Here is a 72,089-nt window from a genome sequence, read left to right as displayed (position 1 = left end):
TCAATTAAGCATTCAGACTTAGAAATTGATCTAAAATTAAAGAGCTAGACTGGCATCTAATTGTTCCTCAATCGAAATTGTTTTACCCTTGTCCATCTTTGCTAACTCCTTCTTGTTGTGATTCTCATTAGTCTACTACTTTTGAGTTTGATCTTGTTTTTCAAATCTAGTTTGATCTTGTCCTCTTGCAATGAACAGTCCAACCTTTCATGGACAAATTAAGGACCCCTCTTCTTAAGCAAGAAAAGAGAAACCAATAGCTCTGATATCAATGTAACAGAAATGGACTACGAACATTGAGAATAGCGAAATTTAGAGAACTGTAGTGAGCATTTTTATGAGAATACTTTGAGAAAATAGAGGGAGAACTTGGCTAGAGGTAGCAATGTAACCATTATACTTAATTAACTTGGCATGAACAATACTTTGCAAGAGAGAGAATTAGAGAACTTGACAACAGTTGACGACCGGATTTATGTGGAGCCGGTCCCCCCTCCAAAAGGCTTTTGTATTATAAATTCTCCCAGAAAGAGAGACTTGGTACAATACAAGCTTTGTGTTCCTTGAGACCATGATGGTGCAATGAAGATAGAGAGCTTCATGCACCACAATTATGCATGTAACTTAATCTAATGAAAGAATTAACTTGTCTCCGGCCTCAGACCCAAGACCTCAAACACCTTTGAAGGTGGAGAGAGCTAGCGCAAGGAATGAGGGTAGGGAAGAGGAAGAAGAAGTGACTCATGAGAAAAAATTAGTGTCCTCTCATACCATTACTCATAGAACTTAGGATAGCATAGTAATGGAGATGAAGAAGATGGCATGGATATCATTGAAGCATGGCTCTTGGTTGGATTTGCATTCCATAGCCAAGAGTGTTGGTGTAGGCTCTCAACTTCTCAAGCTTGGAGAACGAGAATAAGTTCTTGCACTTTCACCAAGTGAGAATGAGGGTGTGTGTGTAAGCACCTCAAGCTCATCCGTAGCTTGCCTAAGGTCCTAGGTCTAAGGACTAAGGACTTTTAACACTAACCTTTGGAGGTCATTAATGAAGCTAACCCTAAGGTATTTCAAGCTCCATTAGCTAGCATTTCTCTTTGACAGACCATCTCCCATTTGGACCCATTGACTTTGGTCCCATGTTGAGATACATCCATAAGCACATGTCTATATTCTAACTCTTGTTCCCGTTCATTCTCCCACATAAAATGATCAATTTAATATCAGAAAATAATTTGGGTTAGTTAGATATTAGATTTTATGACATTTATCAATGATGCCCTAATTGAGTACATTGTTGGTAGCCATTAGGCTATCTATATCGACTTGTTTCACGCTCAAAAACAATGCAGATATAGATGTTTTCTACTAAAGTTCTTTTGTCAAAGTTTTATTCTACACTACCAATTTGATGTTCTCATTCTCTAGTTGTTAAAATTTTTGTTGCAACTCTTCAATTCTCTTCATGTATTGATCTCCTGCTTCATGTTCTTCCTTAAGCAGACCTTTTGGTTGCTGAGCTTTCTGTTTCCATTGTGCTTTAGTATCGATCTCTTGTGCCTATTGTTTCTTTACTTGGGTAGTGTTAACCCTCGTGGCTCACGGACACCCTATCACCTACGACAGACACTGTAACCGTATTATTTATTTAAGTAGAGTCAGGCACCGGGCTTGTCGGTCCAATAGGGAAAGGTAGAGTGATCGCCGATGAGAGGCGCACTCTAACACGAACATGCTAGGGTTAGTTGGCTAAGCATGGGCGCCCAAGTGTGAATGGGGTGAGCTCACATAAAAGCCAATTAAACCTAAAATTGAGTCATTCTCTCATTGTGCAATAGAAGCAGCTCTTGCTCCATCTCCACCTTCTCCTTCACCATCTCCTTGTATGTGTGCGTGTGTGTGTGTGTGAGAGAGAGAGAGAGAGAGAGAGAGAGAGTGAGAGTGTGAGAGTGTGTGTGCGATCGAGCGTTGCGGCGGCACGACGGCGGCGAGGCGGTTGAGCGTGGCGTAGCGGCGTCTCCCTCTTCTTCGCGGCGAGGAATCCTCTACGACAGGAGCATAAGGCGGTGAGTGACACACCATTGCCCTCTTTGAGCTTACTAGTTAAACTAGTTGTGTGCTTGGAGCCGTCTGCGGCTCGTACACGGTGTATCAGCAAGTCCCTTGCTTCGACAGTGCGGTAAGGAGCGCACATTTTTGGCGCCGCTGCCGGGGAATAGCCCTGCACTAAGCCCAAGAGGCACTTTGTGCTTCTTGTATGAGTGGTTTGCAGTAGGAAAGAAGAGGGAGAGGAAGACGTATTTTTTCTACGAGTTGTTAATTCTGTTTTTCTGTTGCGCACAGTTTGCATTTTCTGTTTTTCTGCTGCGTACATTTAGTATTAGTTAAACAGATAGCAAAATTCTGTTTTTCTGTTTGCACACAGTTAGCATTTCTTGCGTTTTTTGCATTTTCTGTGTTTTCACTGCACAGTTTTGTCAAGTTTCAATTTCTGCATTTTCTGTGTTTTCTGTGTTTTCTGGTTTGTGCACAGTTAGGCGCACAGTTAGTTAATTAAGTAGGTTAGTAATTAGGTGAACCATTGATTAGCAGGTCAGTAGGTAGGTGGGACAGTAAATAGTTAGGTGAGGTCAACGCGCACCAAAACGCGTACCAAATAATATCTCACAAAAAAAGTAAAAAATAAAAAATAAAAATTTTCGAAAAAAAAAATTTCAAAAAACAATTGGAAAAAAAAATATCCGAAAAAAAAAACGTGAGCGAGGGGGAGGTTAGATTTTCGAAAATAAAAAACGTGAGTTATAAAAACGGACGGGTTGGTTTGTATAAAAGTTAGATCGGGATCAGGATCATTTCCCCAATCCCAAGCCCAGGTCTCAGTCCTATGATAGATACTAGACTCACTCTTATATATATACCCTACTTCCTCAAGAGGGAATGAGAGCATGTGGGACAAGTCCTCCACTCTCCTCCCTTCTCTTCCCACTTGCAACTTTAGACTTGCTATTTGGAGCCTAGTTCCCCAGCTAGGAAAAGACTGTTTCGGGCTTTTTTGGAGCAAAATAGAACCAAACGGTGGGTTGTAAAGCACAGCGCGTCCCTCCTAGCGATACGCTCGTTTCGAGCTATCACACGGCCCATTCCACGACACGCTCTAAAAAATCTAGCAAAAAAAACAAACAAAAAACACGCTAAAAACTAGTCACAAGGCCTCCTAGAGCAGCTTTTTGACACCTTAGGGTATCAAAAGCACATGCACTTACGCTCTGGGCGGGTGCTAGAACACGAGCATATTGAGGGTGCCTCTGTTCATACGGACACCCATTACCCATCCACGATAGGCTCTAGACCCTCAGCGGGGACACAAGGTAGCACCACCCAAGACCCTAAAATAGCCGCTAGTGATTCCTCCTCCGACTCAGAAATCATGGAAGCATACCCTACCCAAAACACTGAGAGAGAAGGCCATGCACCTCCTGAAGCTCCACAGCCTAGTACTAGTATGTTTAGCCATTTCATGGAAACATTAGGTAGAGCTACTCGCTCGGAACCTGATGCAAATGAAGCACACGAAGGGGGTGGGGAAGTGGACTCTCCTTTCACATCGCACGTGGACCCCACACCCCCAAAGAGTGTCCATGTGGATATCCTGCCAACTTCTTACCAAGAAGGCCCTGTTGAGCTGCCTCCTTCAGAGTTCCCTCTAGAGTACCGTTGGTGACAAGTAAAACCACGGGGAGCAACATTGCTTCTACCTCACAAGAAACCGTTAACACGTCGACTCTAGAAGGATTGTTCATTAATGATCATTGGGCATACGACCTCCACACTGAGGTGTTGACGGATCTACACTCTGGCCACGCCTACCATGTAGGATGGATAGAGATTGTACAATCCACCTCTAGTGCCACGAGCATCAAAGATCAACAGAAAATGATCTGTAATGTTATCCATGGCATTATTCAATCAGAAAGGCAAAACCGAGGGGTAAATATACTCTCAACCGGCCCCATGAGATTTCTGGATACGAGCAAGGCTCAACAGCCTACTCTATCACAAATGGAGACTCCTCTAATGAGCCCCATGGACCCATCTTACGTCATTTCACCTGGGGTCTCTATGCAATCTGAGCCTCCGAGCGACAACTTTAGCTTCCCTAACTTGGCTCAACCCTCTATTAAGGAAAACACAGTGCTCACTCCAGGGATAAGCATGACAGAGAATGTACCGATGACATCTACGGTTAGCGCAGTGCCACTACCTAGTGTCGTAATACCTAATATGGAGCCTCGACCGTATGTACCTCTAGCCCCTTATGCACACATGGCCCCCACACCTCCAATTGTACCACTTGTTTATGCTCCTCGAGTGCCGCTCCCTAGCCCTTATCCGAGTGGACCTATGCCCGGTTATGTTCCATATCCTGCATCATCCACACATATGCCAAGACCGGTACCCGTCCCTCTCCCACATATGATTCCAAGAGTACCTCCACCGGCCCTGCCTCCTCACATAGGTGACTTGGCAACGTTTGCTCAAACCATAGGTCGATCTATCGCGGAAAATATGCGTCACGCATCTGATAGAGAGCCTAGAAGTAAGGCAGTACAAATTGCCAAACTCACGCAAAAATTCAATGGGGACGAAGATGCTAGAAAACACATTGAAGTGTTTGAACAAGTATGTGATTCCTTAGGGGAACGCAACGAACTACATAAGTGCAATGCCTTAAGCTTGACATTAAGTGAGAAGGCTGGAGATTGGTATAGAACCCTAAGGGTGGACGAGAAAACAATCTACCCTACCCTTCGAAGGTTGTTTCTAAAGGAGTACATACGAGAAGGTGTGCTTTGGGGTGTAGCATCTCAGCTACAGAAGTCCGAACGTAAGGAAGGAGAGTCAGTAAGGGACTTCATTAGTCGTCTAAAGCACTTAAACTCTCGCTGCCCTGTAAATGAGCGCTTCAACAATAACCAACTGCTTGATCGATTCATTCGAGGGTTGAGGAATGAAGGAATCTATAATGGACTAGTGATTAGAGGTATCACAACCTGGGCCGATGTCACTGCCAATGCAATCCAATTAGAGGACAACTTGATGATAGCAGGCATGAGGGTGTCTACCGACACGAGATCCACTAGCTCACAAGCCATTGAGTATGAACCCATGACTGCAAAGCCCATTGCCAATGAGCCAAAGGTATTTGAGACATTCTTGACAGACCTCACCAAGGCAATCCAAGAGTCTCTTAAGGATAATCGACCCCCTCAAAATAGTCACATGTATCCAAGAAGGGAGCAACAATGGTGTTCCATTTGCTTAGGTCCACATAGCACTAGTGAGTGCCCTACGTTTAGAGTAAAATTTAATGGAACTTGCAACGCATGTGGTAGGTATGGTCACCAAGCTAAGGATTGTTTAATGATCAAACGTATGATGGCAAATAGACCACCTGTAGCCTAGACGGATGCACCTCGAGCTCCTGTATTGATGCCTGCTCCACCTGTTGAGCAACTACCGCAACACATGGTCCCTAGATCTCAAAATGTTGTACAAGCTACACCGCTACCACCTCCTGTGCTAGGACCGCAGCCCCCGCATCCAAGAGTCGCCCCTATGAACCAAGTGGGTTGCGAGCCATCAAATGCTTATGCAGATGGCTGTGAGGAGGAAATAGACAATAGTATTGCCTACGGACTTGATACATTGGAAGAGTGTCCTATATACTACATGGAAGATTGTTGGGGGCAAGTCAAGCCGGTTTATCAAGCTGCTGCTCTCGCATCCAGACGTCAAAATATCAACACCCAGGCTAGGAGGCCACCTCTTCAATGCTATGAGTGTGGTGGACCACATCGGGCAGCGAAGTGCCCTATTAGGCTGCAAAAGAATGTTGCACAGATGCAAATGAATCAAGGGAGCACATCTGCAATGCCAATACTCACATGTAATCGTTGTGCCATAGATCACTTGATTGCCCAATGCCCCTATAACCCAAATGCGCCTAAAATCACACCCCTAAATTTGGTCGAAATTGCTAGTGTGACATCGCCAATACCACCCGTCGCACCCGCTTATGCGATTACACGGTCCATGCTTCAAGGGCCAGGCCATATCCTCGAAGAGAGAGATACCGCGTCAGTTATCCAAGCAAAGAAAAAGAAGACGCGAAGGAAGAGGTCGCAGAATACGGGAAATTCAAAGCCAAGTTCCAAAACAAACATAGGAACAGGAGATGACCCCGTGTATATGAATGACCTCGAGGATGATTCAGATTCAATCGAGACAATGGAGACTAGAACCAATACCACAAAGGGAAAGACCGACAAAGAAAACCGTAACATGGAACCAAATGAAAACCGAATAAGAGAAAACCATAAAGAGCCTCTAAAACACCACAAGTGTTTCCAAATCCAATCCAAGACCCCCAAGATAAACCGCAGGGGCAAAAAGGGAAGAATCGTAAAAAGAAGATTGGGACGTATCCAAACCCAGTAGACGAGATTGAGCAGGTGAAACATCTAAGAGGTTTAGTGGAGGAGACTCAAAGGAAACTAGAACCAGAACCCATGCATGTCAAAATTCATGACACAGTGTTTCCCACGCAAGTTCATCCACCCCACATGAACCATAGACCGTTAGCCATATCTAGTATCATCCAAGAAGGGAGTGAGGACGGGACATCAGAAAGTGAGCATACACCTTTCTTGTTGGAAAGGATGTTTAACGAAGGAATACCTGATCCCATTGAGGAATATGAGATTCCATCCTCACCAGTTCCTAGTCAAGGACCTACACCCTGCAAAATGCCAATGAATGTTGCCAAACTAGTGGACTTCATGTCTTCTGAGGTCCGAACCACGATCATAGCAAAGCTGTATGGAGATCCTGAGTTATTCCTTGCACTTCGAGCATTCCTTAACGGAGAGCTACGAACGGGATTACCGCAGTTTGCGCAACCAAATAGGCCTGACTCGATTATGATTGATGAGGAAAATCATGTGCAATCACTTGACTTAGATGGACACGAGTCTGTGATCGAGGTACCCATTAACGAATTAGGGCAGTATTTTGAAGGCGACGAGTCTAATGCGACCCTACCCATCACTACCAAGGGATTAACTATAAAGGGAATTCTTGATGGTGGTGCGGGAGTTAGCATCGTTACAAAAGATTGTTGGGAATCCATGGGAAAACCCCGCCTCAGTGTTACTAACATTGTGGTAAAGATGGCAAATGGTACCATAGCCAAACCTATGGGGATGCTCAAGGATCTTAAGATCAAAGTTCTAGGACACAAGGTACGACATACGTTCATTGTTATGGATTTCTCTAAACACCTTATGTCATATGAAATGATTTTAGGACGACCATTCATGAGGGAAGCACAAATGGTTCATGATTGGTCTAAAAATCATGTCTATTTGCAATTCCAAGACTCTGTCCTTAGAGTGGATTTGGTGACTAGTAAGGTACACCCCTTAGGGAGTAAAACCATTATTGATCATCGCTCTGACACCACAGTTCACTCGGCCCCACTACAATATTGTTACACTTGTAAGAAGGATACAGGCATTGGCCAAGATTCTCCTTACATGGATGTGTTACCGGGTATGACGGAATCAGACAACGTAGACTGGGTACACCTAGCTGCAACCATAGATACCTGGGGAAATAGAGGAACCACTTGGGTCACACCAGAGGGGGAAGAGGTAGCACAAATTGCACCTCTGAACATGATAAGTGCCATACATGAATCTTCTAAGGGCAAGGCAATTGATGACCAATCTGACAGTGACACCGATAGCTCAATAGAAGACTTTGACCAACACGACTTGGACACTGACTCCCAGAGTGAAACGGATTCTGAATCTCATGAATTAGAGAGTGGAGCAAGTTTAGAGTCAAAACATTCGGAAGGACCGAGCACATCAACCGATGATAGCTCCCCCGAGAGTGAAGAGGACACCAACGAGGACTCCTTTAGTGAGCCAGATCTAAATGCAAATCAAAAGCAGGTCTCAAATAAGAAAAAGAAAAACCTTAAGAGGCGTCGATATCGATCCAATGTACGTGCTAGGATAAAAAAGAAGAGATCCTCAACAGAATGGCTCAGTTATATAGGGGCATGTGATGCTCATCGAAAATTGGTAGACAATTGGGGTGAATATCTCCAAAATGTTATGTGGTGTAGACCACGACCCCATGACATAGCCCAATTAGAGATCATAGACAAGCCAAAGTTGAGCCGCACTGCCAGGAGGCGTCAAAACCAAGATTTAGCTCGACAACACAAGAAAGCAGAAATGGAAGCACAAACCAAAGCACAACCAGAATCCACAGACTTGCATCCTGCACCAGAACATTTCAAATGTTACACCACAGGGGAAGCAAAGGTTGTGTACACAAAAGCCCAAAGAATACCTATCGATGGGAATAATGGAATCTATGATGGTCCGGCAATAGTTAAAGAAATAGAATTAGCTGACCCCGGTGAAGAATCAAAACCTGTTTTTATTGCCCAAGACCTCACAGAAGTTGAAGAGGCGGTCCTCAAAGAGCTTCTCAAGGAATTCAAGGACGTATTCGCTTGGACATACCATGATATGAAAGGTGTTCCACCTTCTGTGGTCCAACATACAATCCCTATGATTAGCACTGCGAAGCCCGTACAACAAAGACCCTACCCGATGAATCCTAAGTACGCAAAGATCATTCAAGAAGAACTAGAAAAGCTTATCAAATGTGGGTTCATATATCCTATTGAACACTCTGAATGGGTGTCTCCAATAGTTATCGTGCCAAAAAAGAATGGGAAACTCAGGGTGTGCGTGGACCTCAAAAAATTAATGCAGCTACTAGAAGAGACCATTACCCCCTACCATATTCCGAACATGTACTCGAAAGAGTTGCAGGCAAGGAAGCTTATAGCTTTCTAGATGGGTACTCAGGCTACAACCAAATCACGATAGCGCTAGAGGACCAAGCTAAAACTGCCTTCATCACAGAATTTGGCGTGTTTGCGTTTCGTGTGATGGCTTTTGGCTTAACAAATGCCCCTGCTACATTCCAACGATTAATAAACACTGCTTTTAAAGAATATTTGAGAGAGTTTTGTGAAGCTTTCTTAGACGACCTTTGTGTTTACTCTTCTTGGAAAGAACATCTATCATGTTTGCGGAAGGTGTTTGAAAAGTGTAGGTTATATCGTATCTCATTGAACCCGTTCAAATGCCAATTTTGGGTCAAGCATGGAGTTATTTTAGGGCATATAGTATCCAAGAATGGTATCTCAACCGATGAGAGCAAAATTAAAGTGATTCTAGAGTTACCACCACCAACCAATTACAAGGGAGTTCAAAGGTTCATGGGACACGTGGGTTATTATCGACGGTTTATTTTATTTTTCGCTGAGATAGCACGTCCTTTGTACAAGCTTCTCATTGAATTTAAATGGACTGAAGAGTGTGACCAGGCCTATGAACAATTGAAGAAAACACTAGCAAGTGCTCCGATTTTAAGGACACCTAACTGGGATGTCATTTTCCATGTGCATATTGATGCATCAAACTTTGCTATTGGGTGTGTTCTCACTCAACCAGGAGAACATAAATTGGACTATCCCATTAGCTTTGCAAGCCGTCAATTGAACGATGCTGAAAGGAACTACACCACTACAGAGCGAGAAGGTTTGGCAATGGTTTATGCAGTAAAGAAATTTCGCTACTACCTTCTGGCAAACAAGTTTGTATTTTATGTGGACCATCAAGCGTTGCTGTATCTGGTAAACAAGCCATGCTCCACAGGAAGAATCACACGATGGTTGTTAATTCTTCTGGAGTTTGATTTCACGATTGTAGTGAGACCCGGTAAAAGGCACGTCATGGCTGATCATTTGTCTCGCATACCCAATGGTGAAGCCCCTACAGGAGTTGATGATGAATTACCCGATACTTCCCTATTCATAGTTGAGACTATGCCTGAATGGAGTGAGAACATTGTTAACTTTTTAGTTAATGGTTTTCCACCCAAGGAACTTCGTAAGGATATCGCTCGAAGGCTAGTAAAAGAATGTGAACCCTATTGTTTGATTGCCGGAACTCTGTATAGATTAGGCAAGGATGATATTCTTAGGCGTTGTGCCCGCGAGGATGAATATTTGTATATCTTGCAAGAAGCACATATGGGCATAGCAGGAGGACATTTTTCAGGAGACCTGATGCTAGAAAGGTGCTGCAATCAGGCTATTGGTGGCCAACTTTATTTAAGGATGCATCACTTTTTACAAAAGGGTGTGATGAGTGCCAACGTTACAAGACCACACAGCGCAAAGACAGAATGCCCTTACATCCTATTAAAGTAACCCAACCATTTGAAAAATGGGGCTTAGACTTTGTAGGTCCAATTAGTCCCGCAGCTCGCAACACTCAATCTCGATATATTCTAGTTGCTACGGACTATGTAACAAAGTGGGCTGAAGCTAAGGCTTCACAAAAAGCTGACGCGAGGACAACAGCTAAGTTTCTTTTTGAGAACATTATCACAAGATTTGGTTGCCCTTTTGAAATTGTTAGTGATAATGGTACCCATTTTATAAATGAGGTAATAAGAGAGCTTACCACGACCTTTATGATATCCCACCATAAGTCTACACCTTATTACCCGCAAGCTAATGGACAAGCCGAGAGCACCAACAAGACTCTAATCTCTATTTTAACCAAGACGGTAGAAGCTCATCGCACTGATTGGGATTTGAAGTTGACATCTGCTCTATGGGCTTATCGTACTGCTTATAAAGTGGCTATTAATTGTACGCCATTCAAAATGGTATACGGCCAAGAAGCGGTTATGCCTTGGGAGTTTGTCATTCCTAGTCTTAGGGTAGCTTCGCAAGAAGGATGGAATGGTAACCCCTTAACCGAGCGTTTGTATATCTTAGAAAAACTAGACGAAGAGAGACAGTTGGTTGTGCAAAATGCTCTTGTGGAAAAGGATAGGAGAAAGAAGTGGTTTGATCGCCATGTGAAGGACAAGGACATCAAAGTTGGTGATAAAGTCCTTATGTATGGAGTACGTAAAGAGAAGAAAAAGTTGAAATATGTTGGTAAAGGACCATATAGAGTATGTGAAATTACCCCACAAGGTACCCTTCGTGTGGAAACTCTTGATGGAGTTGAAACCATTGGATTCCTCAATGGGAGTAAATTCAAAAGATATTATGATCCTTTAAGCCAAGAAGAACTACGGGCCATTCATCAAAAGAAGGCCGCCAAAGCACAAACCGAGTTAAACAAGATACAAGCTCAAGCTGAGGCTAAGGAGCGACAACAACGTATAAGACAAAAACGAGAGGCTAACCTTAGAGTCACAAATGCATTCCACGTGGAAATCGAAGAGTATGGGTTGGACTCTGACACACCTCTACGATGCCCCATTGAGTTAAATAGTGCCTATGAAAAAGTGCTATATAACGCCTTATTGGACACGGGTGCTAAATATAATCTGCTATCCTATGGGGTGTGGTGTCAGTTAGGGAAGCCACCTCTATCTGAGAGTATTATCCAAGTCAAGGGTGTCAACAAGAAAAAAACTACGGTTTTTGGAATCTGGCACACTTCTGTCAGTTATGACAATGGGATTGTAGCTCAAGACTTTTTGGTCATGCCTACTGGAACTATGGAGGGTAATATAAACCTAGGCAGCACGTGGATAATAGCCACCAAATGCACTATTGATTGGGAGACTGGGGGTGTTACAACGCAAAAACCAACTCTTAGCCCTACCACTCAAGCCATAGTCTCTGAGATATTGCCTAAGGAAATAAAACCCAAGACATTGCATGTCCAGGAGGTTGAACCATACGTCCCCATAGCCCAACTCTCTAGAGCTTCAACTGATGTAGTTGAAAGAAAGCTTGAGACACACAAGAACCATCCTAATATAACACAGAAAACATACAAGTGGGTCCCTAAAGCCTCTGTAGTGAGCATGGTTGATGCAAAAAAACGGAAACCTAGTAAGAACCATCCCACTCACTCCAAGAAATGTAAAGAAACGCTGCGTTGGATTCCTAAACGACTATTGGAAGCCCAAGGATACTATGAAGGAAATGATCAAATCTGGGTGCCCAAACGTAAAGTGTACTCTTACCTGTCACCTGGCCCATGTAAACCCAATCCTGTGGCTCCAAAACAAATTGAAAATCACGGAAAGAAAAAAATCATGGAATGTTACACACCCGATCTAGAGCTAGTTTGGGTACCAAAGAAAGAACGATTTGTTCCACCTAGCTCAGGAACAGGGAAATCAAATGAAGCTTCTTGCTCTTCATGTAGTTCCTATACGCAAATAGAAGCTTCGACACAACCTCCACCTACCACTGTACATATCCATACAAGCACGAAAGTGTTTGCACCTCCCGGGGTAAGTTCACCACCTATAACAACGTTGCAAATAAAATCATGGGAGAGTACCTTACCACCCTTGCAACTAGATGAAACGCATAGGGCGGTCGAAAACTATTGGTTAAAACCTCCACCCATAACAACTTGGAACAATTGGTTTCAAAAGGTGACGACCTCATTCCAAAAGGTATGATCTACCCAAGGAAGGGGGGAGTGTTTGCTAACATCAATCATTCACTCGCTCCCCTCTCAACCTTCCTCCCTGACCTCTCAATTCCAATCTTAGGGAATGTATATATATAGCCTTATACTCACAAAAAACAAAAATAGTAAAGAGCAAGAGCGACTAGCAACGAGAGAGCACCCTATAAGATCTTACATATAAGTCCAAATTCACCATGTCAATTCAAGCAACACACAAAAACAACTCTTATGTTTTAAAGGCCTAACCAAATCTATCTGTCTTGTCAGAAATGGCTACTTCACCAGAGGCATGCACTTCTATTTTTGATGAAAGGTACCCTTTGTCTTTTCCTCAAGTGTTCTGCGTATGCTACCCTATACTTTCTTGCGAATGGGATTTGATAGAGAGCCTTGCATGTGAGAGAAATTTTGAGGAGTTAGAATGGCTGATACGTCTATGGCTAACTAGTGATCCCTACCCAGTAGCGAATGTGTCTCCAATGGCACATGCTTATTCTTTTGCACAAGATGAGTATCCACGCATCGCGAGGTTCTTGATTAGCATGCTTGCACAAGAGGATGATGAAGAGGAACTAATAGAGACCGAGGAAGACTATGGCCTCACGGACAACGATTTTATTTATCTAGATGATGAGGATAGAGGCCTAGCCTTAGGGTGGCCACCCGGTTTATATAATATCCTCTTTCCTTGATTCTAAAAGGGGTGACAGATAGGTAGGTTAGGGGTCTAGATTGTGTTTTGAGTTTGTTTTTTAGGAGTTTTAATTTTTCACATTGACATGCCTCCTAGAGGTATAGTGCCTGTTTTTGGATGTGTTAGGTAGGACTTATATGGATCTCCATCCACATGGCTGAGGACATCTGCTTCAACGAAATGAGCCACTCCATACCTCCAGGTGTACTACTTTCCATGATTCATGTTGGTGGATATGTGTAATTGCTAATAATGATTTTTCATTCTTTGTTTGAGTGCAATAGTTATGATTGTTATCTGCCATTATAGATGTATAAATTTGTCTTTGCTTAAGTTGATTGAACTCCAGTTTAATCTTATGGATGAGCCTGGAGATTAGGAGACCGTGACTTTAGGTTAACTCATTTACTTGACCACTAGGCCTAGCTAATAAAATTATCCGAGTATTTGAGACCTTAGGAATGTTTTAGGCAGAGAAAGGCTTGCTCACTCAAACAACAAAAAACACTAGTGCGAATACCAAGGAAATGGAAGCAAAAAAAAAAAAAAAAACATAAGTGCCAAAAATAAAAAATCTTACGCTGGAAGAGAAATCCTGGCTTGAATTGGTACTTCACTCACATGTATTGTCTATGGTACTAGAGCCCTAGAGGTTCCCAGTGTGGGCGCTTTTCCTTGAGAAGCAAAAAACCCCGGACATACAAAATAAGCACACACGTCACATGATTGTGACCCAAAGTAAAAAAGTATTAAAATAAAAAAAATAAAAAAATTAAAAGACTTCCATTGAGCTTACAATTAACATTTCAAGCTTTTGTTTGCAGTTGTGAGAGCGAGTTGGCTAATCAAAGCTGAAAAGCATAATTAGGGAATCTTGCATTTAGATAATCTTCTTAGCTTAGCTAGTACTAGAGTAGTTGTTTTAACCTTAGTCATAGCTAACTAATTGATAGACTCACCCATAAGCTCAAAACGCTTGATTAATTAATTTACTCAAAGTGCAATTTATTTGTCCTTAATGGCAGTCTAACATTTCATAAATCTTGCATTTACTCATTTCCACATGTACTTTACATTCCCCTCATGATTTATGGCAATATAATTGCGCTTGCTAAAACAGCGACTTTGCCTTGCAGATTCAAATCTAGATGCTCTACAACATGGACATACCAAGCTTCAACTCAATAGCTTCCGAGGACGGAATCTACATCAGGAAGGGGGGCAATGTTAACCCTCGTGGCTCACGGACACCCTATCGCCTACAACAGACACTGTAATTGTATTATTTATTTAAGTAGAGTCAGGCACCGGGCTTGTCGGTCCAATAGGGAAAGGTAGAGTGATCGTCGATGAGAGGCGCACTCTAACACGAACATGCTAGGGTTAGTTGGCTAAGCATGGGCGCCCAAGTGTGAATGGGGTGAGCTCACATAAAAGCCAATTAAACCTAAAATTGAGTCATTCTCTCATTGTGCAATAGAAGCTGCTCTTGCTCCATCTCCACCTTCTCCTTCACCATCTCCTTGTGTGTGTGAGTGTGTGTGAGAGAGAGAGAGAGTGTGTGAGAGTGTGTGTGCGATCGAGCGTTGCGGCGGCACGACGGCGGCGAGGCGGTTGAGCGTGGCGTAGCGGCGTCTCCCTCTTCTTCGCAGCGAGGAATCCTCTACGGCAGGAGCATAAGGCGGTGAGTGACACACCATTGCCCTCTTTGAGCTTACTAGTTAAACTAGTTGTGTGCTTGGAGCCGTCTGCGGCTCGTACACGGTGTATCGGCAAGTCCCTTGCTTCGACAGTGCGGCAAGGAGCGCACAGGTAGTTTCACCCAATTCCCGATGGGCTTGAGCCTTAGTTAATTGGGCTACAACATTGACTACTATGTTCCACCATGTCTAGATGGTGGCAATGTAGCCAATTGTCATTGAATCAACATCATGGGTGTCACTATTAAACTGCATTACAAGGGCATCATAAGGTAAATGGTGAAAATCAACCAGAGTGTCAATGTGAAATTTTTCTTGAGGTTGCTTTTTCTGTAAAGCTTGTAGTTTATGAGGAAGTCTTCTAAAAGAAAAGTGGAAGTATTGTTGTGTCTTTTGTTGTTTCTGTTGTATCTTTAGTTTGAGGTTTCTTGCTAGGGTCCTTATACATTTCAATTGTTATTTCAATAGTCTGACTAACTAAGGAATCAATTGCAATCCTTTCTAATATATTTTCCTCCGACTCTACTAACCCTCAAGTCTGTAGGCATTCAAGATTTTCTGATGTTCCCTTCCCTTTACTTTGATGAATTTCTAAATATGTTTTTGTGGGCATTCGGGCTTCTTTAATATGCCCTTCCCTTTACCTTTGATTAGCTTCATGTATGCAGTCTCTTGCAGGAAAGTGATGGCTTCTTCAAGGGTTAAAACCTTAGGTGTTTTTTAATTATGGGTTAACTTAACCACCATATCAATTAGTTCAGGGGTGAATTGTAATTGTGCTTCTTGATGGTGAAAATGCTATTTTTACATCAAATATGTCTGCCCCACACCTGTTGGATGATAGACATCTGTATGGGTACTTTAGAAACGTCCATTAGCTGTCATTTCCCATATGGTCGGTAAATCCTTTTCCTCATCTTTAAATACACATTTGTCAATGGGATGATAAGATATGGTAGACCCTTCTTGCCCTATGACAATCTTCACAACCTTGGAAGCTTTTCCCTTAGCTATAGAGGGAGTTTGGTGTGTACCTTGATTAGAGGATGATGATTGGCTTGAATTGCTTGTGGTTGAGAGTAGGGTGCGATGATAGAGGCGAGCAACTATGTGGTTGCTGAAGAAGCTAATAGCTCTTGAGTGGATGATGCAATGTGAAAAGACTCCGTTTATTGAAAAGGTGTTTGTGTTAGGGTTATAAATGTGTGGCATAATGGTTCTTATTCTAGCCATTAAAACACCACATTGTCCTTGCCTCAAGGAAAGAGTATCAAGTATTGATGTGGTAGGCATGCATTGGTTATTCACATTAATGATTAAAATTTAAACAAGCCTCCCCCCCCCCCCCCCCCCCCCCCCCCCCCCCCCCGCGCCCCCCCCACCCACCCATTTTAAAAAAAAATTCATTCCACTGCTATTTATATCTAGAAGTATTGCTTTGTCTAATTACTTTAAATACTTTTTGAATGCATGACTGAGTTTTAGATTGTTTAGGTGTTGGAATTTGTGTCTAATATTTTCTAGATAATATAAAGTATAAGAACATTGATTGCCCTTGTCCATATCAGTCTCTACTAGGAATAAGTCAAGTGGTTGAATCTTAGAATCAGGCTGATCATTTTATCGTGTTATGAAAGTTTGTTTGGAGTTGACCAATATAATATGATTTTTGAGCCATTATATGCTCTAGGAAATATTAGTGTAGAGAAATCCTTTAACCTTAATTTACCATTAGAAAATATCCAATCAACCTCATACGATCGATACCAAGCAATTTTCAGATTTGGCTTCTTAAGAGTTGGATTGGTAAAGTAAGATCAAATATCAAACCTTCAGCTTACTATCTTGCCAATGCTTCCTTCTTTGTTGCACCACCTCTTATTCCAACATTTCTCTTTGTATGATTTTGTCTAGCTTGAGTATATTCTCTGGTCATTTCTTTAGATTTGTGTTATAACACAGACCATGCTCAGTAGCTACCTTTAAATTGAGAACTTTGGATTTCAATAGAGCTACTACTTTTGCTCCATAAACCATTCTGAATGGCGTCATTCCAGTAGTAATTTTATAAGTTGTTTTGTATGCCCACATAGCTATCTGAAGCTTGAGATCCCATTTATGAGGTTCCTTATGGACAATTTTGGTTAGAATTATCTTGATGATCTTGTTATTGCTTTCAGCGTGACCATTATATCAAGGATATTAAGTTGTTGACTTGCAATATATTATGGAATATATTTCAATTAGAATATGAATAGTTTCATTAATGAAATGACTTCCCTAATCTAAAACTATTTTCAAAGGACAACCATCTTGACAGATGATGTGTTCCCCTAAATGAACCAAGCTGTGGATTATTTTGTGTTATTTGGAATTTCTTTGGCTTTGAACTTCCTCACATAGCATGTTTACATGACTATGTTCTTGTTCTTTCTTCTTTGAAGGTCCCATGAAGTTTAATCCCCACTTCATGAATACTTCTAAGGGTTAAATGGTAATTAAAAGGTGTCATATCTGTTGCAATTGGTTTGTCCATTTTGCAGTAAATATCATATGTTTTGCACAAAGTTTGAACATCTATCATCATGCTTTGCCACCATATCCAGCTTGTAAGATTTTCTTGCTAATGATTATAGTGGAAAAAGTCCTCCAGTATTCCTAGTATGAGCTTCACTGATGATATGCATCTTGGCGAGATCTTGGCTTGAATTGGTACACATCTTCTTACACCCTATTGATTCCCAATCTGTAGTGAGATCCTCCAATAATTGTGAATTTCAGACTTTTGAGTATGCATGTCTTTTTTCTAGCTTGAGACTAGTCTTCTGGTAGGCTTCCTTGTTACATGAAATCGTAAATCTCTTCCCATCATTCAGGATCTAGTTGTTCTGGTGGTGTTGTCTCAAATAATTCAACGTCCACTAAATTCATCCATTAGTGATGTTGATGAGATTCCGTTAGTGCTTCTAAAAAGAAAATCAGCCCCACATTGTGTTGTTCCAAGCTTTCCTTAACAGATGGTGGGTTGGTTAGTGCAATTAATGATTCACCTTTGCCTTGTTTAAAATTATGCATTCTGATTTTGCAATCATTCAAGATGTGACCATTGACTGCAAAATAGGTACATTGAGCACGGTGCAAATTAGTGACACACCAGGTCGTCACTTTCCTTAATGACGGTCTCGTCCTCAAAATTCCAGAGATCTGATTGGACAATCTTTCAATCTTCTTGGTTCAATCCCCTTTCTTTTTTGTTTTGAATTCTAAGCTCTTAGTTTCTAATGAGCTAGAGGCTGCTAGAGGCGATATTTCTTCTAAAGAAATTTCACTAGAACTAGAATTGCATTTGGCTCTTTGGCTCTTAGCTCCAACAAAGAAGTTCAATGATTTGGTCCAAAGAGATTAAAAAATGGAGCGGCTCCTTCTCCATTAGCTTCTTACTTCTAAAGCCATCTAGAAATCATGGTCGCATTCTCTTCTTTGAAGGTGGTTCATGTAGATATGATAAGCTCCTTGATTTTCTCCACATAGCTCCTTTTCCTTGTTGTATTTTGTTTGCAATTCACATAGGATGCTCTCATATTCTTTGTTCTCATTGTATTTGAGTATGAAGTCTTTCTTCAATTTTGAGTAAGTTTTCAGTTTAATTGGTGGATAGTGGCAGTACCATTTTTTGGTTGCATCCTTTAGAGTTTGGAGAAATATTTTTCCACATCTTCTTCTTCTATATTCTTGAGTTTAATGTACTGCTCAAAGGCCTGGATGTGTGCATCAAGATGAACCTCTTGCTTCTTTCAAAAGTTGGAAAAGAAATTGTAAGATTAATGGTTCAAGACAAAATAGTCAGTGTCTGTCTGTGAGGATTAGTGGTGCTAATCCTAGAATTAAGTCTAAAACTTTATACTTAAGATTAAGCTGAGACTCAAGAGACCAGAACACTAATGTTTGATTGATTGAATGCTTGAAAATTGAGTACAATAGGCTCCTTATATAGGAGACAAAGAGTCAAAAATGAAAAGACACATCTCATGGTGAAGAGACATGACTTTAGACGTAAAGACACATCCTTTCAACGAAGAGCTTCAACCATTGTGTGAAGGGGTGTGACCAATTATCAAAGGAGTGTGGCTTTTGGCAAAGAGGCATGTCTCTAGAGCAAAGAGTCGTGATCATACACGCATAGGGGTCCTCCTTGGCATGTCACTTCTTGTATCTGCAACTAGGATAAGATGTACTATTGTAACATGGTCACAATTGTGACATTCCCTCTCGTTTAAAATAAGAGCATTGATTAAAGAAATGACTTCTGATGCTGATAGAACTCTAGAACTCTGGAAATGCATTGAATCTCCGAAATGAAGTAGTCTTTGAACTCTGGAATGCATTGAATCTCCAAAATAATGTAGTCTTTGAATTATTCTAGAATCTTTGTCTTGAACTGTTGCTTATTGCAAAACCTTTTTGCTTTGACTGCTAAATCCCATATCATTGCATCATTCAAAGACTTTTTAAAGGAATCTGGCTTAATCATGTTGACTGCAACAAGAGATTGATTTTCAAAATCCTTAATGTGATGTAAGACTCCTAGTTCAAACGCTCTAATAAGTGTGAAATATTTGATGAAGAGGAGATCTTCTTAAGGCATTCTTCAAATGGGGTGGGTAACTTCAACTTTACTAATCATTCGAGAGGATTTTTTACTGAGACTGCAATCATCTTCCAATAGTGAATCCTAAAATTCTTTAGAATCATCTTGAGAAACTGACACTTCATGACTTGCAATTGGCATATAGTCATCCAGCAAAGATCAAAGAAAGCATAATTGTGTTTGGACTCAAAATATTCAACCATTACTTTATCTTTGTCTAGTAACGAAGTATCAGTTGGAAAAACTTCTTGCTTGAAATCATCTTTTTCTTCATCAATTGATTCATGAGAAGTTAATGAATTCAAAAATTCAAATTATAATTTTTGCATCCACATCGGAACTCATATTAGTTTCATAATCCATTGTATCATGTTGTTTGACTTGTACATGTGAGGCTTGAATCACTCATTCCACATGATAAAGCCCGTGTAAAACCTGTTCACGCCCATCTTTGAACAAATTGATAGTATTTCCTCGAAAGCTAATAGCTCGATCATATTGGAATAACCAATCTTGACCAAGAATTATGTCGTAGTAAGATAAATGCATGACTTCGAAATCCAATGTATCTGTATGATTTTGAATGTCGAGCTGCAATTGTCAAACTATCTCATCACAAGTTAAAATTGATCTATCTGCTAACTCCACTTTATATAAGTGAGATGTCTTCTGAGTTGGTAAACCAAGCTGTTGAACTATCTAAGTGTTGACAAAATTATTTGGCCGCTATCCACCAAAACATTGATGGATTGACCATTGAGAGTTCCAAGAAGGCTCAAAACTTGCTTTGAGAGAGGCTCCAAAACTAACGAACCACACTGAGCATGCTTCATAAGAATAGTCGTATCTGTCGAGACACGAATTGCACTCACCAGTTTTCCTTTATCTTTAGCAGAAGCTGGTTGTTCCGAATTCGATGATGTTTTTGCGCTGGAAATTGTTTTCAAAGTAGACGGATTTGGTTTCTTTGGACATTCATACCATCTATGGTCACCACCACAAATCGTACATAATCCATCCTTCTTTGAAATCGAAGAAGTATTTGATGAAGAGCCTTGTTGAGTATTGGAACGTCGAGCCCGTCTATGAAACTGTGTAGTTTATCAGAGGAGTTGAGATTCTCTATCTCTAGAGTTAGTCTCTAAAACTCTGCGATGTACGCGATCGACGAACCACTCTGGTTCAAGTAGCGAAGAGAGGACCGAGCATGAAAATCCGCATTGGCAGGTTCAAACACCTTGAGAATAGCGGGTCGAAAGTTATCCCAAGAAGGTGTGTGTTTGCCATTAGTAACCCGTCGTTGCCACCAAATGTATCCTTGAGCAGAGAACTAGCAAGTGCACCTTTTTTGCTCTCTACTAAGTCTGTCTTAGACAAATAAGCCTCCATTTTGAATAGCCATTGGTCCAGCACACGCTTGTCGCGGCGTCCAATATAGGGCTCGAGCAGTTTAACATCTAGATTTTTCTTTTGAGCACCATTAAAAATTTTATAAAGTAATTGAAGTTCGCGATTGTCTACCTCATCAGTTGGATCGGGCTCTTCCTGTTCATCTATTGAAGCTTTGGAAGAATGTGTTGAAGCAGGATGTGTAGTCCGAGAAGCAGGAGGATGGCTTTGGGAATTTTTTTGCGTCTACATCTTATCCAATCGAGTGTTGATTGAGGCGAGGCTTGTGGAAAGGGCGGTCATCTGCTCCTTGGTAAGAGCAATTGGGTCCTTGAGTGGAATAGAGTTGTTGCCATCTTGTGATTCGGCCATGCTCATTGTTCAGAGAAAGTAACTACAACTTTGTGGTGTCTCCTATTGGATGGGGTCTACCTGGTAATGGCTCATGAGGATTCGGTTGTGGAAGAGGTTCTAGAGGAGGTTCTTCAAGAGGCTCTACTTCGTCTGAAAGGTCTTCGAGAGCCTTCTCTGAGGAGGATACAAGTACAAGTGGATCCTCGGGAATTGTAGGCACGGGAGGCTACTCGGAGAAGAATTCGTTTGGAGTGTCATCTATATGCGAGATATACGGGAGAGGCACATGCACATCGTGACCATCATCATCCATGGCAGAGAAAGGGGTGACAGGCAAAGGGTGCCAGCACAGTGCAGAAGGACCCTCAAATTTGTTAGCGTTGTGTGGCAATTCTTACGCAAGAGAACCATTTTTTATGCTGGTTTTCTTTTATTTTATTGATTAATTAGATTTGAAGTGTCCACTCGGGCCGGTCACTGTATTAAAATAAGGCCCTTTTATTATTACCAGCGCTGAAGGCTTTCAGCCAACGTAAAAACATGAGCGTAGCATAATAATAGCCAGCGATACCAAGAGTGCTTGGGTTGATGATTCTTGGAGCAAGGGATGCGCCACTTGGGAGGAGATATGCCAGCACTTATCATACATGAGCATTAGCTTTGCAAGGGTTGCCCCATTTACAGATTCACCCTTGACATATGCGTTACAAACACATCAAGTGCCTTGCTTTAAAGGTTCACCAAGGGACTTGAGAAGCCAACGCTAGGGGAGAGATCTGATCACTGGGGAAAGTTGGGCCACCTGTCGGTTCAATGTCCTTTTGCGTAAAGGGGGTGCGAGCATACGGGTGAGAAGGGGCACAACCCAATGAAAGGGTACACAAAGTGCACCGGGTACGTCACACACACATCTGTGTTTTGTTCTTTATTTATAGAATTGGAATAGAAAAAAATTCAAGTTACCTCATACTCGTGTGTGTGTGTGTGTGTGTGCGCGCGTGTGCACGCGCATCTATGCGTGCGTGTGTGTGTGTGTGTGTGTATGTACCACCATTCTTCTGCTTCCATACAACTCCGGGACAGGGGAGAGAGGATAGTGGTGAGGTTTTGAGACTCTGGGTTCCGAAAATAATTTGCTCTAATACCACTGTGAGGATTAGTAGTGCTAATCCTAGAATTAAGACTAAAACTTCATGCTTAAGATTAAACTGAGACTCGAGAGACAAAAGGCATGTCTCTAGAGCGAAGAGTCGTGACCATCCAAAAGTAGGGATCCTCCTTAGCATGTCACTTCTTGTATCTACAACTAGGACAAGATGTAATATTGTAACTTAGTCACAATCATGACATTGTCTCTGAAACTATCTCAGGTTCCTTTTCTCTTCGAGGCTTCTTCATTGATTCCGAATGTTTGGATTTATGCCTAACTTATTTAGTGGTATCAATTGCTTTCTTTGACTTGCCTTTTTTTTTTGGTAGTATGGTGTTATGTGAATGGTGGTTTCGTTCAGATCTTATTGAATGTGCTCTTTTGGAATGCTTAGAATATTGGAAGCTGTTTGTTTTTCAACTTCCTTGTTGTTTGGGTCGACTTTCATCAAATTCCTATTCTGACTCTTCAACAATAGTACTTATTTGATTTCCTTCTTCGCAAATGCCTTGGCCCCCCACATGACGCTTATAGAACATGCTTCTCTCTTTTTTTTGAAACGCACGAGGGTTGACGTGCGTATTCCTTCTAAATATTAGCCATGAAACACGGTCGACGAGTAAGGGTTGTGTACCATCAGGCAAGAAGCATCAATTTGTGTAAGTGCTTCTTGCGCTAGCTCTTGGTTGTGAGTGCCAGTTTAAACTTGACCTGTCATTGCTCAAATTAACTATTTCTTAAGAACTTGAAAAACCTACTCTCCAAAATTTGCAAAGGTAAATTCTCTAAATGTAGGTATTATCTCTCTCTCTCTCTCTCTCTCTCTCTCTCTCTCACATGAAGAAATAAAAGCCTCTCGTGACTTGATTGTGCTTAATAGAAAGTTGTCGACCAGGCCTTGACTGAACCCGGGTAGCCACACTTTCGACATCATTTTTAACAGCATTCTTGTGATGTGGATAGAGTTGGAGAGACAACGAGACTCACCCACTAACAAGGAGGGCGCATCTTTTCATGATCATGTCAGAATATGTGAGAGAGAGAGAGAGAGAGAGAGAGAGAGAGAGATGAAATGAAATGTTATATTAAACGTCTTCAAATGGCCAAAATGTCCTATGAGACCAAAACGATACAATCCTTGTGGATCTAGTCCAATGTCTGGGAACAAACACAAAATGAAGTAAAGTGAAAGAATAAAAAAGACTAAAATTATCGGACTAAAATCATCATCATCATCAATGCCAAAAAATGCCCGGCCTAGGCGTTGTCCGAGAAAGTATTGCATCTCGTCGATGTCGTGGCCGCCCTCGTAGACGTGAGCGTCTAGCTCTCCCGAGCTCAATGGCCCTGTCCACTAATATACCTATCAGTGGGCTTTCAAGTCTGCTGTGAAGCATGCTCATCTGGCTAATGTCCCTGCTCTAAAAAAGTCAGTGATCTCCCTTTGTGAATGTCTCCCAGTGCCTGCTCTCCTCAAGAGACTCTCCCTGTGTCTGCGCAGCTTCAGCAAAAACAACCCAAGGCATCTATGATCCTGATATCCCATGACTCTAGCCAACAGTCCAAAGCCCTCTCTGAATAGACAATGAAAGCAGCCTTGTACCTCATAGTATACCAGACAATGACAAATGTGATGTACCTGTCTTTGGCTCCATATGACAACTGGCATATCCTGGCTTTTGATGGTGTTCTCCTAAATCTGCCAATCTCAATCTCTAGCTAATGCGATGATGTGTGCATCTAACCAATAGCACATCGTATCCCATAAGATAAATGAGTGTCAATATAGGTGGGTCTGATCCCATATCCATCCTCTGTTAGTCGGACAAGATGCTCTTTATAGAAAGCCATCTTCGTGCCCAACGATCCATGTGCTTCTGGTATCTAGTTGAATCAAAGGCTGACGTATAGGTCTAGTGATCTTTGTCTATGTGAGAGAAAGGGAGGGTGCATCCAAGGAGTACTGGAATCGGGGCAATCTATCCATGCTGAAGCCATCTGACTGAAACCATGATGTCATCTGCCCATTCCAAAATGGTGTGTCACCCTGTAGCGCAAGCTGTCGGGATGACTCAAGGGCTAGCTGAGCATATCTGTCTCTGGGGAGGTCCCATAAATCATGCATGAAGGAAACTAATCTAGTAAGGGCCTCAACTACGAGAGGGGGGGGGGCAGCTAGCTCAGCTCAAAAATCTCATGTGGCATTGAGGCCTTAGCTCGAATCAACCGAGAGATCATAGAGACTAGAGGCCTCTCCATACATCTCCATTTATCAGTGCTACCAGATCTTCCATGGTGGTCCAATGAGGGTCCCCAAATCTAAACCCCATAAAGCATAGCTGAAGCCACTAGAGTGTCAAAAAGGCACAGCTTTGTTCGAGGTTCCTGAAATTGAACCTGCGGACACATCTTTTCAGATCCTCCCAAGGCTGCATAAGCTCTCGTCAATCTAGTCTCTGCTGCTCTCCTCAATGAAAACACCGGTCCACTGAAGACTACCCCAAGATAGGTGTATGCATATGCATATGTATACTCCATCTCCTGGCCATATGTAAAAGTGGGTGCTAACCTCCTGACCCATTGTGGTGTGGTGTTAAACATCATAACCTTGGTTTTCCCTAGGTTAACAGACAATCCACTATCGTGGGCAAATGTGAACAAAGCATCTAAATGACATTGCATCGCCTCACAATATCATCAGCATATAACAATAATGGGATCCATGTCCCTGCCAACTGTGCTCCTCCATCACCATCCCTCTCAATGTAGTCAGCAACCTCATCCACAAACATGCCAAATAGTGTAGGAGATAGTGGGCAGCCCTGTTTCACCCCAACAGTGGAGTGAACCAAATCAGAAATCCCCTATGGAGTGCGTACATGCCCCACTACCGACTTGTATAGAGCCATGATCCCCCAAACCAACTCTTTGGGTACCCCCATCTCTTGCAGTCTGCGCATCAATCTAGCTATGGGCACTCTATCAGAAATCCACAAAGCAACAATAGAGCCGTCTCCCGCGTCTCCCCTCCTCAGCAATGGCTCTGAGTGTCAGAATATGATCAAGAGTAGAGAGAGAGGGCAATTTTAATGCAAGAGGCCAAATCCGCTACGAGACAAACCATGCACGAAGACATTCACGTCCGTGCATTATATAGATAACTAATGATCATGTGTAATGTCCATGTCCCATGCACCATACCTGCACAGTAGATCTCATGCATTACATGCCATAACAATTACTATGAAGATATCTTTCTATCCCCATTGTGGGAATTGTGTGCTCCAGGTTCTTCTATCTTTTCCCTCTTCTCCTACTTGCTCCTCATATATTGATTCTCTCTCGCATCCATCATCCATCAGTTCTATAACCTCCAGACAAAACTCAAAGACAAAGCATGGCAGCTTTTCAAAAACTGAATCATGATCTGTTTCGGCACAATTTTCCCCTTTCTTCTCTCAAAAACACATGTTTTCCCCCAGATTCGATTTCTCATGTAGTAATAGAAGCACAGCATCATCTTTTAAGACTGGGACTCCTATGCTCATCTCTCGATGTCTCAAATCCATTTTAAAAGGTTCTCAAACAAAAATAACGTCAGGAGCAAGGCTTGCCTTGATAGTTCCCCTAGCCAAAGAAATCATACAATGCTGGTAGGAAGGCCAAAACATGCAATTTAATGAGCTGCTTCATGAGATTTCACATTGGACCAGCACGCTCCAGCATCAAAATTATAGCTCACTTTCTGAGACTGTCATATTCAAGTAGCCCATCAGGATTGTTCACAGACTACGAAGGAAAATTACAGCACTAAACTCGAGAATTACAACTCTATCTGAACCCATTTTGGAAAAAAACAACCCATGCTTAATAGTAAAAACATGAAGAGTTTTTGTTGTAACACCATTGCTGCTGCAGCCCAAAGGCCATTTCACACCAAAACATGTAAAATACTCTGAGCCTCTCTTCGTTGGTGCCTACTTTTTATTGAGCCAAAATTACTCGATCAGCACACCTTTATCCAAACAGTTTCCTTCCATCAACCCCTTTTCCGATCAGATAACAGGTCAGCCTGCTGCAATCTTTCTTCCGATGATCCTCCTGATTTCTGAGCCTTTCTCTCTTGAGATAAAAAGTAGAAACCTGAACCAGAAAAGTTCCCTTCAATGTCACTTGAGGATGATTTAACTTGCATTTGTCTCTAAAAACGATAACGTGAACAAATACATGCACCCACAGCATACTTTTGCCAGGCGAATAATCACTCTGTACTACGAAACGAGGTATAAGTGCAGGAAAGTCTGAACTTGTAAACTAAATGTGGGCTAAAACTCTTACTCAAAATATACAGTCAAACAGGTCGTCAACACCATAGCCCTGTTGATTAATGGCAGGGAAAATTTGGAGGATATTCTCTCTACTGGGATTTGGATTTTGAAGCTGGGTTGCTATGTGGGGATTCGGGGAAGATCCTTCTCTTGCTTGGAGTGCGCCTGTAGGCTTTGGAGATCCGGAGTTACCAAGAAACTCCATTTCAGGGTCTTGGAACAGGCAACGGCATGGTTGGATTTGTGTGGATAAGGGAAACGTTTGGAAACAGTGACCTTGCCACGTGGCATCTCCTTGGTGACTAAACAAATTCTTAAATATGAGAGAGAGAGAGAGAGAGAGAGAGAGAGAGAGAGAGATTCAACGAGGCCTTCAAAGGTTATATAGTCAGCGTTGAGAAGAGAGAGAGGAGGCTAATGTAAGGACAACTCGAAGTCAATGACTTATGATGGGAATTGACACCAATTTTTTAACATTGGTCCTGTGTCTACACAACCCCATTTCCATTTTGGATTGATGGGTGCCTCCATTTCACTTGTAAGAGCCATTTCAGTTACTCTGTTTGTAGAGACATTGTGGTGGAGTTTTTGGCTTCCTGCACGGTGGGTGATATGTTTCTGCTGTAGCTCTCTTTGTCAGCATTCCATTACTCCCCTGCCTAAAACACTAGATATATTTCCCTTTTCAAATCCCTGCATCACTGGTGATTTTTCCCCTTTAGTTTTGTAATCTTTCCAAACCCCCAGGGGTTTTCTCACTGCGGGTTAGATGGTCAGTAATGCCTACTCGCTTTTGTAACACCTTCATGTCACAAAAATGATGGTGCGGCATTAGAACCTGCCAGCTAGTAAAAAAAGAGAGACCACAGAGATGATGGCGTGGCAAATCCCCGGAATTTGCGGCAGACTTTACGTTGCTGATGTGGCAGATTTGGTTGCCAAGATTTTTAGCAATGTGAACTTAGAGGATTGTGTGCCCTATATTATAGCAGTTGCTCTGGGGTTAGCTCCAGCTTTTTGTATCGATTGCTTTTGGGCCTCAGTGCCTTTAAATATGAGCCTTCGGGGTCAGTTCTGGCATATCAATGCATGGTTGCACATTGCAAAGTGACTCCCTGGTAGTTGTACTCTATGGATTACTTTAATATAAAAAGTAGTACCGAAAGGGACGCTTTGGGGTCAGTGCATCTAGAAGTGGAACTCCGCCACTTTGTTTCTTGACTACCAAGTGTGATGTTCTCTTTTTCAAGTTGAAGTGTTTGCTCTTTCAGTGCCGCACCAACCCTATGGGGAGGTCTATTTGGTGACTATGTTAACAGTCATGCCAAGGAGGACGGACCCCTACGCTTGGTTGCAGCTCTTCGCCGAAAGGATGTGTCTTTACGTCTAAAGTCATGTCTCTTCACCAGGAGACATGTCTTTTCATTTGTGTCTCTTCGTCTCCTATATAAGGAACACTTGTATCACACATTCAATCAATCAACACAGAGTCTTCTAAGTCTTCTTAGTCTTGTTTCTGAGTTCAGTTCCAGTTTCTTAAGTCTTAATCATGAGTTTGAGTAATTAATTAAGGATTAGTACCTAGAATCCTCACCCTCGCCGCTACCCTCCCCCCCCCCTTCCCGGCGTTGTATGGAAGAAGAAGAAGTCGTACACGTACACATACGTGAGCATGAGGCACGTATTTTTTTGTCACTTATATAAATAAAGAACAGAATACAGATATGTGTCGGCTGCGTACCCGGTGCATTTGTGAACCCGTCTGTTAGTGACTCTTCACGTGTCCCATTCGTACCCCTCTGCGCACCCCTTTGTGGGCTGAATTTCAGACATACGCTGGGCTGAATTCTGGAAACGCTGGGCTGATTGCTGAATTGCACCTCTGCTCTCGCACCCCTTCACGCGAATACACGCACAGCAAGCAGCCTGCCCCCCTTTTCTTCTGAAGCGAGGCACCACTTAGTTGAAACGCTGCCATGCTGAAACAATGGGGCTGAAACGCTGGCTGAATTTCTGCGCTGGAACAATTGGACGCTTGGCTGATTTCTTTGCTGGAAAATAATCTACGCTGGCTGAAAACTTACGCTACAGAGTATTTTTACATTCGCAGCCCAGGTCACTTACGATTTTGGCTTGTAATTATTAAAATCCTCAAATTGGCTGGCCGGCCTTCCTTTTAAAACCATGTAAACACACACCTTCTTGGGATACATTCCGGCGTGCTATTCGCAAGGCATTCGAGCCTGCTAATGCGGATTTTCATGCCCAGCCCTCTCTTCGCCGCCTGAGCCAGACAGGTTCCTTGGCCGCGTACATCACAAAGTTCCAAAGGCTAACTCTGGGGATAGAGACCCTTAGTCCCTCTGATAAACTACACAGTTTTATTGACGGACTCGAACCCAACCTGAAGGACAATATGCAAAAATACAACCCTACCACCTTGGATGTTGCAATTGCCTATGTGGAGCGTCTTGGCGATAATTGGCGCTAACACGGAATTTTCTTCCTAGTGACACATCTTTAAACAGCGCTCTCTTTTCACAGCGCGATCGCAGAGAAATCTATAGCCAAAGTAGCATCAATCTCAGTTCAAACAGCAAGTAACAGAGCCTTCTTCAGCTTCAAGGTTCTATTCTCAAGATCGACAATTTCAAAGCAGGTCTTCTTCCAATGCTCCAGTTGATCGTGGTAAAGGACGTGATTTTCTCAAGATCGGCATTCCAATACTTAGCAAGGCTCTTCCTCAAATGCATCTTCGACTTAAAAGAAGGATGGTTTATGTACAATTTGCGATGGTGACCATAGGTGGTATCAATGTCCAAAGAGACCAAATCCGTCTAATTTGAAAAGAAATTCCAACGCGGAAACCTCATCGAATTCTGAACAACCAGATTCTGCTAAGGATAAAGGAAAATCTGTGGTCAATACGATTCGTGTCTTAGAGGACGCGACTATTCTTATGAAGCATGCTCAGTGCAATTTTTCAGTTTTGGAGCCTCTCTCAAAGCAAGTTTTGAGCCTGCTTGGAACTATCGATGGTCGCTCCATCAACATTTTGGTGGACAGCGGATGCTCTAATAATTTCATCAGCACTCAAATAGTTCAACAGCTTGGTTTGCCAACTCAGAAGACGTCTCACTTATAAGATGTGGAATTAGCAGATTGATCAATTTTGACTTGTGATCAAACAGTTCCATAGTTGCAGTTCGAGATTCAAACTTATGCACATCAATTGGATTTTGAAGTCATGCATTTATCTTATTACAACATAATTCTTGGTCAGCATTGGTTATTCCAGTATGATCCCGCAATTAGCTTTCGAGGACATACTATCAATTTGTTCAAAGATGGACGTGAACTGATTTTACACCGGCTTTATCATGCAAAACGAGTGATTCAAGCCTCACGTGTACAAGTCAAACAACATGATACAGTGGATTATGAAACGAATATGATTTCCAATGCAAATGCAAAAATTATTATTGATGAAGAAGTTTTTCCAAGTGATACTTTGTTACCAAAGGACATAGTTGCAGATTCCGAGTCTGAAGACGACTATGCTTTCTTTGATTCTTCGCTGGATGATGATATGCCAATTGCAAGTCATGAAGTGACAGTTTCTGAAGATGCTTCTGAAGAATTTTGGGATTCCTTATTGGAAGATGATTACTATCTCAAGCCAAAATCCTCTCCAGTGATTCATAAAGTTGAAGTTATCCCATCTAAAGAATGTCTTGAGAAGATTTCCTCTTCGCCAAATATTTCACAGTTATTGGTAGACTTTGAACCAAAAATCTTACATCGCACGAAGAATTTTGAAGATCAACCTCTTGTTGCAGTCAACTTGATTATGCCAGATTCCTCTAAAAAGTCTTTGAATAATGCAACGACATGGGATTTAGCAGTCAAAGCAAAAAGGTTTCGCAAGAAGAAAAAGTTCAAGACAAAGGTTTCCGATAACTCAAAGATTGAAGATTTTTGAAGATTCAATGCTTTTCCAAAGTTCTATCAACATCGAAAGTCATTTCTTTGACACTGGCTCATGCTTGGATGGTCACACCCCTTCGCCCAAAAGATGTGTCTCTTCGCCAAAAGCCACACTCCTTCGACGACTGGTCACACCCCTTTGCTCTACGGGTGCGACTCTTCGCCCAATGGTTGCAGCTCTTCGCCGAAAGGATGTCTTTACGTCTTAAGTTATGTCTCTTCACCAAGAAATATGTCTTTTCATTTGTGTCTCTTCGTCTCCTATATAAGGAGCCCTTGTATCACACATTCAATCAATCAACACAGAGTCTTCTAAGTCTTGTTTCTGAGTTCAGTTCAAGTTTCTCAAGTCTTAATCATGAGTTTAAGTACTTAATTAAGGATTAGTACCTAGAATCCTTACAACTGAGATGGTAATGAATTAGGAAAACAATCACTAAACTCTCCCAAAAATCTGACCTTTCTTTATGTAACACAGATAAATTTGACTGACAAATATCTGAAACATCACGTGTAAAAATCAAGTACGCAGAAAGATGATTTTTAATTACAAAATTGATAGCCAAAGCTAATACAATAGGGACAAAGTCCCCTCTTAAGCTTTACATCCAGGATGTGAGTTTTGTCCCTATGCTACAGGGTGACCTTTTTGTTGAAGACATCCATCACTCCATGTACATGGAACATCCATGGGATTCCCAACAACGCATCGCACCCTACCAGTGGCATGATATAAAATTCCCGTGTCTGCGTATTACTGAATATGCAGACGCAGCCTTCCAATGATAGGAGTAACACACACTGAATAGCCAAGACATGCCAAACCTGCCTCTACTGTGTACCCCATCTCTTCATATTTGATGCCCAATTTGATAGCCAAAGTTTTCCTTAGCACCTGGATCAAAGAAAATAAGTGTTGTCTGATCCCTAACTTTACCCCACGTTCTGCATAACTCACTAGCATCCGAGTTCGGCCTATCACCCACCATATCTAGCACTAAACTTGTCGTGGGTTTGGGCTTGTTTCCTTTCTTGTCCTCTAAGTCAACTGGCCTCTTTATCTGTGGACAATTTGCAGCAAAATGACCAAGCTACTCACAAATAAAGCATTTATTCTTAGCCATTAATGGCTGCTCACAAATAAAGCATTTATTCTCAGCCATTAAAACCTTCTTCTCTTTGAACACAAAAGGCTTTCTTTTCTGTTTCTTTGTCCGTCCTCCAAACGTCTCGGCCAAGTCTTTATCTTTCTTTTTCTTTTCTGACCCCTAGGACGCTTCAGGAGTCGCTTTTACAACGGGCTTCTTTATGAATTTTTCTTTGGCTGGCCCCCTTTCATGTTGCCCTGAAATCCACTGTCTTCTCCCTTCAACGAGGCATGACCAGTGCTGGCAACTTTTATAAGCTGAGTAAGGATGGCCACTCTGTTATTTGTACAGTAGTTTCTCAACCCTTTAGGCAGCCCACAACAATACTTCTCGATCTGCTCTGTCAATGGCACGAACCTATAGGAAATTACTGAAAGTAGCACTTGAAAAACATCCGATTGTACTCCTCGAAGCTTTTGCAAGTGGCTGCATTCAGTTGGTGCCAATCCATCATCACATCGCCTTCAAATTCATTTGACACCCATGCAGATGCAAACATTTTCTTGAAGTATATCCATGTGGCAGGCACCTGTCCTTACATCAACAATGTCGTCCACCATGAACGTGCATTTCCTTTCAAGAAAGTGGCAGCTTTCTTGACCTTGGAGGTCTCTGTAAAATCCCCCCCAAGAGCCTTCATCTTGGCCTCAAACCCGTTAAAAGTATCAAACTTCACAACTGCACCACCTTCGTTGTATGGTTTTGGCTTTTCCATGTAAGGTGCAGCAGAATGAATGTTTGAACTTTGCTCAAGATGAGTGCTCCGAACTGTGCTCAAGGTTCCTTTTATTCTTATGGAAGGGAGAGCCTTCCGTTCTTAATGAGAGAGTGCAATGGACACAAACAAAGTGAATGGACATTGTGCGTGAAAGTGTATGGGACTGAGAGATAGACAGAGAAGAATACGATACCAGAATGTTGTCAAACCCTCCTCCGAAGGCCCACTCTCTATGGCGAGAGCGGTCTACTTATGATTACACAAATCTCTACAATGCTTGGACTTGCCGATGATGTTGACGACGATGAGGACGACGACGAGACGGGCTGAAATCTGAAAACGCTAAGGGATGAAATCTGTAAATCTGAATTCTAACTCTACGTCGAAGACGATGTCGATGACGACGATGCGACGACGACGAGCTGAAAACGAAGATGCTGAAATCTGCGTTTTCCGAGCTGAAACTGCAAACTTCGATGGATCCCACCGTGCGGCGAGGACCTGCTGCGGGAAGGTGAGTTCTGCGAGGTTCGGGACTTGTTCTGCGAGTGCTACAGGCTGAAAACTGAAAACGCTCGTGGTTCTTGATGTTCCGTCGCTATGAATCTGCAAAACGCCGGGGCTGATCTGCAAACCAAAAACGCTAGGGCTGATTTGAAGTCTTCTTGCAAAAATGCTAGGGCTTTTGCTGGTTCTGTTGTTTCCGGATGTCTTGCCAATGCAAAACGCTAGGCTGATATGTGATTCTACTATCGCCGGGAATCTACACAGTGCAAAAACGCTGGCTGATCTGGGTTCTTGATGCAAAACGCTAGCCTCGCTGCTGTGTAGCAAAAACGCTAGGCCTTGCTGGGGGTTCCTGCTGAGAAGGTGCCTGTTGAACCAAAGCTCTTGTTGCCTCTTCTCCCAGAAAGTGCTAGCTCTGGTTTGCTTATATACAAACTTAGCAAAATTGCCCTTCCTACTTTCCAACAAAAGTCACTTAAAAATAATAAGTGAAAAATGACAAAAATAGGGAAAATAGGCCTATGCACTGTAAAAATGCTACTGATGGGATTCGACTGGAATCTGATGGTCATGTTGTGTGCAACCAGAGGATATGCATCTAATCTAAGTGTCTGGACATTCACGGTCTGCGAACAGACTCACAAAAGTGCCAGATCACTTCCTATTCTAAACTGACTTGACTGAACTGAACCTTGGTCATGTTGTAGCTTGTCCACAAACACATAGGGTTGGATGTGTCACGTGACATCCCCTCTTTTTCAAAGTGAGGTACCGGTACCGAACTGTATGGCATCGAGGGAGATCGCCAATAGCATCCGGAATCCTGGAAGGGACTCTTTGCCGGCCCACTCTGATGTGTGGGTTGTGCGGTACTTAAACTTCATAAAGGTCTGCAAAGCTTGCTTCTTTGGGCCGCGCCGATAGTGACACAAAGTCTTTTGTGGCTCCTTCGATGCTTCAACTTCGTCTAGAGTCATGCTTCTTCCTTCTTCAAGAATCTCCATGGCTGAAAATTCCTAAAACCACTTCCAACACAAAAACATGAACATACCTATTCCATGTAAAGTGACTGGAAAAAATATCGTCTTCTCTAAAGACAGTGCATGCAATGTAGATGAACAAAGAGACGGAGTGCCAAACCGTTCACCCAACACACACAAACCATGAGATCGAATCTTTCTCTTCTGATCTAAAGCAATCAATTGTCGCAATTCACAACGGAAATGCCCATGCTTGGTGCTCATACTTTCATGTGCTCTTGCTACAACTGTGTCATGCCAAGGAAGAGACATGAAATAAGACTTCCTTGAATGCATACTTTTCAGCTTTTCATGAACAATCCGCATACATCCGTGCTCATTCATGAGTGAAACGTGCTCAACGTACAATATGTCATGCCTAGGAAAAGGGATCACATAAAGACGCTGACTAAAATACAGGAAACAATCACAAATGAAACACTCGAACAATGAGTGCTGACGAATCATTCGAACACATAGTACTTCCTCTAAGGGTTCTTTGGACCTAGGCTCGAAAGCCAAGATCGGTTCTTCGCGATTGATCGAATCTGCAATGAGGTTAGCTTCACTAGAGAAAGTATCAACTAAACCATCATCCTCGTGAACAATCACATCATCGTCATGTAAATCATCATGCTTGTGAGAAATCACATCTTGATCATCATGCAAAACATCATGCTTGTCATTGTCATCCAAATCATCATGCTTGCCATTGTCATGCAATTCTTCATGCTTATCATTATCATTCAAATCATCATGCTTATCATTGTCATTCAAATCATCATCATGCAAATCATGTGTGTCATGCTTGGGAGAAGAAGAGACTGAGAGAGTCTCTTTTTCCCGATTCTGTGCAAACTGCACCTGCACAATAGAAAAGAGTCGCAAGAACTCTTTCATGTGTTGGTCGCTCTGTTCTTATCTTGCTCTGTTCTCGTGATCAAATTCTGCTTCTCTTTCTTTGTTCTCACGATTCAATTTGGCTTGACTTTCTTTGTTCTCGCGATCCAATATGGCTTGACTGTCTTTGGCTTCCAAGTCGTACTTACGCTCTATGGCTGCCACTCTTTCTTCGTAGTCACAATCTATGGCTGCCATTCTTTCTACGAACTCCTTGTCCATCATCCTCTTGTCGAAAGCCTCCATAGGAGTTAGGGCAATCCTTGTCGTAGATGGGGAAGGGGGAGGGTCGGAAAAGCCTCGTTGTGGCAAAAATTCTTCTTCGCCTCTCTCATGCTCATCACCTCCAAGCGAAGTATCCATTCCACTTCAAGTGATGACCATTCTGAAGTTGTGGGTTCTTGTGGGTTCTTGTGGTCTTGAGGTCTTAAGTTCACAAGGAACTTGGGTTCTTGGGGGTCTTAAGTTCACAAGAAACTTAGGTTCTTGAGGGTCTTGGTTCTTGAGGTTCTTCTTTCGCTTGCAATTTGTGTTAGAGAAGGATCTTCTCTTCACCCGAGTTCTTCTCTTTTCCGCGGGCGCACCCCTTGGCGGCCTTGCGCTCACACCAAGGTTGCTTTTTCCCACCTCACGTCGATTGGCCGGCCGCTAAGTGCACGGTCCACTCTCAATGAGTGAAAAGAGGCACAAGGAGAGACTGGACAAGCCCTTCTTTCCTGGGATTCCTGTCACTCTTCAAAAACACGATTAGGAATCGACACGCCCAAGCGAGCTTGGGTTCGTGCGACCGCAACAAGCAAAAAAAATTATGTGGTTCTTTCCTTGAGTGATACAGAACACTGCCAAAGCTCTGATACGAATGTAAGGTGCAGCGGAATGAATGTTTGAACTTTGCTCAAGATGAGTGCTCCGAACTGTGCTCAAGGTTCCTTTTATTCTTATGGAAGGGAGAACCTTCCGTTCTTAATGAGAGAGTGCAATGGACACAAACAAAGTGAATGGACACTGTGCGTGAAAGTGTATGAGACTGAGAGATAGAGAGAGAAGAATACAACACCAAAATGTTGTCAAACCCTCCTCCGAAGGCCCCACTCTCTATGGCGAGAGCGGTCTACTTATGATTGCACGAATCTCTACAATGCTTGGACTTGTCGACGATGTCGACGACGATGAGGACGACGACAAGACGGGCTGAAATCTGAAAACGCTAAGGGCTGAAATCTGCAAATCTTTATCAGCTGAATTCTGACACTATGTAGGGGACGATGTCGAGACCTCAGATGACGATGCGACGACGAGGCGCTGAAAACGCAGATGCTGAAATCTGCGTTTTCCGAGCTGAAACTGCAAATTTCGATGGATCCCATCGTGCCGCGAGGACCTGCTGCGGGAAGGTGAGATCTGCGAGGTTCGGACTTGTTCTGCGAGTGCTAAAGGCTGAAAACTGAAAACGCTCGTGGTTCTTGATGTTCCGTCGCTGTGAATCTGCAAAACGCCGGGGCTGATCTGCAAACCAAAAACGCTAGGGCTGATTTGAAGTCTTCTTGCAAAAACGCTAGGGCTTTTGCTGGTTCTGTTGTTTCCGGATGTCTTGCCAATGCAAAACGCTAGGCTGATATGTGGTTCTACTATCGCCGGGAATCTGCAAGTGCAAAAACGCTGGCTGATATGGGTTCTTGATGCAAAACGCTAGCCTCGCTCTGCTGTGTAGCGAAAACGCTAGGCCTTGCTGGGGGTTCCTGCTGAGAAGGTGCCTATTGAACCGAAGCTCCTGTTGCCTCTTCTCCCAGAAAGTGCTAGCTCTGGTTTGCTTATATACAAACTTAGCAAAATTGCCCTTCCTACTTTCCAACAAAAGTCACTTAAAAATAATAAGTAAAAAATGTCAAAAATAAGGGAAAATAGGCCTATGCACTGTAAAAATGCTATTCATGGGATCTGACTGGAATCTGATGGTCATGTTGTGTGCAACCAGAGGATATGCATCTAATCTAAGCGTCTGGACATGCACAGTCTGCGAACAGACTCACAAAAGTGTCAAATCACTTCCTATTCTAGACTGACTTGACTGGACTGAACCCTGGTCATGTTGTAGCTTGTCCACGGATACATAGGGTTGGATGTGCCACGTGACATTCCATCACTCCCAAATTATCATAGGGAAGTGTCTGCAACATGGATACAATGATGGGATCATCTATACCCCTTGACCATTGACATTTTGGTTCCCTCGTGCCATATTTGCTTGCTGGTCGGAAAAACCAGCCATACCAAAAGTGGCTTGTGGCACCCCAAACTAGCCTGATTGCACTGAAACCCTCGCTATAAGCTGATATTACCAAACATGGGGTTTTGCACCATGCCTTGCATAACCTCAAAAAATGTTCCTGGCATGTACCGTTGGTTTCCAGGCGCATAACCAACCATGCTTTGAAACACAAATCTACCCTCGAAATACCCAGGATGTACCACGGGTGGTGGAAAAACCTAATGCATAGCTTGGACATTAGCTCCCTGTCCATTTAATCCAACATTTGGACTCTGAAAGGTGGCTAGCTGAACTGGTAAAGCCTGTGGAATTGGCGCTTCGACTAACTCCGACATGGGAATGCTCCCTGCCCTGCTGAGATGTCACTAATTAATAATAAGTGAAAAATGGCGAAAATAGAGAAAATAGGTTCTATGCACTGTAAAATGCTCCTGATGGAATCTGATGGTAATGTTGATGATCATGTTGTGTGCAGCCAGAGGATATGCATCTACTCTAAGTGCCTGGACATGCACGGTCTGCGAACACTCACAAAAGTGCCAAAATACTTCCTAAGCTAGGCTAACTGAACCCTTGTCATGAAGTAGCTTGTTCACATGCACATAGGGTTAGATGTGCACGTGACATCCCCTCCTTTTTAAAGTGAGGTACTGGTACCGAACTGTATGGCGTCGAGGGAGATCGCCAACAACGTTTAGAATCCTGGGAAGGACTCTTCGTCGGCCCACTCTGATGCGTGGGTCATGCGATACTTGAACCTCATAAAGGTCTGCAACGCTTGCTTCTTTGGGCCGCGCCAAAAGCGACACAGTCATCTGTGGCTCCTTCAATGCTTCAACTTCGTCTAGTCATGCTTCTACCTTCTTCAAGAATCTCCGAGGATGAAAATTCCTGAAACCACTTTCAACACAAAAACATGAACATACCCATTCCATGTAAAGTGACTGGAAAATTTCTAGTCTTCTTTAAAGATTGTGCATGCAATGTAAATGAACATATAGACAGAGTGTCAAACCGTTCATTAAACACACGCAAAAAATGGGGTCGAAACTTGTTTTTCTGATCTAAATCTATCACATGTGGCAAATCACAATGGAAATGCCGATGCTTGATGACCAAGGAGGAGATTGATGAGATCCGCCAGCGGCCGATGATTGATCTCCCGTGGTTTAGCTCTTTTGAGGATTGTACACCCTACTCATCTTGTACCAGCCTTTGTATCAGCTCTTGCCCATTATATCCCCATACACACACCCACATTGTGTTGTATTAGCTCTCAATCACTGCTTTCACCCCCCTACTCATATCCTACACAACTCCAGGAAGTTGTTTAGTTCACATCTAGCAGTTTAGGATTCTATAGTACCCCTTTTTCAGTACCTTTTTATTTTTGGTACTCAGACATTATATCAGATTCACCGCGTTGTAACTTTTTGGTCTCATAGGTCATTTTGGCCTTTTGAAGACGTTAATATAACATTTCATTTCATTTCCCCTCTCTCTCTCTCTCTCTCTCTCTCTCTCTCTCTCTCTCTCTCTCTCTCTCTCTCTCATTGGGGCTTGAACTTTATAGATATTAAAAAAATATTACTAAGGAGACAAAGCTGCAAGTTCATAGAGCAGCTAAAAGCCACAAAACAAGACACAACGGTCAACCATAGGTGGAAAAATCCTCCAGATTTGCAAGGAACGCATAGCTAAGGGAAAAATCCAACGAAACAATTCAAATATCAACATATGTATAGGCAAGGAGATAGCAAGGTGAAGACACTTTATGACTCCACAACAGAGATGCACAAATATGCCCATCACTTGCTATAGCCCCAAGTGGTACAATGCTACCAAGACGTTCTTCGTGTTTACAAAGCTCTCAAGCTTATAATCTGACTAGCTCTCAAACTTTAGAACCCTGAAATGACTCAAAATGAGATATTTAACATTATGAGCTTAGGTTCGCATCTGATCACCCAAAAGCGGGTAAAACTAGTCCTTGCACCTAGTTTAGGGCTTTTGGGCATTACCAAAATATAGCTTCTAGATCCTCACCGCAGGCTATCTATTCCAAAAAATAGGATTAAGTACATGGTATTACACAAGATTTCAATAAATAGGGACGAAATTAAGAACTTCCCCAACTAACTGGTGGCAGCCCCCACCAGCCCAGCATAAAGCTTGAACACCATCCACACCAATAGCAACAGCCAATATTGATGATCTTGAAACAACCCACTGCCCAAAAGAGAGGAATCACCAAAACTTGCATGAGAATCTTCAAAACCACCAAGGTTGCATAAAATCCTTCAAAGCCGAAGGAATCAGAAGGACAAGGCGACTGCGCACAGGAGCGCGCCTAGCAAAAGGACAAAAAACTTTTCTGGATTTTCTCTCTCTCTCTCTCTCTCTCTCTCTCTCTCTCTCTCTCTCAAAATAGACATACACAGACGCACAACGCATGCACGCACAGTTCGAACCTGTGGCAGTACCGATGGCGCAAGCCCACAAGAGCATTACTGTCCTCGTCTCCCCCGACATGGCTGGATCACACTCTAAAATTCTTAATTCCTGACAAATGTGTGGTTCATAAAGACCCAGGTTCGACTCACAGCGACGTCCTCATATAAAAAAACGCCTTGGAAGAGCAAATTTCCCGTGAACTCTGCAGAGAATTTGAACTCAGAATGCAATGGCGTTGAGCCGTTGATTTCATTACCTTTTGCAGGCTACGTAAAAACGCTATTGTACTGCCGTCGTGCAGCCTTGCGGTGCTTGTTGAAGGACCCACTTACCCCTAAAATATGAAAAGCGAAACCCAATTCTAGTACACCCATCAACGGGTGCTTTCACGGCAGCTAGCTCAACACAGGATTAAACCCCTGTCGTCCGATGCAAGTGCGAGCCTTGCTGGCACCGCAGTTTCAAAATACGCCCTGGACAGTGTTTCCAATGGCGTTCTTTTTTGTTAGACGAGATTTCGACGAATGCCCCCGATCACAACCTGCTCGGCATCGCACACGAAATCGCTCTTGCTCTCTTGCTGCAGGTTGATACTTTGTAGCGCTATCAGTTGCACCCCTCCATGCTCAAAACGAAGCAGCACAGAGAAAAAGCGCCCGCCATCTCCTTAGGCGTCTTAAATATGGGCCCTTTACCCTAGGGGATGGAAAATGTTTGTGTTCTACCAACCTAAGCCTAATGCGATTCAATGAGCCCACAAACATCCACCTAGCATAATCCAAGCCATTCGCCTTGTCACAAATTAACGACATGAAATCAACCAACCCTTGATTTTGATTTTGATGTAGCTTGCCTACCAGATTTTTGCACGATGCTTTATGATTATCTTAAATCGACGCAGTTTCCCATACGCCAACCATATCTTGCGTGAGCATAGCGTTGCTATCAATGCTACCCTTGCTCTTCCTCTACTCCTTGCTTAGGGTACCCCCACACGCAAGGGTTAGCTGTTTTGAATTACACCCTAAAAACTTGAGAATATTGATTTGACCCCCTCAACCCATTCTCCCTCACGATCACACGATAAATAACTTGGGTTGAGAGAGAAAATCGAGTTAGTGTGGCGTTGGTGGCTTTTGCATAGCTTTTTGGCTTTCTAAAAGAAACCCTTTGTGTTGTGTTGGGTTAGGGAGACTTTCATTGTTTTCAGTGTGCATGATGGAGACTTACTTTCATTTCACATCTTGCATTCTATTGTTTTAGAATGCTAAAGTGAAGCTTCACCTTGCATAATTTTAGTAAATTTTACACACACACACATATATGTTTTTTTTTTTGCATTCTATTGTTTTAGAATGCTAAAGTGAAGCTTAGCGTTGCATAATTCTAATAAATTCTATACACACACATATATTAATTAGTTCTTTTTATTTCACAACTTCACATGGTTTTACATTTCTTTCATTTTAAAGCTTGATTCCAGTCAGTGTTAATGTTTGAGAAAGTTTCTTTTATTAAGCGGCTGCTCATTGAGTTTCCTCCTTACAAAGAAGAAAACCAAAAATAAGAGCAAAAATTTTGAGATTTGTAAAATTTTTGGACGACTTTGTTAACCACCGGCGTCCATTTCTAGTAGTCATGGACCGGGCTTATTGGTACAATAGGAAAGGGTAAGAGTGATCGTCGATGAGAGGCGCACTCTAACTGAAACATTCAAGGGCTAGCTGGCTAAACATGGGCACCCAAGTGTGAATGGGCGAGCTCATATAAAAGTCACCTAAACCTAAAAATCACTGATTCTCTCATTTGTGCAATTGAAGAGTGCTCCATCTCCATCTTCTTCTTCATCATCTCCTTGTGTGTGTGTGTATGTGTGTGAGACAGAGACAGTGTGTGTGCGATCGAGCATTGCGACGACGGCACGGTGGCGGCGAGGCACTTGAGTGCGGCACGATGGTAGCTCCTTCTTCTTCGCGGCGAGGAATCCTCCACAAAGGCGAGCGTAGGGCGGTGAGTGACATACCCTTGCTCTCTTGAGCTTGCTAGATTAGTTTGGTTGTGTGCTTGCGGCCATTTGTGGCTAGCACACAATGTACGGTAAGTCTCTTGCATTGACACGTACAACAGACGCGCCTATTTTTGGCACCGTTTTACCAAGAAAATGCCCGCATTAAGCTCGAGTAGTACTCTATGTTGCTTTGTGGTGCATTATGAAATGTAGGAAAGATAGAGAAAGAAGGTGTGTGGCAAGGATTTGTGACCTTTGTTTTGCTGCATTTTACTGTTTTGTTAATAAGGTGTTGCAAAGTATTGTGTTTTCTGTTCATAACGTGTTAGAATTAAGGTAGTAGAGCTATAATGTTAGTTATGTAAGATACAGTAAGTAGATCTGTTAGTTAATTAATTGTTTTAGTACTGTGTTAGTGTGTAACAGTAGCTCTGTTAGTTGTAAGTAGGTAGGTTAGGTGTATGTGTACTCGCGTGCGCGGCGTGGCCGCGGCAACCTAATCCCAAAAAAAAAAAAAAAAAAAGGTAGGATCGGGATCGAAAATATTCCCCAGACCCAAGCCCAAGCCCAAGCCCACGCTCAGACTCAGGCCTCAGTCACCCTTTAGAATTACTTATTTTAACCTCACGTCTAAGTAAAAATCGACCCTTTTGAGGACCATCGGAGCTTCGGGTAACCGAACGTTGTGTTGTAAATCACACCACGACCCCCCTAGCGATACGCTCGTTTCGAGCTATCACAAGCTTTAATCCAAAAATCGATCATTAAAAAATATTAAAAAACATCAAAAACGAGTGACAACGGGATGCAAAACGCCCAAAAAATCAAGCAATTAACCTTCGAGGGTATTCACCGACGCTTGTAGGGTGCCAAAGGTACGTGCATCTGCGCTCTGGTCATGTGCTAGAGGCCGAGCAACTAGCAAGCATTTCGACTTACACGAGTTCTCAATACCCACCTACTTTAGGTTCCGAGCCCTCGGCGAGAACCCAAGGTAGTACCACTCAGGACCCGCATATAGTGTCTTGTGACTCTTCCTCTGACTACAACGTCATGGAGGGTTACCCAATGCCTAATCCTGATAGCTTAAGCCAAGACATGCATGCCATGGGTCCACAGTCCTGGCCGAGCGTGCTTAGCCGCTTGAAGGAAACCTTTAGTAGAGCCACTCGCTCCGAACATGGAGCTAACAATGTAAATGAGGGGGGTTGGGAAAGTAAATTCGCCATTCATGATCAACGTAGACCCTATGCTCTTACAGAGTGTGCATGTGAATACTCCATTCACTGCACCCCATGACTCTTCAGAGTTATTCCCCTCCGAGGTTATATTACCTGATGGTAGAAGCCTTGCCAAAGTACAAGAAGTTGAGCAGTATATCATCGCGGCTAGGGAAAAGGAAATTGAGAGCTTATGCAAGGCGGAGCAACAAAGAGAGCTAAAAGCAAAAGCTCCTATGTCAATATCCTTGCTATGAGAGCAATCGAGTGCTCCTGAATTAGCAACCACTAAGGGTCAACCCATAGAGAGCCACATTGCATCTAGTTCAAAAGACACCCCTAGCACCTCAATCCTAGATGGAGCATTGTTAAATGAGAACTAGGAGTACGAACTACAAATGGAAACTCTAACCGACCTATACACAGGTCACACCTATCACGTGGGTTGATTAGATATCCTACAATCCACAATGAGTGCGAGTAGTGTGGAGGATCAACAACAAAGAGTTTGTGAGGTCATCCATAGGGTTATTGAGCTAGAGAGACAGAACAAGAGGTCATCCATAGGGTTATTGAGCTAGAGAGACAGAACAAGAGGATCCACATGCCTTCAACGGGTCTCATGAGATTCTTGGATACAGGGAAGGCTAAACAACCAACCTTATCGCAAATGGAGACTCCCTCGGTAAGTCCGATGGATCCTCCATATGTTGTTTCACCAGGGGTCTCAGTGCAATCTGAGCCCACAAGTGATAGCTTTACCTTTCCAAGTCTGGCTCATCTTTCCCTTGATGACACCACGGCTACCATGCCTACCCCAATGATGGACACGCCAAGAAACATGCCATGGACCTCATTTGTTAGTAAAGCACCGCTACATGGTAGCTCAATGCTTGCAATAGTACCTACAAGTGTGTACCAATCTATACACCTATGGTTCCTCGTACTCATGTAGCCCCTACCCCTCCCATGGTTTCAACAACCTATGCTCCACAACCACAACACCCAAGCTCTTATTTACATGGGACCATACCGGCTAGCATTAGCATGTCACATCCGACGTGGCTATGCCTAGGGCCACACATATGAACTTTGGGCCGCCACACGGCACAACACCGTACCAAACGTGGAACCCAAGGGCTTCCTATGCGCCAAGCCCAATGCCAATACCTACTCCACATGTAGTCTTTGGAGCGCCTCCACCCACGGTGCCTGCTCACTTAGGTGACTTGGCAACATTTGCTCAAGCTATCAGTCGATCTATTGCTGAGAATATGCGTAACACGCTTGATAGAGAACCTAGAAGTAAGGCATTACAAATAGCCAAGCTCACACAAAAATTTAGTGGAGATGGGGATGTGAGAAAGCATATCGAAGTGTTTGAACAAATATGCGATTCTCTAGGAGAACACAATGACCTGCATAAGAGTAATGCTTTAAGCCTAACCTTAAGTGGGAAGGTAGGGGATTGGTATAGAACCCTAAGGGTGGAAGAAAAAACGATTTACCCTACTCTTAGGAGACTATTCTTAAAAGAATACATACAAGAGGGAGTACTTTGGGGTGTAGCCTCTCAGCTCCAAAAATCCCAACAAGAGGAAGGAGAGTCGGTGAGAGACTTTATTAGTTGCTTAAAGCATTTGAATTCTCGTTGTAATCCAAATGAGCGCTTCAATAATAATCAATTGCTTGATAGATTCATTAGGGGATTACGACATGAGGGTATCTACAATGGCCTAGTCATTAGAGGTATCACCACTTGGGAAGGAGTCACCACCAATGCGATCCAATTGGAGGATAATTTAATGATTCAAGGAGAAAGAGTTTCTGTTGAGCCTAAATCTATTAGCTCGCAAGCATCGGGGCATCAGCCAATGACCCTAAAGCCTATTGCTAAGGAGCCAAAGGTATCTGAGATGACTTTAGCAGATCTCACCAAGGCCATTCAAGAGGGTCTTAGAGACAATCGTGCTCCACAAAACAATCATATGTAGCCAAGAAGGGAGCAACAATGGTGCTCAGTATGCTATGGACCGCATAGTACCAGTGAATGCCCTACTTTTAGAGTAAAATTCAATGGGAATTGCAATGTCTGTGGGAGGTATGGTCATCAAGCTAAGGATTGCATAGTATTTAAGCATGCGATGGCCAATAGACCAGCCTTAGCATGGACAGACACACCTCAAGTGCCTGCATTGATGCCGGACCCCACCTCTTGAACAAACGTCACAACACATGGTCCCTAGGGCCCCGAATGTTGTTCAAACAACGCCCTTACCACCTCCAGTGCTAGGACCGCAACCACCACATCCGCGAATCACTTCTGTGAATCAAGTGGGTTGTGAGTTATCTATTGCCTGTTTGGAAGGCTGTGAGGAAGATATAGACCCTAATATTGCCTATGGGATGGATGCGCTTGAAGAAAGTCCACAATACTACATGGAGGACTATTGGGGACAAGTCAAACCTGTCTATCAAGAAGCTGCTCTTGCTGCAAGAGGCCAAAATATCAATTGCACTGCTAAGAGACCACCTCTTCAATGCTACAAGTGTGGAGGTCCACATCGTGTGACCGAGTGTCCTATTAGGCTACAAAAGAACGCCACACTAATGCAAACCAATCAAGTGAGCACGTCTACAATGCCAATACTCATGTGTAATTGATGTGGCATAGATCATTTGATTGCCCAATGTTCAAATAATCCAAATGCACCGAAGATCACGCCATTAAACTTGATTGAGGTTACCAAGGATCCATCACAAAGTACACCTGTGGTACCAGTAAACGTACTCACACGATCGTTGCTTTAAAAACAAAATTATATTCTTGAAGAAAGAGACACGAAATCATTTGCCCAATCTTAGAAGAAGAAGAAAACACGAAGGAAGAGATCGCAAAAAGCAGCGAACTCAGACCCCAGTTACAAGACCAACATAGGAACTGGTGATGACCCCGAATATATGAACGACGCTAAAGAGGATTCTGATTCAGGTGAGACCATGGAGACCAAAACAACCACTAGGAAAGAAACCAACAAGGAAGATTGTCATGAGCCACAATGTCCAGGATCCAAGAAAAAGATAGGAACTAATCCAAACCCTACGGAGGAGATCAAGCAAGTCAAGCAATTAAGGAGTTTGGTAGAAGATACTGAAAGGGACCTAGAGCCAACACCTAGGTAGATTTAGATTACAGACACAATGTTCCCTATGCAACAACAACCTCACCAAGTCCATAGACCTTTAGCCATACCTAGTGTCATCCAAGACGAAAGTGACTTAAAGTAATGGGAAAGTGGGCGTACTCACTTCTTGTTGGAAAGAATGTTTACAGAGGGACTACCTGACCCTATCAAAGAAATGGAGATCCCATCTTCCCCACCTCAAGGGACTGAAGCCCAAAAGGTGTCGTTAAATATTGCCAAATTGATGGAGTTCATGGCTTCAGAAGTCAGAACCACCATCATGTCCAAACTATATGGAGACCCTGAGCTATTCTTAGCTCTTCGAGATTTCCTCAATGGAAAACTGAAGGTCAGGCTACCACAATTTGCACAAATGGATGGAGCTAGGGAGATGCCAATAGAGGAGGAACACTTAGATCCACAACCCAACCTAGATGAGAACCTTGTTGTAGAAATACATGTTAACAAGTTGGGACAATACTTTGAGGGCGATGAATCCAATGCGACCATACCAATCACTACTGTGACCATACCAATCACTACTAAGGGACTAATTGTGAAGGGAATCCTTGATGGTGGTGTTGGGGTTAGCATTGTGTCTAAAAATTGATGGGAAACCATGGGAAGACCTCACCTTGGGACCACAACCATAGTAGTAAAGATGGCCAATGGGTCTATTGTTAAACCTATTGGGATGCTAGAAGATCTCAAGATCAAGGTCTTTGGACATAAAATACGAATTTTCATTGTTATGGATTTCTCTATGCACACTATGGCATCTGAGATGATCTTAGGACGTCCTTTCATGAGGGAAGCAAAAATGGTGCATGACTGGTCTAAAAACCATGTCTACTTGTAGTTCAAAGATTCTGTCATTCAAGTGGATCTTGTAACTGGTCGGGCATATCCTCTAGGAAACAAGTTTATAATTGGTCATAGATCTGACACCACAGTTCACTCAGCCCCATTGCAGTATTGTTACATGTGTAAAGCGAACATTGATGTTGGGGAAGATTCTCCTTATAAGGATGTACTACCTGGCATGACTGAGTCGGACAATGTGGATTGGGTCCACCTAGCAGCAACCATAGACACTTGGGGAAACAAGGGGACGAACTTGGTAACACCTGAGGGGGATGAAATGCCACCACTTTTACCCTTAAATATTCTAGAATGTATGCATATAGCTTCTGATGACCTACAAGATGAAGGTTTGACTGGCATTGGAACTAGGATAGTGTCTCACAAGACTATAGCCCACAGGATTTGGGGTCAGAATCATCAATTGAATTTGACTATGAGAACGAAGAATCTGAGTGAAATCTTAGTGCAAATGTGGGGACAAACCATCCAGGGCCCAGTGATACCCTAGATGACAATCTATCCAAGGGAGCAGAAGACACAAGTAGCCATTCATCTAGTGACTCTTCACTAGAGATCGGTCGTAATAAAAAAATTAGACAAGAAGAGTAAGAGATATAAGAGGCAACGATATCGAGCAAATGTGTGTGCTAGAATAAATGAAAAGAAATCTACCGCAGAATGGCTTAATTATATAGGGACATGTGATGCTCATCGGAAGTTGGTAGATAACTGGGGTGAATACCTTCAAAGCGTTATGTGGTGTGGTCCACAACCTATTGACATCACACAACTAGAGGCTACAGAGAAGCCAAAGTTGAGCCGTACCATAAGGAGACAACAAAATCGAGAGTTAGCTCAACAACAAAAGGAATCGGAAGTTAAATCACAGTCCACAGAACAACAGGACCCCACAGACTTACACCCCGCACATGAACATTTCAAATCCTACACCACAGAGGAACGTAAGGTTGTGTATACAAAGGCTCAAAGAAAACCTATCAATGGAAGTAATGGAGTCTATGATGGTCCAATGATAGTTAAGGAAATAGCGTTAGCAGACCCAATAGAAGAGTCCAAACCTGTTTTCATTGCCCAAGATCTAAGAGAGACTGAAGAGTGTGTACTTAGAGAACTTCTCAAGGAATTCAAGGATACATTTTCTTGGACATATCATGATATGAAAGGTGTTCTACCTTCTATGATGCAGCACACAATCTCCATGAATAGCATGGCTAAAGCAATTCAGCAACGACCCTACCCAATGAATCCTAAATATGCAAAGATCGTTCAAGAAGAGATTAAAAAGCTTGTGAAATACGGATTCATATACCCTATTGAGCACTCAGAATGGGTGTCTCCAATAATGATTGTGCCAAAAAAGAATGGGAAACTGAGAGTGTGCGTGGATCTCAAGAAGGTCAATGCCACCACTAGGAGGGACCATTACCCCTTGCCATATTCAGAACATGTGCTTGAAAGAGTTGCAGGGAAGGAAGCTTATAGCTTTTTAGATGGGTACTCTCGCTACAATCAAATCACAATTGTGCTAGAGGACCAAGCTAAAACAGCCTTTATAACCGAATTTGGAGTGTTCGCATTTCATGTTATGGCTTTTGGCTTAACCAATGCCCCTGCTACCTTTCAAAGATTAATAAACACTGCTTTTAGAGAATATTTGAGGGAGTTTTGCAAAGCTTTCTTAGATGACCTTTGTGTGTATTCCTCTTGGAAAGAACATCTATCATGCTTACGAAAAGTGTTTGAGAAGTGCAAATTGTATTGCATCTCCTTTCACCCTTTCAAATGCCAATTTTGGGTTAAACATGGAGTCATTTTAGGGCATATAGTGTCCAAAAATGAGATTTCCACAGATAAGAGCAAAATTAAAGCCATTGCTGAATTGCCACCACTTACAAACTATAAAGGAGTTCAAAAGTTCATGGGCCATGTTGGTTATTACCGACGGTTTATTTTAAACTTTGTCGAGATAGCTTGTCCTTTGTACAAGCTTCTTATTGAGTTCCACTAGACACCGCGGAGTGTGACCATGCTTATGAGTCATTGCAAAAGACCTTGACTAGTGCTCCTATTCTACGAGTGCCCAATTGGAATGTAATTTTCCATGTGCATATTGATGCATCAATCTTTGCTATTGGGTGTGTTCTAGCTCAACCAAGAGAACATAAATTGGACTACCCCATTAGCTTTGCAAGTCGTCAATTGAATGATGCCAAGAGAAAATACACCACTACAGAGCGAGAAGGTTTCGGTATGATTTATGCAGTGAAGAAATTTTGCTACTACCTTCTGGCCAACAAGTTTGTTTTCTATGTGGATCATCAAGCCTTATTGTATCTAGTAAATAAACCTTGTTCCACGGGAAGAATTACATGATGGTTGTTAATTCTCCTCGAGTTTGGATTTACCGTTGTGGTGAGACCTCGTAAAAGACATGTCATGACAGATCATTTGTCTCGCATACCCAATGGTGAAGCCCTTACTGGAGTCGATGATGAGTTTCCCGATACTTCTCTATTCCTAGTCAAAACCATACCTGAATGGAGTGAGAAGATTGTGAACTTTCTAGTTAATGGTTTTCCACCCAAAGAGCTTCGTAAGGACATAGCTCGAAAACTGTTAAAAAAATGTGAACATTAGTCTCTTATTGCAAGAACTCTCTACAGGCTAGGGAAGGATGATATTCTTAGACGTTGTGCCCATGAGGATGAGTATTTATACATACTGCAAAGGGCCCACATGGGTATAGCCAGAGGACATTTCTCAGGGGAACTAACAACTAGAAAGTGGTTGCAATCAGGATATTGGTGGCCTACCTTATTCAAGGATGCATCACTTTTTACAAAAGGATGTGATGAATGCCAACGTTACAAGATCACACAACAAAAGGATAGGATGCCCTTACATCATGTTAAAGTGACTCAACCATTTGAAAAATGGGGTTTGGACTTTGTAGGCCCAATTAGTCCAGCAGCTCGTAGCACTCAATCTCGATATATTATCGTTGCCACTGACTATGTAACAAAGTGGGCAGAAGCCAGGGCGACACGCAAGGCTGATGCAAGGTCAACTGCTAAGTTTCTCTATGAGAACATTATTACAAGATTTGGTTGTCCCTTTGAGATTGTGAGTGACAATGGCACTCATTTTATAAATGGAGTGATAAAAGAACTCACTACCAACTTCATGATAGTTCACCATAAGTCCACAACTTATTATCCACAAGCAAATGGCCAAGCTGAGAGTACCAACAAAACTCTCATCTTCATTTTGACAAAGGCAGTTGAGGCTCATCGTACAGATTGCGATTTAAAGTTTATGTCAGCTCTATGGGCTTATCGTACTGCGTACAAAGTTGCCATTAACTCCACACCGTTTAAGATGGTGTATGTCCAAGAAGCGGTTATGCCATGGGAGTTTTTCATTCCTAGTCTTTGAGTAGCTTCTCAAGAAGGTTAAGATGGTAACCCCTTAGTTGAGCGATTATATATCCTTGAAAGGGTAGATGAATAGAGGCAACTAGCTGTGCAAAATGCACTTGTGAAGAAAGATAGAAGGAAGAAATGGTTTGATCGTCATCTAAAGAACAAAGATATCAATGTTGGTGATAAAGTCCTCATGTATGGAGTGCATAACAACAACAAAAAGTTGAAATATGCGGGAAAAGGACCATATAGAGTATCTGAAATCACCCCACAAGGAACCATTCGTGTGAGACTCTAGATGAAACCATTGGATTCCTCAATGGTAGCAAATTTAAAAGATATTATGATCCTTAAGCCAAGAGGAGCTACGTGCCATCCATAAAAAGAAGGCAGGCAAGGCACAAACAGAATTGAAAAAGATACAAGCTCAAGCTGAGGCGAAAGAGCGACAACAACGCATAAGACGCCAATGGGAGGCCAACCTTGGAGTTACACATGCATTCCACGTTGAAACAGAGGATGATTGGTTGGACTCTGACACACCTCTACGATACCCTATTGAGCTAAATAACGCCTATGGAAAAGTGCTATATAACGCCTTATTGGACATGAGTGCTAAGTATAATTTGTTATCATATGGGGTGTGGTGTCAGTTGGCAAAGCCACCTCTATCTGAGAGTATTATGCAAGTCAAAGGTGTCAACAAGAAAAAAACTACGATTTTTGAAATCTAGCACAGTTTTGTCAGTTATGACAATGGGTTGTAGCTCAAGACTTTTTGGTCATGCCTGCTGGAACTATGGAGGGTAATATAAACTAGGACGCACGTGGATGATAGCCACCAAATGCACTATTTATTGGGGGATAGGGGGTGTCACAACGCAGAAACCAACTCTTAGCCCTGCCACTCAAGCCATAGTCCCTAAGATATTGCCTCTTAAGGAAATAAAACCCAAAACATTGCATGTCCAAGAGGTTGAACCATATGTCCCCATAGCCCAACTCTTTAGAGCTTCAACTAATGTAGTTGAAATAAAGCTTGAGACTCATCCCAATATAACAAAGAAAACATACAAGTGGGTCCCTAAAGCTTCTTTAGCGACCATAGCTAGTGTTAAAACATTGCATGTCCAAGAGGTTGAACCATATGTCCCCATAGCCCAACTCTTTAGAGCTTCAACTAATGTAGTTGAAATAAAGCTTGAGACACACAAGACTCATCCCAATATAACAAAGAAAACATACAAGTGGGTCCCTAAAGCTTCTTTAGCGACCATAGCTAGTGTTAAAAGACAGGAGTCTGGTAAGAGACGTCCTACTCACCCCAAGAAATGTAAAGAAACGTTGTGTTGGATTCCTAAAAAACTATTGGAAGCCCAAGGCTACTATGAAGAAAATGATCAAATCTGGGTGCCAAAACGTAAATTGTGCTATTACTTGTCACACAGCCCATGTGAGTCCAATCATGTGGCTCCAAAACGAATTCAAGATCGCGGAAAGGAAAAAATCATGGAATGCTACACACCCGCTTCAAAGCTAGTTTGGGTACCAAAGAAAGAACGATTTGTTCCACCTAACTCAGGAACAGGGAAGTCAAATGAACCTTCTTGCTCTTCATGTACTTCTTATACGGAAATAGAAGCTTCGACACAACCTCCACCTACCATTGTACATATCCATACAAACGAGGAAGAGTTTGCACCTCCCGTTGTAAGTTCACCACCTACAACAACTTTGCAAATAAAATCATGGGAGAGTACCTTACCACCCTTGCAACTAGATGAAACGCATAGGGCGGTCGAAAACTATTGGTTAAAACCTTCACCCATAACAACTTGGAACAATTGGTTTCAAAAGGTGAACATAATTCCAAAAGGTATGATTTGCCCAAGGAAGGGGGGAGTGTTTGCTGGCATCCATCATTCACTTGCTTCCCTCTCAACCTTCCTCCCTGATCTCTCAATCTCCAATCCTAGGGAATGTATATATAAAGCCTTATACTTACAAAAACAAGATAAAAAAGTAAAAGAGCAAGAGCCACCAAACAATAATGTGGAAACTTACAAGTTCCATACATAACAAAAAATCATAAAAACACATTATGCACAAGAACACAACCCTTGTAATATTTGCACTCTAACCATCATCTATCTATGTGTACAGATATGGCTAGTATGCTAGAGTCATCCACTCATGCCTTGGGTGAGAGGTACCCTCGTTACTTTTCACAAGTGTTTCACATGGTCTTTTCGGTGCTAGCCTGTGAATGGGATTTGGTAGGTATGCTAGCATGTGAGAGGAATTTCGAGGAGTTAAAATGGCCGATACATCTCTTGACCATGAATAATCCATACTTAGTAGAGAGTGTCTCTCCAATTGCACAAGCCTACCCTTTTGACCAAGATGACTATAGGCGTCTAGTGACCTTCTTAGTAAACATTGGTGCCTCTGATGATGGAGAAGATTTACATGATTACACGGATGGCACATATGGTCTCACGGATGATGACTTTGTTTTTTCTCGACGAGACGAGGATAGGGGTTTAGCCTTAGGGTCCCCCCCCCCCCAATCTCTACAATATCCTATTCCCTTGACTCTCTAGGGGGAGTGCAAATAATTAGTTTAGGGTTCCTTATGTTTTTTAATTGTGTTCAATAAGTGTTGGTACCTTTTTCGACTGATGTGCCTCTGGAAGGTGGATGTTTGGTGGTGACTATTGTGCAGTTTGTGACTACATAGGGATGCCTTCAAAGGACAACAACAATGGATGTTTACATGTTACAACATATTTTCTCCATTATACCAGGTGTACTACTTTCTTTTATCTATGCTTTCCACAATTACATGTTTGCATCTTGTCATTTGAGTTTCTAACAATGCATAAATTTTATGAAGTTGTGACATTGCCAATTTAGATGCTATAATTTTTTCAAACTTCTAGTACCTTGTTCATCTCTTTGAGTTTGGTCTATTAGTTAGCTTTAAGTAGGTATCAGGACCTTAGGTTAAACTAGGTCACTTAATTGCTGACTTTAATTCCTAATAGTCTATTAATTGTAGTAACTTTAGTAATGTTTTAGGCTATGAGGATATAGTTCTCTCTAGCTTATTCCACCTAAGTGTGACTTGTGTTGTGGAACTCCATGTGTTAAGCTGGTATTTGAGACCTCGGGTCTCCCGGCTAGTTTATGCTCAAGCTGGTATTTGAGACCTCGAGTCTCCCAGCTGTTGGTATTTGAGACCTCGAGTCCCCCAGCTACTTGTAGCAACTATGACAACGTCAAAAAAAGAAAAAAAGAAAAAGAAAAGAGAAAGCAAATAGCACAAACTTCTTTGTATTTTATGTTGATCACACTTAAGTGGTATAAGTGACAAGATCACTGAGTCTTTAGACGCCGACGAGCATTCCTAGGGTTAACTACTCTTTAGTCGACATTTTTTAATTAACGTTGGTCAATCTAGTACTTACTTTAGCCCTAGCTCTTGTGTACTTCTCGTAGAGTCAACCTAATCGACCTTAACTCAATTGTAGTTTAATCAGGTACTACGCTTGTTCTAGTTGGCAATGTTACAATTCATAAATTTGTTTTTGCATTTCCTAGAATATCATGTATGCATCTCACTTATTGCACGCCTACACATGCTGCCTTTGAGCTTTCACAATGTTGTTTTTCTTCTGAAACAGGTACTCCTATCGTGGATCTCGATGCTGCACTGTTATATTCCGAGGGCGGAATCTACATCAGGAAGGGGGGCATGTTAACCACCGGCATCCACTTCTAGTAGTCATGGACTGGGCTTGTTGGTCCAATAGGAAAAGGGTAAGAGTGATCGCCGATGAGAGGTGCACTCTAACTGGAACATTCATGGGTTAGTTGGCTAAGCATGGGTGCTGCAGGCTACAGTGTCACTTTCACAAGACACAGTTAGTACAGTTGGTCTAGGCTGGTTCACACTGGACGGACGCTCTGGCCTAGGGAGTGACACGTGGCAGGGTACCGACGGTGGTCTAGTGGACCTCGTGGCCAGGTCACCACATGGCTGACATTTATGAGCCGTTGGTGGCTCTTTATGGTGGTACATATGAGTAGTAGCATTGGTCATCGAGATCATCAGCTTCACCTCGGATCTTGTACGTAGTCATCTAGAGTGAGTCTATACACAGAGCACGTCTTCACCATCCCTGCACATTTGAGCCTCGACACCCCCATTGTACCTGTGAGTCTTGGGTTGGAGCTGAGTGTGCTGTCACGCCAGAGTCTGTATCAGTCTTTGAGATAGTCGAGTCATATGTTATGGTCTGCTGTTGTGTCTTTGTGAGCTCTGTTGATGTCTATTGTTTCCTTTCTGTTCAATCTGTTTGAGTGAGATTGTCACACACATTGCACTGAGGACCACCCACTGTAGAGAGCACGACACATTATCCGCGCTACAGGTGCTCACATTTTTCCGATCACCGTGGGACCTCAAAGGAAGTCTCACTCTTGTGGAGATACTAATCGTGAAGCTAATTGGTTGTTACCTAGCTCCGCACACTTGCTTGCACTGTGTAAATAGTCTGATGGTCTGGTCCTCTCTCGCCCTGGTCCAACCAGTCCTAGTCCTCGTCCTTGGTCCTGGTCTAGTCCTCGCCCTGGTCCAGCCCTCCTTGTCCTACTAGCTAGGTGGTCTAGTCATCGGTCTTGGACCAGGTGGTCTAGTCACTATCCTCATGTCCCGGTTTAGACCTGTGTTGTTCAGCCCACAGTTAGAGTCTTCTTCCCAAAGCTTGGTTGGATTGGTGGTCACTGCATGACACATACAAGGCGGTCAGTTGAGCGTCAAAGCGCACTACTGAGCCCTCTGAAGCACTATAACCGAAGACGACCTGTGGTATCAAGTAGAAGTCCATTATCCTCATCACCCATACCTCCACATACGACATCCCCCATCCCTTCATCCGGTTCCACATCTTCCAGATCACCTTCTCCAGCAAAGCTCTCTCCTTCTGCTATAGCAGGCTACTGAGCAACAGGCTCAACAAGGGGCCATGGAGGCGTTGGCTAGTGTGTTGGACAAGGTAAACATCAAGTTCCCCACCTTCAAAGGACTCTATTCTGAAGATGCTGACGACCATGCACGGAGGTTCGTATCTCTCTGTAGAGGACGTGGTCTTAACAGAGAAGATGCTTATCTGGTACTTTTTCCATCCACCTTGGATGGCTTAGCAGACAAATGGTACAGCCAGTTTGAAGAGAATCATTTTGCAACTTGGGCAGACTTAAGACAACAGTTCTGTGCAGCTTTCAGGCCGGGTGACTACCAAGAGAAAGTGTTGGATGAGTTGGCCAACATGGTGCTCCAGCCTGAGGAGACTTTTGCAGAGCTTATGACCAAAACCAAGTCTCTGGTTGCCAAGCTTCCCCAACAATCCGGTGAATTCATGGTTAAGAAGTGGGTGGAGAAGGCGCTCCCCAAAACCTCTCAGCAAAAACTCTGAGAGAGCCTCCGACCCGATGCCACTTTGGAGGAGTTCATCGCAACTGCTACGAGGATAGAGGGGGCTAGGAAGCTGTTCACCAACCCCCCTCACATAGAGACCCCCTCTGTGTTTTTGGAAAGTCCTTCTGATCCTTTAACTTCTTTACGCAGGGAACTGGAAGCCCTAAAGTTACATCGAGCTCTTCAAGAGGAGAGGTCCTTCTCTCTTAGACATGAGAAGCCTCCACATCACGAGGCATTGGAGCAGATCAAGCGCGAGCTAGAAGAGCTCAAGGGTCAGCAAGAGACTAAGGCTACGGTTTGGTGTAGCTCATGCCACTCTCCAGGGCACCCTCCACAGGAATGCCCCCTCGGGTTTACTACCACTTCTGTGAAAAATCTGGACATGAGGACAAGGACTGTTACTACCTTAAGGGATTGCGACAAATATAGCAAAATCTTGGTCCTACTATTCAACAAGGGCCAACACCTGCATCCAACATGGTTTCGCCTTGTGGCCATCCACACCATATGCCACCTTTATTGTCAGCCCCTGCAATGCAAGGTATGCAGAGCACTTCTCCCTCTCAGAGCTTTTATCACACCCATGCTCCCTCACCAACTCACAGCTTCTATGCCTCCACCTCCAACTCCATGGAGCAAGGACCACCTCGTCCTTCGACTCGTCCATTGAATCGGCCCATTTTGTGCTATAGATGCGGGGAATATGGTCATTACCAAAGCAAATGCCCTCTGCCCGAAGGGTCCCCTCCCTGCCGCCGTCATCGCTACAGTAAGGATTGCCCTAAAATTTGTGCATCCACGGCTTCGAACCCAAGTCAAAGCCAGACTGAGTTTGCCTTTCCTAAGCTCAATTTTGATAGCAGTTAGCACTGTTTCTCAGCCGCCCCCTTCTACCCACGTGGTTACCCCTAAAAATAAGCCGCCGCATTTGGTAGAGGAGCCATTGGGCGTCCTCACCCGGGTCCAGAGAGCCGCGCTTGGTCTTAGCATTCCAACAAGTTCAACTCCCCCACACAGTCTCACACCAGTGGATACCCTGCCTGTAGCTGTTAACCGGCCATCCCCCAGTGCCATGAAAAAATCCAAATCTTTGCTCTCCGATATTGATGAAGCTTTCTTGGAAGCAGTTTTCGATCTACAAAAGATCAAGGCACCGGAGAAACCACTGGTAAAAAAGGAAAAGCTTACAGCAGAGTTAGTCTTGAAGAACACCTTCCAACAAGTGTCCCTCTATGACATGTTGCGACTAGATGCAAAGTTAGAAGTGACACCCTTGCTGTTATTCAATCACTTTATCCTGGAGCAGGTCCTAGTGGCGGGCACCTCCCAGTGCGACCATCAGAGTCCTATATGATATCCAATCCCGCTGCTCCACTCACTGATTATAGAAGCCCTCGCCTGACAGTGTCCGTTTTGGGTCGGCAATTCTCAGGAGTGATAGTGGATGGTGGATCTTGCATTAACCTGATGCTCGAGTTCACTATGTTAGCTCTAGGTCTACAGCCTACTCGCCCTGCTCCCTTCACAGTTACATTGGCCGACCAACGGACAGTCTACCCAGTGGGCATAGTGGACAATGTGCCTCTGCATGTACAAGACTTTACTTTTAACTTGGATTTTGTTGTGGTTCGCCTTCCCCAGGTTGAGGGCGGATTTCCTTTGCTCATTGGACGACCATGGCTGCGACACACTAAAGCACTTCATGATTGGGGAAATGACGCAATGTGGATACATACTTCTGGCTTGTCGATGCAACCCATCCTCTTAGAAGGAGGTATGGATCCAATGGTGCAGCAAGTTTCTTTGTCAATGGAAACCAACCCTAAACAAGAACAGCCTACTACACCTGAAGGGTTGGACGAAGATCTGTTGGAGTGGTTGCAGGCTACCAAATCTATGCCTTGTTATGGAGTCTCTATTCACTCTTTGCGTGAAGGTACACCGTCTTCAAATGGTTCCAAAGTAACTAAACCTAATGGGCCACCTAAGCCTATGAAGAAGCATAGAAGCAGTAAAAAATCTCCTCTATGGGAGTTCACACCCCCTCAAACATCAACACCTTTGGTGTCTGCTTCTCTGACCAGAACAAAGCTCTCCTCTGTGTATAGCAAACTCCTTCACAGAGCGCATTTTGCAAGATGACTTCCAAAATCAAGATCATGATAGCTATATTACTCATGATAGCTGTGTGCTCCTTATTTTCCCCTATCTACCTTCCCCCTCCCCCTCGCCCTAGTCCCTCCCCCTCTGCCCTACCCACTCGCCCTCGCCCCCTCACTACCCATAGCCCTACCCTCCCCATCGCCCTCGACCCTAGTCCCTCCCTCTCAACCCCTTGCCCTAGTCCCTCACCCTCCCTTTCCCTCGCCCTCGCCCTATCCTCCCCCTCACCCCCTCGCCCTAGTCTCTTCCCCTCGCCCCTACCCACTCACCCTGGCCCCCTCACTACCCCTAGCCCTACCCTTCCCCTCGCCCGCGCCCCTACCCACTGTCCTCACCCCCTCACTACCCCTCGCCCTACCCTCCCCCTCGCCCTTGCCCTCGCCCCCTCGCCCCTAGTCCCTCCCCCTCACCTCCTCGCCCCTACCCCTCGTCCTCCCTTCCCCCTCTCCCCCTCCTTCGATGTCGACGTTGCGGAGCGACTCACCTCTAGCGAAGCAGATTGTGCGTTCTTTTGTCCATTTTCTTAGCTCAGTTGAACTTACTCTGAACTTACTCCAGAGGTTGATGTAGAGGCTATTATTGTTGCTAGCCAGTGTTTTGGAGATGCATTTGGAGTAGATATTCAGACGTCTGGAAATACAATTGAGCTAGACTTGGTTTAGCCTTTCAAGCGATCTGGCGAAGATGGTGCAGGAAGAGAATTTCCCAGCATTCCTCATTCAGAACCCGTTAATCACAAGCCACCCAATCCAATTGAGGGCATTGCCGGTCCCTCACAACCTCCCAAGAATACTTCCTCAACATGTGATGCCGCAGCTGCTGGTATGGAAGACAGGCTATTTGAGCAGCTCAAGGAAGGATTAGAAAGTGCAGGCTATTTTGACGGGCTTTCAGGTGACACTTGTGAGTTTGAAGAACTTTTAAAGAGATCGAAGACTGTCTTTTTGGAAACTTTATAGAAAGTATGAAAGCCAGGAATTTCAGAACAAATTATTTTAGCAGCAGCCTTCAAAGCACAAGGATATACTTCTATGGCTAATTCACATTTCGTTGAGGCCATTGGTTTATACACAATGGCGATCTCATTGTGTGTGGATAATTCAGTTTATTATTCTAACAAGGCAGCTGCACACACCCAGGTTGGAAAATATGAAGCAGCCATTGGAGACAGCAACAAAGCGATTTAGTTGGATCCAAACTATAGCAAAGCATACAATCGCCTTGGTCTTGCTTATTATACCCAAGGAAAGTATCAAGAAGCTATAGAGAAGGGGTTTCAAAAAGCTCATCAATTGGACCCAAATAGCAAGTCTATTCAGGAAAATTTACTGGTGGCACAAAAAAAAAAACTCGAGGAAGAGCATGCATGTAGCAGGAAATCAAATCCAGAGCCAAGTGAGTAGCAGCCATATGTGCAATCCAACAACCAGGGTTCAAAAGCTAGATACAACACAACAATCCCATTAAATGTCCAACTTCCACAAGAAATGGCAGGTCTTTTCCTTGCCGTTGCAAATTTGGCAGCCCAATTTGCCGGGGATCAGGCAGGTCCAGGAGAAGATGGTATGCATGGGATACACATTGATGGGCAACCAGAGATAAGGATGGATGGTAATATGAATGTGACGGTTGAAGGTGACCCACAGTTTGCGGGGTTGATGCAGTCGATGCTTCAAATGTTTGCCCTCGCCCTTGCCCTACACTCCCCTCACCCCCTCGCCCTCGCCCTCGCCCTCGCCCCTACCCGATTTCCCCTCTCTCTCCCTCGCCCCTACCCACCCCCTCACCAACCCTTGTCCCTACCCTTTCCCCTCGCCCCTACCCTCCCCCTCACACCCCCTCGCCCCCTCTCACTAGCTCTCGCCCCTACCCACCCCTCACCTTCCTCTCGCCCCTACCCATCCCCCCTCGCCCCTACCCTCCCCTCACATTCCCTCGCCCCTACCCACCCCCTCACCTTCCCCTCGCCCCTACCCACCCCCTCCCTGCCCTCGCCCCTATCTAGTGCCAATTTGCCCCCCCACGCCCACTGTCTATCCTCTTCTCTCTCTCGCCTGTGAGGAAATGGAGACCTCCTGGTTGCCATCACAATGTTGTTAATGCTTTTCGTTCTGCATTAAGATCGAGCTTAACCTTACCTGCGTTATTACTCGAGCTTCTGATCATCCCTCTTTTCGACAATTTCATCTGCAAGTGTGGACCAGGTCATTTTCTTCTCACTATGGTTATGGAGGATAAAGATGTGCTGGATCCAAACCGAGCATATCTCTTTGCTGAGGAGTAGCAGTCTGTTTTGCAAATTGGGATTCTTGGACTATGCAATCATATTGGGTTCTTGACTATTCAAAGGCTTAAGGCGTTGCAAACAAAGGCAGTGTTTTACTCCACTTTTGAGGCATGTAAGGTCATGATTGGGTTTAGCACCTGCTTCAAGAAATGTACGGATGCAATACCTAGTGGTTTTCTTTCACAGCTTTTTCAGTATTCCTCTCACCGAGACGGTGAGCGATCTTGTGGCGGGCAACCTGTAGGAGCAGGCTACAATGTCACTTTCACAAGACACAGTTAGTACAGTTGGTCTAGGCTGGTTCACATTGGGCGGACCCTTTGGCCTAGGGAGTGACACGTGGCAGGGTACCGACGGTGGTCTAGTGGACCTCGTGGCCAGGTCACCACATGGCTGACATTTATGAGCCGTTGGTGGCTCTCTATGGTGGTACATATGAGTAGTAGCGTTGGTCATCGGGATCATCGGCTTCACCTTGAATCTTGTACGTAGTCATCTAGAGTGAGTCTATACACATAGCACGTCTTCACCATCCCTCCACATTTGAGCCTTGACACCCCCATTGTACCTGTGAGTCCTGGGCTGGAGCTGTGAGTGTGCTGTCACGCCAGAGTCTGTATCAGTCTTTGAGATAGTCGAGTCATATGTTCTGGTCTGCTGTTGTGTCTTTGTGAGCTCTGTTGATGTCTATTGTTTCCTTTCTGTTCAGTCAGTTTGAGTGAGATTGTCACGCACATTGCACTAAGGACCACCCACTGTAGAGAGCACGACACATTATCCACGCTACAGGCGCCCAAGTGTGAATGGGTGAGCTCATATAAAAGTCACCTAAACCTAAAAATCACTGATTCTCTCATTTGTGCAATTGAAGAGTGCTCTTGCTCCATCTCCATCTCCATCTTCTTCTTCTTCATCTCCTTGTGTGTGTGTGTGTGTGCGTGAGAGAGAGAGAGAGAGAGAGAGAGAGAGAGAGAGAGAGAGAGAGAGAGAGAGTGCACGATCGAGCATTGCGACGATGACACAGCGGCGGTGAGGCGGTTGAGTGCGGCACGACGGTAGCTCCTTCTTCTTCGCGACGAGGAACCCTCCATGAAAGCGAGTGTAGGACGGTGAGTGACACACCCTCTTGAGCTTGCTAGATTAGTCTGGTTGTGTGCTTGCAGCCATTTGTGGCTCGCACACAGTGTACAACAAGTCCCTTGCATTGACACGTGTGACAGACGCGCACATACTTTCTCACATATTTCATCGCTTTTTCATCCGTTTACCATGGTTTGCAGCTAGCTAGTTTCGATTTTCAATCGGCTCAAGACTAAGCTGAGGCAATCCTTTCCCAAACATTGATACCAGTTTAATTCAACCTCACAATTTTATCACTTTCTTATTGTTTTTGAAAGCCGTCGTGACCCTTTCACTTGTTTAACCTTGGTGAAAGGAAACTTCAACGATTTGAATAAAAGAATATAATTAAAAAAATCTATCATGCACTTCTTTTGAAAAAAAAAAACATTACTTGCACTTCTTTTGATGCTCTTAACGAGCTAGGAATAAATGCTAAGGATGGAAAAGACTGAAAACTTAAAGAGTTTTAGAAAATCTAGGGGCATTTCACCCATCGATAGGAAATCTAGAAGATCCCAATGTTTATTATTGATGGTTACTGAATGAGATTGAGCTAACTGGAGCCCAAATGGGTGCAGTGGCTCTACTACCCCCCCCCCCCCCCCCCCCCCCCCCCCCCCCCTCAAAATAACAATAACGGACTTTGTGTGACATGTGGCCACGACATGTGGTGGTAATTTTACCCATGTAACGAATTACCCCTCATCGTGTGGGGGGTACCTTACCACAACTACTTATCAACTCTCTCTCTCTCTCTCTCTCTCTCACACACACACACACACACACACACACACACACACACACACACACACACACACACACACACACACACACACACACACACATAGAGTTCCATTCACCCACATCAGCTATCTTACATGTCTTTCTGCCCAGTTTAATTACTAATGATGAACTCTCTCTCTCTCTCTCTCTCTCACACACACACACACACACATAGAGTGCACACACATGGAGTTCCATTCACCCACATCAGCTATCTTACATGTCTTTCTGCACAGTTTAATTACTAATGATGAAGGCCTTCACTCATGTCCTCCATCTTTGTGAAAATGAGATTCAAAACAAAAATTGGGTATATATTAGAGAGAGAGAGAGAGAGAGAGAGAGAGAGAGAGAGAGAGAGAGAGAGAGAGAGAGAGAGAGAGAGAGAGAGAGAGAGAGAGAGAGAGATGCCATTGAGCATCGTTACCTCATTTTCACAAAGATGGAGAACATGCGTGAAGGCGTTCATCATTAGTAATTAAATTGTGTAGAAAGACATGTAAGATAGCTGATGTGGGTGAATGGAACTCTATGTGTGTGCACTGTGTGTGTGTGTGTGTGTGTGTGTGTGTGTGTGTGAGAGAGAGAGAGAGAGAGAGAGAGAGAGAGAGAGAGAGAGAGAGAGAGAGAGAGAGAGAGAGAGATGCCATTGAGCATTGTTACCTCTATGAAAAGGCCATACTCCTCATCGTACTCTTCCATGCAATTTGTTTGCTTGCATAGCTCACATATCTCTCCGCTACGCTCTGGCATCTTTGCCATGAATGAAATATACCTATGTGTTAATCGAAAAGTCAGACAATTGAGTCAGCATGGGGCGAATAGGAGGCTTGGGAACTGCCCAACACCACCTATCGCTTGGTGTTGACCTTGGGGTTAAAGACATTACAAGAGGAAATAGAGTCAATACTAGGCGAATATGAGGCTTGGGGAGTGCCCAACGCCACCTATCGCTTGGTGTTGACCTTGGTGACGAAGACATGACAGGAGGCAGTGAACTCAACACCAGGCAAATATGAGGCTTGGGGAGTGCCCAACGCCACCTATCGCTTGGTGCTAACCTTGGCAAATAGGTGTCGGCACATCCATGGACATTACATTGTTTTAAGTCATGGGTCGGGCTTGTCAGTCCAATGGGAAAAGGGTAAGAGTGATCGCCGATGAGAGGCACACTCTAACAAAAACATTCAAGGGTTAGTTGGCTAAATATGGGCACCCAAGTGTGAATGGGGCGAGTTCATATAAAAGTCACCTAAACCTAAAAATCTCTCATTTGTGCAATTGAAGAGTGCTCTTGCTCCATCTCCATCTTCTTCTTCTTCATCTCCCTGTGTGTGTGTATATGCGTGTGTGTGTGTGTGTGTGTGTGTGTGTGTGTGTGTGTGTGTGTGAGAGAGAGAGAGAGAGAGAGAGAGAGAGAGAGAGAGAGAGAGAGAGAGAGAGAGAGCGATCAAGCATTGCGATGACGGCATGGCGAAGGCGAAGCGGTTGAGCACGGCACGACGGTAGCTCCTTCTTCTTCGCGGCGAGGAATCCTCCATGAAGACGAGCGTAGGGCGGTGAGTGACACACCCTTGCTCTCTTGAGCTTGCTAGATTAGTCTGGTTGTGTGCTTGCAGTCATTTGTGGCTTGCACATAGTGTTCAACAAGTCCCTTGCATTGACACGTGCGATAGACGCCACATTTTTGTCATCGTTGCCGGGGAAATGCCTTGCATTAAGCTCGAGTAGCACTGTATGCTGCTTTGTGGTGCATTTTGAAATGTAGGAAAGGTAGAGAAGGAAGGTGTGTGTGTTGAGAAGGAGTTTGTTTTGCTGTTGTGTATTGTTTTGTTAAAAAGGTATTGAAAGGTACTGTGTTTTTTCTGTTCATAAGGTGTTTTCTCTGTGATAAGGTGTTAGAATTAAGGTAGTTAATCCATAATATTAGTTCTGTGTAAAGTACAATAAGTAGTTATGTTAGCTAATGAGTTGCTATAGTAGTGTGTTAGTGTGTAACAATAGCTCTATTAGTTGTAAGTAGGTAGGGTAGGTGTGTGTGCGTGCTCATGCGCACAGCCGGCCGCGGCGACCTTATCCCAAAATAAAAAATAAAAAATTAATTAATTTAAAAGAATTTAAAAATTTTAAAGGTAGGACCGGGCTCGGGAAAATTTCCCAGGCCCAAGCCCACGCTCAGGCTCAGGCCTCAGTCCCCCTTCAAAATTACGTATTTTATTCTCACGCGTAGGTAAAAATACACCTTTTTGAGGACCAACGAAGCTTCGGGTAACCGAACGCTGTGCTGTAAAGCACACCACGATCCCCTGAGCTATACGCTCGGTTCGAGAAACCACGCACTCTAATCCAAAAAATGATCATTAAAAAACATCAAAATACGAGTGAAAACGGACGCCTAAAAAAGTAAGCGATTAACCTTGGAGGTTATTCGTCGACGCTTGTAGGGTGCCAAAGGCACATGCATCTATGCTCTGGTTGTGTGCCAGAGGCCGAGCAACTAGAGAGCATTTCAACTTACGCGAGTTCTCAATATCCACCTACCTTAGGTTCCGGGGCCTCGGCGGGGACCCAAGGTAGTACAAACCAAGACCCAAACATAGCGGCTAGTGACTCTTCCTCTGACTACCACATCATGCAAGGTTTCCCAATGCCTAATCTTGATAGCTCAAGCCAAGACATGCATGCCATGGGTCCACAGTACGGGCCGAGCGTGCTTAGCCGCTTGAAGGAAACCTTTAGTAGAGCCACTCACTCCGAACATGGAGCTAACGATGTAAATGAGGGGGTGGGGAAGTAAATTCGCCATTCATGACCAACGTAGACCCCATGCTCTTAGAAAGTGTGCACATGAATACTCCATTCACCCCACCCCCTGACTCTTCAGAGCTATTCCCCTCCGAGGTTATATTACTTGATGGTAGAAGCCTTGCCAAAGTACAAGAAGTTGAGCTGTATATCATCACAACTAGGGAAAAGGAAATTGAGAGCTTACGCAAGGCGGAGCAACAAAGAGAGTTAAAAGCGAAAGCCCCTATGTCAATATCTTTGCTAGGAGAGCAATCAAATGCTCCTGAATTAGCGACCACTAAGGGTCAACCCATAGAGAGCCACATTGCATCTAGTTCAAAGGACACCCCTAGCACCTCAAGCCTAGATGGAGCGTTCCTAAATGAGAACTGGGAGTACGAACTACAAACGAAAACTCTAACCAACCTATACACAGGTCACACCTATCACGTGGGTTGGTTAGATGTCTTACAATCCACAATGGGTGCTACTAGTGTGGAAGATCAACAACAAAGAGTTTGTGAGGTCATCCATAGGGTTATTGAGCTAGAGAGACAGAACAAGGGGATCCACATGCCTTCAACGGGTGTCATGAGATTCTTGGATAGAGGGAAGGCTAAACAACCAACCTTATCGCAAATTGAGACTCCCTTGGTAAGTTCGATGGATCCCCCATATGTTGTTTCGCCAGGGGTCTCAGTGCAATCTGAGCCCACAAGCGATAGCTTCACTTTTCCAAATCTTGCTCATCTTTCCCTTGATGACGCCACTACTACCATGCCTACCCCAATGATGGGCATGCCAAGAAACATGCCATGGACCTCATTTGTTAGTAAAGCATCACTACATGGTGGCTCAATGCCGACAACAACCCCTACAAGTGTGTACCAATTGTATGCACCTATGGGTCATCGCACTCATGTAGTCCTTACCCCTCCCATTGTTTCAACAACCTATGCTCCACAACCACAACACCCAAGTTCTTATTTCCATGGGACCATACCGGCTATCATTAGCACGTCACATCTGACGTCTGCTATGCCTAGGGCCGCACATATGAACTTTGGACTACCACATGGCACAATACCGTACCAAATGTGGAACCCAAGGGCTTCCTATGCGCCAAACCCAATGCCAATACCTACTCCACATGTAGTCTCTCGAGCACCTCCACCCATGATTTCTGTTCACTTAGGTGACTTGGCAACATTTGCTCAAGCTATCGGCCGATCATTATTGTTGAGAATATGCGTAACACACTTGATAGAGAACCTAGAAGTAAGGCAGTACAAATAGCCAAGCTCACACAAAAATTTAGTGGAGACGGGGATGTGAGAAAGCATATCAAAGTGTTTGAACAAATATGCGATTATCTAGGAGAACACAATGACATGCATAAGAGTAATGCTTTAAACCTTACCTTAAGTAAAAGGGCAGGGGATTGGTATAGAACCCTAAGGGCAGAAGAAAAAACGATTTACCCTACTCTTAGGAGGCTTTTCTTGAAAGAATATATACGAGAGGGAGTGCTTTGGGGTGTAGTCTCTCAGCTCTAAAAAGCCCAACGAGAGAAAGGAGAGTCGGTGAGAGACTTTATTAGTCGCTTGAAGCATTTGAATTCTCGTTGTAATCCAAATGAGCGCTTCAATAATAATCAATTTGATAGATTCATTAGGGGATTACAACAGGAGGATATCTACAATGGCCTAGTCATTAGAGGTATCACCTTTTGGGAAGTAGTCACCACCAATGCGATCCAATTGGAGGATAATTTAATGATTCAAGGAGAAAGAGTGTCTGTTGAGCCTAAATCTATTAGCTCGCAATCATCGGGGCATCAGCCAATGACCCTAAAGCCTATTGCTAAGGAGCCAAAGGTATCTGAGACGACTTTAGCAGATCTCACCAAGGCCATTCAAGAGGATCTTAGAGACAATCGTGCTCCGCAAAACAATCATATGTAGCCAAGAAGGGAGCAATAATGGTGCTCAGTATGCTATGGATCGCATAATAACAGTGAATGCCCTACTTTTAGAGTAAAATTCAATGGGAACTGCAATGCCTATGGCATAGTATTTAAGCGCGCGATGGCCAATAGACCAACCTTAGCATGGACAGACACACCTCGAGTGCCTACATTGATGCCGGACCCCACCTCTTGAACAAAACTCACAACACATGGTCCCGAGGGCCCCGAATGTTGTTCAAACAACACCCTTACCACCTCCAGTGCTAGGACCGCAACCACCACATCCGCGAATCACTTCTGTGAATCAAGTGGGTTGTGAGTCATCTATTGCTTGTTTGGAAGGCTGTGAGGAAGATATAGACCCTAATATTGCCTATGGGATGGATGCGCTTGAAGAAAGTCCACAATACTACATGGAAGACTATTGGGGACAAGTCAAACATGTCTATCAAGTAGCTCCTCTTGCTGCATGACGCCAAAATATCAATTTCACTGCTGAGAGACCACCTCTTCAATGCTATGAGTGTGGAGGTCCACATCGTGTGACCGAGTGTCCTATTAGGCTAAAAAAGAACACCACACTAATTCAAACCAATCAAGAGAGCACGTCTACAATGCCAATACTCATGTGTAATCGATGTGGCATAGATCATTTGATTGTCCAATGTCCAAATAATTCAAGTGCACCGAAGATCACACCATTAAACTTGATTGAGGTTACCAAGGATCCATCACAAAGTACACATGTGGTACCGGTAAACGTACTAACACAATCGATGCTTCAAAAACAAAATTATATTATTGAGAAAAGAGACACGGCATGAATTGCCCAATCTCAAAAAAAGAAGAAAACACGAAGGAAGAGATCACAAAAAGTTGCGAAGTTAGATCCCAGTTCAAAGACCAACATAGGGACTGGTGACGACCCCGTATATATGAACGGTGTTGAAGAGGATTTTGATTCAGGTGAAACCATGGACACCGAAAGGACCACTAAGATAGAAACCAACAAGGAAGATCTTCATGAGCCACAATGGCCAGGATCCAAGATGAAGATAGGAACTTATCCAAACCCTACAGAAGAGGTCGAGCGAGTCAAACAATTAAGAAGTTTGGTAGAAGATACCCAAAGGGATCTAGAACCAGCACCTAGGCAAATCCCAATTACAGACACCGTGTTCCCTACGTAACAACAACCTCACCAAGTCTATAGACCCTTAGCCATACCTAGTGTCATCCAAGAAGAATGTGACTTAAAGTCATGGAAAAGTGGGCGTACTCACTTCTTGTTGGAAAGAATGTTTACAGAGGGACTACCTGATCCTATCGAAGAAATGGAGATCCCATCTTCCCCACGTCAAGGGACTGTAGCCGAAAAAGGTGCCGTTAAACATTGCCAAATTGATGGATTTCATGTCTTCAGAAGTTAGAACCACCATCATGTCCAAACTATATAAAGACCCTGAACTAGTCTCAGGTCTTTGAGCTTTCCTCAATGGAGAGCTGAAGTTTGGGCTACGCCAGATCGATGGAGCTAGGGAGATGCCAATAGAGGAGGAACACTTAGATCCACAACCCAACCTAGATGAGAACCTTGTGGTAGAAATACTTGTTAACAAGTTGGGACAATACTTTGAGGGTGATGAATCCAATGCGACCATACCAATCACTACTAAGGGATTAACTGTGAAGGGAATCCTTGATGGTGGCACTGGGGTTAGCATTGTAACTGAAAATTGATGGGAAACTATGGAAAGACCTCACCTTGGGACCACAACCATAATAGTAAAGATGGCCAATGGGTCTATTGTTAAACCTATTCGGATGCTAGAAGATCTCAAGATCAAGGTCTTTGGACATAAAATAAGAATTACCTTCATTGTTATGGATTTCTCCAAGCACACTATGGCATCTGAGATGATCTTAGGACGTCTTTTTATGAGGGAAGCAAAAATGGTGCATGAATGGTCTAAAATCCATGTCTACGTGCAAATCCAAGATTCTGTCATTCGAGTGGATCTTGTAACTGGTCGAGCACATCCTCTAGGAAACAAGTTTATAATTGATCATAGATCTGACACCATAGTTCACTCGGCCCCATTGCAGTATTGTTACACATGTAAAGTGGACACTGATGTTGGGGAAGATTCTCCTTATATGGATGTACTACCTGGGATGACTAAGTCGGACAATGTGGATTGGATCCACCTAGCAGCAACCATAGACACTTGGGGAAACAGGGGGATGACCTGGGTAACACCTAAGGGGGATGAGATGCCACCACTCATACCCTTAAATATACTAGAAGCAATGCATATAGCTTCTGACAAGACTCATCCTAATATAACGAATAAAACATACAAGTGGGTCCCTAAAGCTTTTTTAGCGACCAAAGCTAGTGCTAAAAAACATAAGCCTTGTAAGAAACATCCCACTCGCTCCAAAAAAATGTAAGGAAACGTGGCGGTGGATTCCTAAACGACTATTGAAAGCCCAAGGCTACTATCAAGGAAATGATCAAATTTGGGTGCCAAAACGTAAATTGTGCTGTTACTTGTCACCTGACCCACGTGAGCCCAATCCTGTGGCTCCAAAACGAATTGAAGATCACGGAAAGGAAAAACCCACGGAATGCTACACATCCGCTCTAGAGCTAGTTTGGGTACCGAAGAAAGAACGATTTGTTCCACCTAGCTCAGGAACATGGAAGTCAAATGAAGCTTCTTGCTCTTCATGTAGTTCCTATATGGAAATAGAAGCTTTGACACAACCTCCACCCACTATTGTACATATCCATACAAACAAGGAAGAGTTTGTACATCCCGTTGTAAGTTCACCACCTACAACAACGTTGCAAATAAAATCATGGCAGAGTACCTTACCACCCTTGCAACTAGATAAAACGCATAGGGCGGTCGAAAACTATTGGTTAAAGCCTTCACTCATAACAACTTGGAACAATTGGTTTCAAAAGGTGACGGCATCATTCCAAAAGGTATGATCTACCCAAGGAAGGGGGAAGTGTTTGCTGACATCCATCATTCACTTACTTTCTTCTCAACCTTCCTCCCTGACCTCTCAATCTCCCAATCTTAGGGAATGTATATATATAAAGCCTTATACTCACAAAAAACAAAAATAGTAAAGAGGAAGAGCAATTAGCAAATGAGTGTGCACAATAAAAGTCAAAACATTGACCCAGACCTACACATTCACATCCGGTACACTGAAACAGAAACCTATGTCATCAAACAACTTTGATCCTCATCACTTGAGTGATGGAGGGTAGGTAGGATTAGTACAATACGAGTGTTTCTGTTTTAGAGTTTAGTGATTAGCAAAGTTCTTTTTTCCCATTGATGTGCCTCCTAGAGGTATTCTTGTGTTTTATATTGTGTACAGGATCGTGTTGCTATGGTTAGGATTTGGACCTTCATGGAATCTTTCTCTCGTTCACTGTTCAAACCAAATGCGATCATCAATACAAACAGGTGTTTCTTGTCCATTTAGCATTGCTCCTTATCTTTTCTGCATCCATGTTTGTTTGCTTTAATTGTGATTGGTAGCATAATATTCAACGCATTTGCTTAGTACCAAACAATAAATTCAATGCAATTTTTTGTCATAATCACTTGTTTAGGTTTAAAAATCAAGCAGTCTGACTAAGCTAGTTTGACCAAGCTAGGCGTTAGAGATCTTCTTTTAATTCCATCGGGAATGCCTTCCTAATAATCAATGGTTACTTAGGTTCTTAATCCAATTTAGGCAGCATTGTGTGCAATGTACAAGGGCTTTCTAGTGGACTTAGTCCCTATTGACCTTTAGCTTAAGTATTATAAAGGGAGTTTAATAGTGTGATGAGCCTGGGGAGGGTAACAATGTTATATGACCCCCAAAAGTTACAAAATTAAAATGCTGAAAACGAACAACCAAAAAAATCAAAGTGCCACAATGTAAAATCTTAAGCTAGAAGAGAAATCTCAGCTTGATTTGGTACTCCACTGACATGTATCGCCTATGGTACTAGAGCCCTAGAGGTTCCCAGTGTGGGCGCTTTTCCTTGAAAAACAAAAAACCCAAGGCATACAAAATAAGCACGCACATCAAAATTGAATCACTATGAAAAGACTTTGGGGGGTCAAAGAAAAGGAAACAAGTCAGGCGATGATTTCATGAGCAATTCCGTCCTATGGGTACTACTCTCTAGATGGGGTGGAATCTCTGTGACTGTGTCCATAATACCTACCTTCTTTTCAATTGGCTTTTTATGGGCCATTTGATTCAAATAGATGACGAAAACAGTTCTCCCTAGCACGAAAGCTTTTCACTGTCTATCATATACGCTGTGTGCGTATTTCGCACGTGCCAATGCAAGGAACTTGCTGATACACTGCGTGCGAGCCACAAATGGCTCCAAGCACACAACAAGCCTAAACTAGTAAGCTCAAAGATGACGATGGTGTGTCACTCACCGCTCTATGCTTGCTTCATGGAGGATTCCTCACCGCGAAGAAGTGGGAGACGCCGCTACGCCGCGCTCAACCGCCTCGTCGCCGTCGTGCCGCCGCAATGCTCGATCACACACACTCTCTCTCTCTCACGCATACACACGCATACACACACACACACACACACACACACAAGGAGATGAAGAAGAAGAAGATGGAGATGGAGCAAGAGCACTCTTCTATTGCACAAATGAGAGAATGAGTGAATTTTAGGTTTAGTTGACTTTTATATGAGCTCGCCCCATTCACACTTGGGCGCCCATGCTTAGCCAACTAATCCCTTGAATGTTCCAGTTAGAGTGCGCCTCTCATCGGCGATCACTCTTACCCTTTTCCTATTGGACCGACAAGCCCGGTACCTGACTCTACCAAGTAAATAATACAACGTCCGT

General features: G+C 43.4%; 1 long non-coding RNA gene and 1 pseudogene across 1 annotated transcript; one reads left to right on the top strand and one right to left on the bottom strand.

Moving 5' to 3' along the window:
• Positions 1-26,268: 26,268 nt before the first annotated feature.
• Positions 26,269-40,575, bottom strand: LOC147430782 (uncharacterized). The gene is made up of 2 exons (XR_015185648.1): positions 39,891-40,575; positions 26,269-26,686 (listed from the first exon to the last, which is right to left on the bottom strand). It is a non-coding gene; the product is annotated as an uncharacterized LOC147430782 (long non-coding RNA).
• An 18,125-nt stretch (positions 40,576-58,700) lies between these two features.
• Positions 58,701-59,885, top strand: LOC147430781 (hsp70/Hsp90 co-chaperone CNS1-like; annotated as a pseudogene).
• Positions 59,886-72,089: the final 12,204 nt, after the last annotated feature.

This window comes from Adiantum capillus-veneris, chromosome 21 (assembly GCF_014529385.1).
Source record: "Adiantum capillus-veneris isolate H3 chromosome 21, ASM1452938v2, whole genome shotgun sequence".
In the NCBI taxonomy this organism is placed as follows: Eukaryota; Viridiplantae; Streptophyta; class Polypodiopsida; order Polypodiales; family Pteridaceae; genus Adiantum; species Adiantum capillus-veneris.
The sequence above is the reverse complement of the archived record's forward strand: the minus strand, read 5'-3'. Positions and strand labels throughout refer to the sequence as shown.